Source organism: Leiobunum rupestre, chromosome 11, assembly GCF_980474605.1.
Source record: "Leiobunum rupestre chromosome 11, qqLeiRupe1.1.hap1, whole genome shotgun sequence".
NCBI lineage: Eukaryota > Metazoa > Arthropoda > Arachnida > Opiliones > Sclerosomatidae > Leiobunum > Leiobunum rupestre.
The window spans coordinates 18,452,709-18,524,797 of NC_143394.1; the positions used below are offsets into that span (position 1 = coordinate 18,452,709).

General features: G+C 39.9%; 5 protein-coding genes across 10 annotated transcripts in view; 2 read left to right on the forward strand and 3 right to left on the reverse strand.

Moving 5' to 3' along the window:
• Positions 1–15,150: 15,150 nt before the first annotated feature.
• LOC149921901 (uncharacterized) lies at positions 15,151–15,648 on the reverse strand. Its single transcript, XM_090162185.1, has one exon. It carries the CDS (start codon positions 15,646–15,648, stop codon positions 15,151–15,153), a length of 498 nt encoding a protein of 165 aa, XP_090018311.1.
• A 431-nt stretch (positions 15,649–16,079) lies between these two features.
• On the reverse strand, positions 16,080–17,333 carry LOC149921902 (uncharacterized). The gene has a single exon (XM_090162186.1). The coding sequence runs from the start codon at positions 17,331–17,333 to the stop codon at positions 16,080–16,082; it is 1,254 nt and encodes a 417-aa protein (XP_090018312.1).
• Positions 17,334–17,507: 174 nt separating this feature from the next.
• On the reverse strand, positions 17,508–19,861 carry LOC149921903 (uncharacterized). The gene is made up of 2 exons (XM_090162187.1): positions 17,867–19,861; positions 17,508–17,822 (listed from the first exon to the last, which is right to left on the reverse strand). Exons 1-2 carry the CDS (start codon positions 19,859–19,861, stop codon positions 17,508–17,510), a joined length of 2,310 nt encoding a protein of 769 aa, XP_090018313.1.
• Positions 19,862–43,179: 23,318 nt separating this feature from the next.
• LOC149921904 (uncharacterized) lies at positions 43,180–45,975 on the forward strand. Its single transcript, XM_090162188.1, has one exon. The coding sequence runs from the start codon at positions 43,180–43,182 to the stop codon at positions 45,973–45,975; it is 2,796 nt and encodes a 931-aa protein (XP_090018314.1).
• Positions 45,976–50,150: 4,175 nt separating this feature from the next.
• LOC149921905 (Na(+)/citrate cotransporter-like) overlaps positions 50,151–72,089 on the forward strand; it is a 25,367-nt gene continuing 3,428 nt past the window's right edge. For 3 of the 6 annotated variants that reach the window (XR_016477146.1, XM_090162503.1, XM_090162506.1), the window contains exons 1-10: positions 50,151–50,420; positions 50,486–50,635; positions 52,555–52,670; positions 55,660–55,829; positions 56,694–56,874; positions 57,165–57,284; positions 63,759–63,836; positions 64,274–64,381; positions 68,897–69,077; positions 71,324–71,485. Coding sequence is in view for 5 of the 6 variants with exons in the window: in XM_090162503.1 (XP_090018629.1) it covers positions 50,319–50,420; positions 50,486–50,635; positions 52,555–52,670; positions 55,660–55,829; positions 56,694–56,874; positions 57,165–57,284; positions 63,759–63,836; positions 64,274–64,381; positions 68,897–69,077; positions 71,324–71,485 (1,368 nt within the window). In the remaining variant the exon portion in view is untranslated. Of the gene's footprint in view, positions 50,421–50,485; positions 50,636–51,243; positions 51,321–52,554; positions 52,671–55,659; positions 55,830–56,693; positions 56,875–57,164; positions 57,285–63,758; positions 63,837–64,273; positions 64,382–68,896; positions 69,078–71,323; positions 71,486–72,089 lie in introns of those variants that run through there. The other 3 variants (XM_090162504.1, XM_090162505.1, XM_090162507.1) reach the window with 3 other exon arrangements.

The window sequence follows — 72,089 nt, forward strand, 5'->3', positions numbered from 1 at the left end:
CTACATTACCCCCTCTCGGAATAAATTGCAACTCTATTTGAAATCTTAATATAATTGACAATATCGATTAATAATAATTCCCATTGAACCGTATAGGAGTGAAAATCTCAATAACTGACCACAACACCTATAAGTTTAAAAAGATAACAAATCACCCTCTAAATAGCTCTGTATTTGACGTAACTTAGAATGTTATCGTTGAAACTATATCGTTTTAAATATTTCCCTTCAACCATTTCCATTACCTCTCGGGTAAAAACGGTGCTTTTTAAAAATTAAAACACCTGCCAGTAAATTATTCCATGAAGCATGACGTTATGAAATACCAACGACCATGTCATACATTTTATATTTAACTAAGTCAATCGTGTGACGATAAAATAATAATAGTATGCGTTAAAAGGGTGAATTATAATACTCTAATTATAACAAAGCGTAACTGTTAATGTTTTCAATAATAGTTATAGCTTTTTGACTCTTTGGTCCGAGTTTTATTCTTGAAGTGTATTATCTTTAAAATGGTTAGCATGTGGCCCCTTTTTATTATGACCGTTTCTACCTTTTCGGTCATTTCACTGTATTATAGTCCATAGGTGGTTTTTACTAACATTATACTAACAAATGTTAGGCTTAGCTTTTTATTTTGGCAAGTCATCGTGGCGCGTGTGGGTCATCATTATAGTATGTGGTTTTTATACTAAATATAGGGACATTTCGTTGGCTGAAAGGTCAAGTATTTAAACAATACTTACGTTATTCTCAATAATGCAGTCGTTACAATCAGGGTAGTGTGTGCTGCCACTAAGTTCTTAATTTACCCCTGGTGGTGAGAAATGGCAATACTATAATGCTCTTTAATAATAATCGAACAACGAACGTTTATAAGAGTTCAGTTTACCCCTAGTGGTGAAAAACGACAATGCCACTCTAAAAACTAAATAGGGTCTGTTAATATCACAATAAGCCCATGTCTGCTACGATAGAATTACCACTATTTGACCTTTACACTCATTTAATAAAATTATTAGTCATTTTAAAGGTTCACAAATTGAATGAGCGTTCTTTCACGTAGTGGCCCTTCCCATACTTTCGCTACCACTTACGAAAATTAACGGACCGTACATGTTATAGTCTATTAAATCGCTGCGGAAACATTCCTCGCGCCGCTTGGTTAACACGGAATAATAATATACGATAGATTAGAGGATTTTTTAACGTTTATTGTGAGTGCGAACCGACCTTGTTATGTAAATATTTCGTATAGTGGCCACGTATTCATAAGTTCTTAATACTATTATGTATTCAATACGCGAACTTATAAATGCATTATATTTAGAAGAATCGTTAATGTTTCATAAGTAACATATCCAGATAATAACACAAGTCTGGTACTTCATCCCGCGCCCTTAAAGTATTGGCTAATCCTAAGAGTAAATACTTTGTTTTTTTATATGATTAAAAACGATAGTTTCCTATCATTGTCCATTATCTTTCTTTCTCTACCCCGTTATGTACTATTAAGAAGTCTACAAAGACGTTGTTAATATACTTTTACAAGTAATTGATAATTATTAAGGACAAAACGCCGACGCCGCCACCCTCAGAAGTAATTAATTTTTCTACACTTAAAAAATATCTAACATGTCCCCAACACAACTGGACCCCTAGCGTCCCCAAGTGACAATATTAAAAATAATGTGTTTTTTTAATTTCCTATCATTCTCCCTAGACTAACAGTTTTAGGTATTAGGAACATGTACCCAAATCCATAGTTATCAACCTAGTGGCGAAAAATGGCAGCATTGCATGATTATAATAATTTAATTTATGGAAGACCCCTTTCAATAACCGTAAATCAGATGATCACATGACGCGGCTTTTTGATCGAACCATATAGGGAAAACTTGTTACACACGCCGACACGTCAGTTATTGAAATGTCTTTTGGCATTATGTAATTCACCCTTTTCAACACATGTTTACGTGAGATGACCCGAAAGACGCTTCCTAACGGATGACAGGATACACAATCTTTACTGTCATTAACGTATTGACTATGTTAAAAACTTGAAATATCCAAGATGATCACTAAACTCCCTAATTTCTTCACCTCAAAAAAAACCTTGAATACGCAGTTTACAATTCATAAATTTTAGGCTTATTATTTTCGATTGCTAGGCTTTACCCCGTAATGTACAATGTTTACCGCGCGTCCTCATTAACGGTAATATAAAATTAATACATGATGCATTGTCATAATATTTATCAGCTTACACCCAAGGCACTACCTTAGGCCTAGCGACTTTTTAGGTACGTGTTAATATAAAAATCCGTTAGCAACTACTTGTTTAAAACAAGCTTGATCTAAAGTAAATATGGCAAATTTCCTAAAAATAATAAAGATGACCACCCTTTTCAATACACCCTACAGAACCCGTTTAAATATGAATCATTAAAGATGGCGGCCAAAACACATGAATTTTCCAGCCAAAAATGACTAAGAGTTCTTATAACAACCGCTAAAAGAGAGACCACTCGAAACCAGCCTACAAACTTTACCCCGTTATGTGTTGTTAGCGTAAATATGAATCATTTTTACCGCGCTTCGGGGAGGCGCGTTTAAGAGTCTATACTTTTTATGTGCATAAAGACATTGTTAGATTAATAACCTAAAAAACCGTTAAAAAGGTGCCCGTATTAGGGGTGACTTATATTTGAAACTTCTACCCGAATCCAAAGATACTAGTCTAGTGGTGAAGCATTGACAAATGTTAAACTTTCACCAGCAATCTTTATGGAAGACCCATTTCAATTACCGTAAATAAGATGGTGCGTGTCACGTGACGCGGCTATAATCATTAACGAACCATATAGGGACAACTTGTTACCCAATGAGACACCCCTGGTGGGACACTATAAAGATGACCACGAATGACAGGTTATAACACGATACAAGCTTTATCCCGTTATGTTCAGTCATTAAAAGTGAATCATTTTTACCACGCTTCCTAACGGTTATTACAACACAGCTTATTATAGTGTAACCTTTTATTATACCTTTAACTCTCAATTTCTTCCTAAGAGTTCAACCAAGACACCACTTGTTAATTGGTCGATACATTTTCTCCCTAATCATTTCACATGTTAAAGAATTTTCAAGCCAAAAATGACTAACAACCGCTAAAAGAGAGACCACTCGAAGCCAGCCTACAAACTTTACCCCGTTCTGTTAAGTCTTTTTTACCGCGCTTCCTAATGTTAAAACACAGCTTATAAAACTCTTTAATATTTAGTACTTAAGACCACTTGTTGATTAACCCCCAAGACGTTACCTAACTGTTATAAACAAATATACTGATTTACCCGCCAAATGGCTAAGAGTTCAACCATATAACATCCACTAAAAGAGATCACTTGTTCAAGTCAAAGACGCTTCCTAACCGTTGTCAGGTAATTAAACCATGCACACTTTTATACTATTAAATAAAAACTTTACCCCCTCCACTTTTTCATTGATCCTTTTCGCGCTTACATCATCATAAACACATGTTAAATTCCCGCCAAAAATGATTTGTTAACCATATAGCAACCAGGTCAATTACCCCTAACGGTTAATTATAAAGGTACAAACATGTAATAGACCAATAGAGTACAAACTATACCCGTTTCCCCGCCAAAATCATGCCAAACATGCAATAGACCTATAGAGTTTAACCACTTGTTGATCGACGCTTACACTTTCCCGCCAAAAATTAATATTCAAACATATAATAAACAAGTGTAACTACTTGTTGATCCTTACCCTAAACACATGTTAAATTCCCAAAATACTATCCATATAACAGGTCAATGACCCATAACGGTAAACCACGCTCATTAATATTCACCCTTTTTAAAACACTTGCTTACCTACTCTAGTTGATTGACTGGTCGACTAATTAGGCTAATTAATTAACACCTGTGCTCGTTACGCACGAGTGCACGCGCGCGTGACACGTGCCCGAGGGGGGTCGGCAACGTGATTCCCCGATTCATTCCCCCCGTCACGCAGCTGTGGGCGCGGTAGCCACGCCCCCGCTTGGCTAAGAAGAGGGTGGTTAACTACTTAATTATCTACTCAATTTGCAGGTTATAGACTTAACCTTTCTTATAAACATTATAAATACTATAGGCCTAAAGGATTACAATTTACACAAGCCACAATTAACTCAAACCTTAAAATAATTTTGAAATTAGAGAAACAACAAATGAAATAAGGCAAGATCACTTTAATACCGTTTGGGTAGTCGTTACAAATAAAAATTAAATATTTGTATGAAAAATTTGGCGCATAGCCCTAACCGAATTGCTCACAGTGGTATTTGGTATTTGGATCTTGCTTATCGGTTGTATCAAAAGTAAATAGGGGGAGAAAGTCTATCACTGCCTTCAGATTTTACCTTCCACCATGCTTGACACCCTTTTTAAAGAGCTAGTGATCACGTGATATTTCTAACGAATAAGGATAGCACATTACGCGTGAAGTAGTACATTTGTGGTATTCCGGTCCGCGCTCAAGATGAAAATTTTGAATTTTATAACCAGGCAACCATGTCACCGCTTCGCGATTTCAAATAGTCTCTCCCTCAAATGCTGACCATTATTTCTTTCGATAACGGTTGATTTTAATTAATAATTACTATATCAATTGTAAAATAAACAAAAAAGCTCGTAGCTATAGCTAATATTTCAGTTAAACTTGCAAATTGTTAGGCCTTAACATCGTAGATATACCAATTAGTCCCGATCTCTGCTCTTAGATAGCGCCACGCTCTCCACGATTTAAGTTAGCGTTATTCTAGTTACGGTTTATTTCTTTTCAAAAGTTGGGTTATTACTTTTAAAATGTCGCATTTTAGTTTCTTTCATATATCTACTTTATTTAGGAACTAAATTAACCAAATTATCGAAAGCAAAAGTTTAATATTCACGTATTTTATAGATAACTATTTTTCATCGTGCCGGAGTACAACCGATACATTTAATTTTGCTTATACGTATTAGATCACGTGAATCTTTTTAAGAAACCCCGGATTTGGTTGAATGTTTTAAATAACCCAAATATACTTAAAAGTGACTAAAATTGTGTTTTAAATTTTAACTAAAAGTTGGGTCAAATATCTTGACCCAAAATTTTTACCCATTTTAAAATATCTAATCGACAAAACCCAAAGTTTAGTTATTTTTACTAATGATGGGTTAAATATATTTTAACTATATTTTTTTAACCCAACCATTTTAAGAGTGTACAATCGTAGCAACGCGCCAATGTGAAGAACGGTATTCACGAGAGAAAACGCCATGGGTTCTTACTCTACTTAGAAGTCACGGCAGATGGCCCCTGTTGTTGGAGTTGCTATAAAGAATTTCCCTTTCCCCCTTCGCCCTGGGTCCCGCGAAGTTTTCCCCGCTACCTGCGCTGATTAACCCTATATGTATAATTTGAAAGCCCTTATTTTAGGAGGTAACGTTTTGACTAATTTATAAAATGCCAATTTCACAAGATATGTTTTTTTAGTATATACTAACTTTTTGTTCTAAAGCCCCGTTCACACTACAAGTAAATGGGTTACTTAATTGTATACAATTAATTTAACGCAAGAACATTGTATTGTGTTTGTGTAACAGAAAAATTTAAACAATTGTGATTTTTTCTGATAACACTTTACCCTTTTTTTTTAGTACAATAAGATGAATGATGCATACGGTTAAGTGTCCAAATTACTTGTATAGTGTGAGCGCGGCTTAACGTACAAATAAGTGTTATTTCTATTTATTGTTGATAAAATGCGAATTTGCACACTCCATGTCAGGTTCGAATAAAGGGGGTCAAAAGGGGTAATTGTCGCCAAGCGCCATAAATCTAAAACGGGAGGGGGGGGGGATACTTTTAATTTTAAATAAAAATTCCGAAATTGAAAATGAAGGTATTTTAACCTCTTTTGAAGTGAGGTATTCTTGAACGCGATATATTTGTGGGCTGGCGGAGCTGTGGTTAGCACTTTCACCTCGCAGCAAGAGGAACCGGGTTCGTTCCCAACTTGTGGCACTGAGTGAAAACTCGGAACAACTCCTTCAGCGTTGAGTTTGCCAATTCTCTCCCCATTGGTTTAAGGGGTTTTCCCACGAGCTCTTCGGTTTCCCCTTCCGTAAAAACTTGTTGAGGTTAACGGTTATAGTGAGTGTAGGGAGCTGTTGGCTCACGTGGAATGAAGGGCTTGCCACCACCTTCCTACGCCTTGTAGCCCGGCCACCTTAATTAAAGACTTAAAAGTCGCTTGATGACTTAGGCCTAAGATGGTGCCTTGGGTATTAGCCTAGCTGATTATTATTGTTTTGGCCGTGAGAGGGCTGAGAAAGGAGCACGAAATGTTGTTACTTTTTATTAAGTCGCATCGTCGCCATTTGTGTCTTTTTTCGGGTTATAGTTTCCCAATGAGGTCATCACCCTCGGCAACATTCCCAGTAAACGACGTTGCAGTTACGTTGTCAAGCGTCTGGGAGGCAGAGTTTGTGAATGGCCGTGTGAGGACGACCACCAATCCCCCAACGGGTGGTCAGAATACTTCCGCCACGGGTGTCCCCACCCCTGTCCCCACGTATCCCCCCGTTGGCGTGGCCGTTACACATATGTCACCCTGATTAATCAGATGGACGAGAGGACTGAACGGTCCCACACGTTACAATCAATTAAAAAAAAAGTTACGTTGTCAGTGTAATTAATAATGAACCACCATGCCTCGAATAGGAGAGTTTTGTTAAAAGTCATTAATAATTTAGTTGATTATCGTTTGTCGTAATTTGTAAAAGTAAGTAAACTGTAAATTATAATTCACAAAGGTTTCATTTTACTGTTAGGATCGAATTTTTGATTGTAGTTATTGTTTTTTGGCTATTTGCTAAATTTGTGATGGTCATTGCGATGAGTAATAACATGAGTAACTATGGGAAAATATTTAAATACATCCTTACAGTGGCGGCCTAAGGGGGAGGCGGGGGGGGGCTGTCCGCCCCGGGTACCAGGGCAGCAGGGGGTGCCATCAGAGAAGCTCGAGAGGGGGGGGTGCAAATCAGAACGATTAAACTTGAAGAAGACGGACCCGTGAAAACTTCTGCACGGTCCTGGGGGGTGTCACAAAACACTGCCGCCGCCCCGGGGACCCAGCCTTCTTAAGCCGCCACTGCATCCTTGGAATAATAATCTCAAGCTACTTCCGGGAATTTGACGTTCAATTTTGAATAACGCTATTTTAAAGCATAATGCGTATTTAACCGCTTTAACTTCACAGATGAAATATTAACTTCAATTATTATTATTTTTTAAACTAATAGCTATTGTAATTAAAAGACAATTACTCTTAGTTACGAGGGGTAGGGGGAGTTCAAAAAGGGTATTTTTTGTGTTACGTAATTTGTGAACAGCCTCAAAGTGGGAAAAACAAAACCCAAGTATTTCAATTAGCTAGCATAAAACTGAGGTAATCCTGACCCTCTATGAATGCAAAAGGAAAAGCAAAATTTTACAATTAAATGTTACCATTAACTATTCTGATGCTTAATATTAAGACTGAGTTGCATAATTGTGCGTAATTTGTGCGTTTGATTGATTAGCATGTTAATGTGAAAAGTACAAAGTAGGGTGGCTAGGGTAAAGTTACCCCCTTTAAAGTTGTTAATTCCTTCCGAACCCCATGGGTGCATAATGGGGGTATTGGTGGTGCGAAATGTGTGTTAAACTTAAAAGTGAAAATCGTACAATCAATAGTTGAATTTAATGTAATACATTAGATTTTAACGTTTATCTCGTCGTCAACGTATTCACAGATAAGCCTTACTCTGTAACACCTTGAATCCGTAGCCGCTTAATTTTTTGACACTTCAATCCATTTAAGATCTGTGGAAAGATAAGTAAAATGCGAAACTCTCCAATTCATAGCCAATGTTCACGGATGGATTACATTTTTTAGAACCCAAATCCGTTCATTGACAGTCTCGGTTTCATTCAACCAAATCCAAACCGTAAAATTGTAATCCGTAACTGACCAATCCGTCCAATTATTCGGATATATTCAACCGTTATCTTACGGATTATATTTTTCACAGATTGGATTATTTTAAATTATGGATTGGACGGTTCGGATTGGATCCGAAGAGACCAAACCACGAACGGATTGGATCCGAAGTGAACGGACCACGGACGGATCGGAATTGAAGAACCTGTATCCGTTCAGTATCGGATTCATCCAATCCAAATCCAATCGGTACATTTTTAAGAGAGGAAAATCCGTAATCGACAACTCCGTCCAATTATTTTGAAACGTAATCCTACGGATTGGATTTTTTCACAAACTGTATTATTTTGTTTGTCGGATCGGACAGTTCGTATTAAATTACTTACGGATGCAACGTTTACGGATCGTATCCGACATAAACAGTTCACGGACGGATTGAATTCGAACCGAGTGATCATGGACGGATTGGACTTTTGAAAACAACGATCCGTTCAGGCTCTACATAGGGTTCCACTTCTAGGTGTCGTGGAAATCTGTCAAAGATCACTGTGCCGCATTGTTTTCTCAAATCCTTGCACTTGTTTTGGCTTACTTCAAAATAAGTGTTACGTTTACGGATTTTGCCTGTAATTTTTCAAGAACTTATAAAGTCCAATATTATTCGATTTTAAAGAAAACATTCTGAAGGAAAATTAAATATTTTAGTTTATTTACGTTTTATTATAACTTTATCATTGAAGTTTTTAAAAGTTAATTTAGGGTGTCATATTTTAAAAGTGTCCTAAAATATTGCTTAGTTAAACACCGATGATGAAATTTAGTTGTTTTACTAGTGATCATACATGACATTTGACAGAATAAAAAATATAAATATTTAACACATCCAATGTTTATTTTGAACCAATACATATTTTATATATTGGACGTTAATACGGTGTGGCGTCTCCCCTCCTTCTTACACATTCTAACAATCGTCGACGAAAGGAATTGGTTAGATTTCTTATGCAGTCTGCTGGAATCTGTTCGTAAGCACGGTGAATCATATTTGCCAAATCTTCTTGCGACAGCGGTATTCTTTTTTCGATGATTGTGGTCATGAAAGCCCAAAGGTTCTCCAAAGTGTGCCGACCAATCTAAAACATCTATGCCTTGCTCTTCCAGGAATTCTCCAACGACTCTGGCTTTGTGACTAGGGCAATTGTCATGCATGAAGGTCATTCTGAAAATTGTTAAAAGACTAGTGAAATTTAATGAAAATGTTTAACGGCCGCCATTCTGAACTCCATAAATTGTTGCTGCTGATGGTAGCATCGATTCCTCTAGGATTCGAATATAGTTTTGAGCGGTCAACCTTCCTTGGACGCGATGTAAAATTCCCGCTTGACCATCGCCAATGCATGCCCATACATTTACAGAAAATTGGCCACTAGTCTTGGTTCTGTGGAACATGTTCCCAGCGGTTCTATACCCACGCTTTCTTGTTACCCAAACCGTCGGGGATGATAAAGACTTTGGAAAGTCTAACATACAAAATAACATAAGTTGCAGAAAAATACAAATGTAAAAATTTCTTTTTCATCCGAAAATAAAATGAATCGTGCCAAATGCTCCCTGCGCCAGCGATGAAGGCCTCGGCATATTTCGAGACCTAATTTCCGTTGTTCTCTGGTAAGAACGGGTTTGCATAATGAACGGTATCTTCTTAATCCAGATATTTTCAACCTATTCCAAACACTACTTGTAGACAATCTTAATCCGTATTTAGTCAACCATCGTTGCTTAAGCGTCCTTAATGACTGATGTTTATTTGCCATTGCGTCTCTCGAAAGAAGACGATTTTCGCATGCGTTTGTAATGGAGGGTCGACCACTTCTTGGTAAATCCTAAAGAAAGATTTAGTTAAAAAATATATTTTTAAAATAGAGATATAATATCAATTATCACGTATTAAATGCTAAAACACACACACACACACACACACACACACACACACACACACACACACACACACACACACACACACACACACACGATTCATAAAATTGGCTCTTCTGGTAAAATCCGGTAGGGGATCCTCCCATGTGGTCCCCCTTTTCCCTTCCTGCCCCAAAATCGGTCCTACAGCTGGGAGCGGCGGCGGCGTGACCCTCTGTAATATTTCATTGAGGCAATGAAATAAAAAGACTCCGTTAAAAATTCGTAGTTTTTAGGTTAAATTAAATTTTAAAGAAACCAATTTAACACAGTTAAACTTGATATCATAGTTCGGGGGGGCTGGGCTATGGACTATTGCTATGGACGGAATGTCGTTAAGTGTTGTTTGTTTGCCGTAGAGGTCGGGGATGGTTAACTTTTATTCAATAGATAAAGCTATCAAAATTATTCGTAAAACCTTTTGATCAAGTAATTTATAATTCTGTATTATACGATTAATATTTTGATAAATTTGTAAAATTAATCGGAAAAACGACGTTTTTTTCGATAAAAAGCTCTAATTTGACGAATAATACATGTTTTTTAATCATTTTCCGAAATATTAACCGGTAAATTTCTTTGTTTACATTTTTCCCCCGAAAAAAATCAATTTAATCATGGATAATGATTAACCGTCACCGACCTCTAGTTTGGCGTGGAAAGCAACGACACGGTAGATGGAGCTGCGAAAAGTAATTTATTAATATAAATTCTATTACTGGCGCCACCGAGGTTTGAACCCAGGTAGCTACTAGCCGCGTAATCTCCAAATACCGCCGCCTTTACCAACCAAACAATTTTCGTTCCTCTTTCCGCGTTATTTTACGTATATTTACGGTGTTTAAGGTCAAGTGTACCTCAAACTTCGCCCCCCCCCCAACCCATTGGATTTACACGAAGGGTGACACGGGCGTGGCGGGAAGTTTGAATTACTGTGTGGGGCTACACAACTTTTACCGATGGCCAGTTTCATGTCTGTCAGGTAAACAGGGGGCACAATTTCGACCCCCCCTTTAATAACAATACGTTAAAGTCAACTCTTTAACTTAGGATGGTACTTTTTATATCAAACGATAGAACGCACTGTGCCGTTAATTTCCTCCCCCCTCCGACCAACCCCCTTAAAGGGAGAGTGATCGATAAAACAAGTTAATAAATTCATGGGTATTTTTTTATGAATTTGCGAATTTACATGACTTTTGGTGCCTGAACTACCCAAATGTTTGATATAAATTTCCTAAAATAAACCCATTTTAATCCCAGTTTAAGAATTTCTTTAAATCATATTTCCACTAATTTCAATAATTTAAAAGAATTATGTTCTTCGTATTTTGCTTACCTATTATGTTTAGGCTTAGTTTCTCTTTTCGATTTGATAGTCGCCAGCCAGATTTCCCGCACGGTACTGATGAGTTCCAAATAGAACGAAACCGGTCTACCGTTGGAATTTCTGGCTATTTTATTTATTTTTAATTTATTTTATTACTCGAAGATCTATTTGATCCGAGTTTCGCGTTGCTCGTAGACCTATCGGTACGAGTTATTAGTAAGTTTTTAAATTTCTTCAAATTTGTTTAGGATTTAGCTATATTATCCCTTTTAATTATGGACTTATCTACTTTTTCGCGTATTTTATCAATATAATATCATAACTTACACAATAACCATAAGTATGACACTGAAAGATGTCGGTTAATGATATTAATGATATTCTGTCGTGGGGTGATTGCGTAATCGGAGGATTCGAAACCGGAAATTCGTCTAAAGATTATCGGCTGTATATACGAGCCAAAGCACGTTTGGGTCTCAATTTCGAACAAAACTACTTTCAGAAACAAAATTAAAGTTTAAAATGTGTTCCGATTCAACTCGCGGAGAGTTGTCAGTCCTTAGGATGTAATGATTTATATGGTCATTGCCGAGACAGCCCCCTATTCCCAATCGCGCCCGGGGCGGCTTCCCCGGCCGCCCAGCCCTAGCTACAGCCCTGGAGACAGATTATCATTAAGAAATTTATAATTGGGAGAATAGGAAGTGTCATACTTATAATATTATGTTACTTATGGTATTACTCAGTATATTAATATTTAGCTTTTTATAATTTTCCAAAATGGCGAATTTTTTACTCTTCTTTAAAGGTGTGATGGAAGAGCGCTTCGTACTATTTAAACATCGCAATTTTACAAAATCTTTAATTGTAAAATGTGGAAACAATATCGATTTACCCGGTTTCAATGCATGTTTGACAGCTTCCGGTTTGCTGTATTACGCTAAAGACGCAAAGGGCCGGACTTAGAGTTCCTGGGCCCCTAGGCAGATAAGGGGTCTGGGCCCCTTTTAAGAAAATTTTAGTTAGTTTGGTAATTGTAAAACAAAATCTTCAACGCAGTTCAACCTAGCAATTTCTCGAATTTAAATTACGATTAAAACTATAGATTCATGCCTTCGTTTATTTACGGTCACTGGAAGGCCCCTTCCAAGGATGGGCCCCTAGGCCTAGGCCTAGGTGTGACTAGGCGGAAATACGGTCCAGAAGATGCGTAGAAAACAAACGTCAGGGATGTCCTAAGCTAAATTTTAAGCTAGAACACGAGCCAATCAGATAATTACATCCAGAAATTTGATTAGTTTCATCCATGGTTTCATTAAATTTGGCGTGCATTTTCCAACATGGCGGATTTTGCACACGGGGACGAGTTGAGGAGACTACGGTGCCGTGATTTCCACCAAGTTATTAACAACCAAAACGTATTTTAATGTTGACGCTAACAGAGGCACCCAGTGCCGGATTAAGAACTAGGCACCCTAGGCACGTGCCTATAGGGCCCCCGAGGGTTAGGGGGCCCCGAAAGATCCCACGTCAATACGCTAGTTCAAAAAAACAATTATTTGAAAAAAAAACATTAAGCTTAAGTAAATTTAATAACAGTTTTACGCCATGCTTTTTCAAAATGAAAACAATCAATAACTTTGAAACTATATTGATTCTATTTTTAATATTTATAGTATAAACGAGATATGAAATACTCTTTCGAAAAACACTAAAAAACGAATTCGAGTAAGTCGAAATAAGGTACCGCGTAGCCACTAATTCGTTTTACGGTGATCTATAGAGGTAAAACCGTAACTAGAGCTCGGCGTTTGGATAAGAAATAATCACTTTATTTATTTTTATCCACAAACGAAAATTATCCGAAAAAAACCCGATTATTTTACATGTTAAATTGCTATACAGGGTGTTTCAGAAGTCAGTGCAATAAATTTGAGGTGTTATAGAGGTTGAGTAAAGATGTTTGACTGTCTTTGTCGCGATCCTCTGCGACTAATAGGAAAAGCGCTAGAGAGCGTTAAAGTTTGGCCTAAAAACGCCTAAATGTAAGCTTTCTACGAACATAAGAACCCAGAGAGAAAACCGGTTTTAAAGGGGTAGTAGGGAATTTTACTACTACAAAAAACTCCATATTGTCGAGTGCAAAACATTTTTATTTTTTAAATGTTCAAATTGTCGTCCTCCAACTCCTAAACCAAGTCGGCAGCGACGAAGAAGCGATGTCCGTACGGACTGAAACACTCCCGCTGTGGTACGAATATTTTCCACCGCCACAGAAAGAAGTCAAGTGGGTTTAGATCCGGCGATTTTGCAGGCCAGTTGACCGGACCTCCTCTGCCAATCCATCTCTCTGGATATTGCAAGTCGAGGGACGCTCGAAAAGTGAGCCGGATCTAAACCCACTTGACTTTTTTCTGTGGGGGTGGATGAAGGAACTTGTCTACGAAACACCAGTGGAGACGGAAGTGGATTTGGTAGCACGAATTCACGCCGCTTCGGAAAAGATTCGTACCACAGCTGGAGTTTTTCAGTCCGTACGGACATCACTTCTTCGTCGCTGCCGACTTTGTTTAGGAGCTGGAATAGGGATAAAAGTTTCTCGTAATTGATGTAACACACATTTCAAGCAACTGAATCACTCTTCTTCGTCACTGCACTCCCCAGAAAAAACAACAGGGCAAGGCTCGATTCCGGGAAGGGGGTAAAGAAGTATGGCTAATGAAAGGGGGGGTGGAGGAATTTCCCCGTTTGCCAACCTCTGCGGACGCCCATGGAAAAAACCATTCCCCATTTTAAAAATGGTCATTGAGGCTATTTCCATGAGCGTATTTTAGGGCGACCTTTCTGTGTCGACGCACCTGCACGGTCATGGAAACGGGTTTGCGCGATAAAAGGGGCGATCTTATCGGTACGACAAAAATAGGTGGTCCGAGTCCCTAAGATCGCTCTTTTTTTTTCCATGGAAACGGTCATCGTGTCGTACCCCCTGCATTTTGGGTTTTTTCCTTTAACAAATTCTACTATTTCCTCACTGTTTGTTTAATTAATTTTAAGAAAGGTTAGAAGCTTAAACGGTAGTCATTTTCCTAATATTTTCGTAAACATATCAGTAGTAATTATGGCTAATAGTTTTACTAACGAAGAAGTTATAACAATAATTAACATAGTTAAGGAGTTAAATGTAATTGCGGCGCTAGACGGAAAACGCCAGAAGAATGCCGACATTTTTTAAAATGTCGTGATTGAGTTCGAAAAGTCCGGATTTAAAAATAAAACTTGGGAACAAATTCGCACGAAATGGAAAAAAACTAAAAATAGATTACTACGCTGAAAAAAAATAAAAACGTTTCCGGCTCATCTGGTAAAATTAAATTTAAGTTTTTCAATGAAATGGATGAGTTATTGGACACGAGGCCAATGGTAACTTTCAACGAAGACGGACTAGAAAGTAACGCCATTGTTTCAGAAGGTAACTATTAATTACTGTTGGTTTCCCAAAATGATGGCGTGATTTCAAGAACTTCGAAATGACGCGACTCTTGGTTCAAATTTAAAAAAAATTATTTTAACAATAGAATAAACTTGAATGATCGTTACATGGTTGACTGGTGATTGAATTAGATAGCTTAACCTTATATAGTACTATTAAAAATTGAATATTTTAATTAACATAAAAAACGACAGTTAAAAAATAATTTATCTTGACTCGTTGCGCTGCGATAAGATAGCGCCTCTTTTGTAAAAAGACGATACCTCGCTGTGCTGAACATTCCGGGCACCTTGGAAAGAAGACTTTTCAATCGTCCAATGGTAAGTGGCACAACTTAACTACAGGCCGCTTGAGCTCCTTGTCCGCTGTTTTGACGGTGGTGACTCGAACAAGGTTACCTTCTCCGATATGAACCTTGGTGATGCGGCCCATCTTCCATTTAGTTGGTGGCGTATTCTCGTCTTTTACCAAAACGAGGTCCCCGACCTGAAAGTTACGTCTCGGTGCAACCCATATGGGGCGTTGTTGTAGTCTGGACAGGTATTCTCCACTCCAACGTTTCCAGAAGTGTTGTAGCAGTTTTTGTCTTAGCTGCCAGCGTGTCAGGCGATGCTGCGGCTCATGCGTGAAGTCCGGTTCCGGTATAGCCGTGATCGGGCCTCCGATCAAGAAATGTCCTGGGGTGAGTGCCGCAAGGTCGTTGGGATCAGAGCTCATCGCTGTCAATGGGCGTGAGTTCAAGCATGCTTCCACCTGACACAGCAGCGTCTGAAACTCCTCGAAGTTGAGAGTGATGGATCCCATGACTCGCTTCAAATGGTGTTTTATAGATTTGACGCCGGCTTCCCATGTCCTCCAAAATGCGGTGCTCCCGGGGGGTTAAAATGCCATTGTATCCCTTCTTCCGCGGACCATTTTGATATCGTCGCAGCTGTGGACGTCGTCGCGAGGAATTTCGTGAATACCTTCAGTTCTCGATTGGCACCGACGAAGTTGGTACCGCAATCGCTATAAATATTGGCACTCTTACCTCGTCGGGCCATGAATCGTTTAAGCGCTGCCAAGAACGCCTCGGTCGTCATGTCGCTTACGACTTCGAGATGGAGCGCTCTGGTGGTAAAACATGCGAAAACAGCTACATATCCCTTGAAGGTGCGTTGACCTCGACCTTTCAAGACTCGCATCGTAAACGGCCCGGCGTAATCGACCCCGCAGTTTAGGAAGGCTCGCGCTCGTCAGATTCTTCTTTCTGGTAGCGCTCCCATCAATTGGTTTGCCATGGTAGCTTGCTGCCGAACGCATTTGACCCATCGTTTGACATGGTAGCGTATTGCATCCCGCAGGCCGACGATCCAGTAACGTCTTTGGAGGACAGTTGCCATTAGTTGGGGACCTTCATGCAGATGCTTGAGGTGTTCATGTCGGATTATCAGGTCGGTTAGCTGACTTCTCCGTGGCAACAAGGCTGGATGGATTTGATCGTGAGAGAGTGTGGAATGTTGGAGGTGACCGCCCACTCTAATGATGCCTTGTTGGTCTATGAACGGGTATAGAGACCGTAGCTTGGAGTTTGCCGGCAGGGTACTCTTCCGTCGTAGCGCATCGTACTCTTGCGGAAAAGCTTGCTGGTGGACGACGTTGATCCAATGGGACAATGCCTTGGTTCGTTCTTCAACGGTGAGAGGACCGCTGCTTCTGGTCTCCTTGCGTTCTTTAGCGATAATTGAGTTATGAATGAAACGTAGTGCATAAGCGGTGACATGGATCAGCATATGCAGCGTCGAGTATTTCAAAATGAGCGGGTCGGTCGTTTGAGCAGTCACTGCGGTCGTGGTCGTACGTTTCTCTTCTGGCCGACACGCCTCTGGTTCTGGCGGTAGTACAGGATTCGCTGGGGTGTCGTAGGTTTCGAGCCACTGCGGCCCTTGCCACCAAAGGCCATGGTTATGTAGTTCCTCGACCGTTACTCCTCTGGAAGCGCAATCGGCTGGATTGTTTTTCCCTGCGACGTGATGCCACTTGGCTGATGGTAAAGTGTTTTGGACTTCAGTCACCCTGTTCGCTATGAACGTCTTCCAGCACAAGGGTGATGACTTAATCCACGCCAGCACGATGGTAGAGTCCGACCAGCAATGGACCTCTTGATGCTTCTTCTTCAGGGACTCTTGAACGAGGTGGATGAGCCTCGCCAACAGCACGTTTCCGCAAAGCTCCAGCCTTGGTAGGGTCGTTGGACGCAACGGGGCGACTCTCATCTTGGCCACTATCAGCTGCACGTGTACCTCTCCTGAGGAGGACCTTGTCTTCAGGTACACCGCCTCCGCAAATGCTTTCTCAGAGGCATCACAGAAGCCGTGCAAGCTTAACTCTTGTGCGGAAGTTTGTCCAGTGTGTCGAGGTATGGAAATCTGCTCGATCTTTTGTAGGTTGCCTCGGAATGCTTGCCATCTGCTCCCGAGATGTCCTGGTACTTGCTGGTCCCAGTCCATTTTGAGTTGCCACAACTCCTGTAGAAATGTTTTCGCGACGACAGTGAGCGGCGCCAGTAGGCCCAGAGGATCGAAGATCCGAGCGGTATCCGATAGGATTGTTCGCTTCGTAATACGTTCTCGGCGCGTTCGAGACCCATTTCCTCAGTTCGAACCCAGCTCCCGCAGTCACCGTCAGTAATTCAGGCCGTTCTTGATTGACTCGACCCCAGTCATCAAGTCGTCCATGTAGAAATCCTTTGCTAAAACGGTAGCTGCTAATGGCGATCTTTGTTGTACGTCTTCTGCCAGCTGCTGTAGTACTTTGGTTGCCAAGTAAGGAGCGGCCGAAGTACCGTATGTGACTGTGAGGAGCCGGTACTCCGCTAACGGCTCCGAAGGTTCCTGTCTCCAAATTATACTTTGCCAGTGGCGTCTTCGGGGTGGATCAGGATCTGCCGGTACATCTTTGCGATGTCCGCCGTCATCACTATTGGACATTCGCGGAATCTGATTAATAGGTTGGTAAGATCATCTTGCAACTTCGGTCCGACCATGAGCACATCATTTAGGGATACTCCAGTAGACGTCTTTGCTGACGCATCAAAGACAACTCGCAGCTTAGTGGTAGAGCTGGATTCTTTGATGACGGCATGATGTGGCAGGTAGTACGACATCTTTGACTCTTGATCGTGTGGAATACGCTCCATGTGCCCCAGCTCGACGTACTCGGTCATGAATGTGCAGTACTGTTGTTTAAGCTCTGGATTCACCTGCATCCGTTTCTCCATGTACCGGAACCACCTAGTTGCTGCTTTCTTGGAGTCACCCAGTTGAGCGGGATCACACTTAAAGGGTAGCCGCACCATGAACCTTCCAGACTCTTGTCTTGCGCGCGTTTCTGCGAACACCTGCTCGCACTGACTCTCTTCTGCAGTCAGCGCTCTTCTGGGATTTAGTTCCTCCAACGCCCAAAACTTTGCTACTTGCTCGTCCAGTGTACAGACGTGGGCTTGAACTGCTTCAGGTGTTGCGCCAACGCAATCTGGTTCCAGCGGCCCTCCGATAGCCCAGCCAAAAATGGTTTTGAATGCAATTGGTGAATCCTTTTGAACACGGCGGTCCGCACTCTCGACCACGTTGAAGTAAACGTCAGCTCCAAGTAGGACGTCCACTGGGCTCAATATGTGAAATGCGGGGTCGGCTAGCTGAAGCCCTTTCATATGAGGCCACGGCTTTGCTTTGAATGAGTAGTTTGGTAGGTCGCCAGTGACTGCGCTGAGTATTAGAGCTTCTACAGACAAGATGGTGTCTTTACCGGCTCTGACTTCCAGCCGCACGCTGCCTCTTGTAGTTCCGATACCGGTGGCACCGATACCGCCGATGGTGACGCTATACCGTGTGCGCTTCAGCTGTAACTGACGGACGCCTCGCTCGGTAATGTAGGTGGATTGTGAGGCCGAATCCAGCAACGCCCGCAACGGCCGAAACTGGCCAGAGCTTTCTTTGACTTGGATGATTGCCGTTGGTAACAGTACTTGAGCGGTTCTGGTCAAACTACGATCCTCTCGGGCTACGTCCTTCATGATATTTACCTTAACCTCGGCGTCCTCCTTCGTTGGCTCTTGATTAGCTCGTTGCAGCAGCGTGTTGTGCTTGAAACCAGTGGCAGCCTGGGAAGCGTCCAAAGCCCTTGCGCGTTTCTCCAAAAACGTTGACAACTCGTTATACTGTGGAAGCGTGGTCCCCGATAGAGTCAACTCCCATTGGTGCCGTGATTCTGCATCCAACTTCTCCTTGACGATATGGAGCAGCACCGCGTCCCAATGCTGGACTGGAACTTGAAGAATCTTCAGAGATCGGGTACACTCCGATGTCGTATCGATCAGCTGACGGATGGCGAATGAAGATGCTTCTTTGATCACTGGTTGTCCGAAAAGCCGCTTGATATGGGCGATAATGATCTCTCTCGCGTTGTGGTATCTGGAACTGTGTATGTCCCAAGCTTCGCCGTAATTGCTATTCGTCAACTGCAAGGAATGGACGAGACGTCCCGCATCGCCATACGTGGCATTCTTGAGGTAATGGAGTTTCTGGGCTCCCGATAACGTTGCGTTATTGTGGACTGTGGCCAGAAACAGGTCGTGAAACGGTAGCCATTCAATCCGGTTGCCTCCAAACTTGGGTAGATCGATCGGCGGTAGACGGAGATCTGACGATGGAGACACGGCCAGCAGGATATTCGCTGCCGCTGCAGTGTTCTTACTTCGGGCCATCTGCAGCAGGACCTGCAGGTCCTCGATCCTTTTTACGAGACCGTCATACTCCGCCACTTGGGCTTCCAAATCCTCTGGCTTACATTTGACGTAAATGAGGTCCTGTACGGAGTCTAAGTCAACGGCTAGCTTCTTGACTTTCTCATCGTACAGAATTACCGCTGCATCTGCTAATGGAACCAGACTTGTGAGACCCGGTGCCTGAAGAGCCACTGTCTCGAGACTGGTGATCTGTGACTTGACGACCTTGCGCTTCGACAGTAGGGCATCCATGACTGGGATTGAATGCTAGGACGCAGTGGGCGTCTGTCCCTCCGATGTTCTTGATGTATCCCACGGAAAAAGAAGTTGGACTCGTCCGTTGAGGCGTAACTTCAACTGCTGCTAATATCCGGCTCGACGGACCAAACATTTAATCGGTGAAGATATTCTCGATTAATTCTATTTACGAAATTAATCCGCGAATTTCTAAGAATACGATCAGTGTCGTTATTGTGCTTACGCAAAACTAATAATAGCGAATTTATAAACAAATATCCCGCGTTATTGAAGGCCACTAAATCAAAATCTATTTTTACTTCTTATTTCCCCGTTAGCAAAAGAAAATACTTTAAAATGGTAGGAAAACTAACCCTAAAATGCAACTAAAAAGGGGGCTATCTACGTATCAGCAGGTGTTCGATTCGACAATGGAAACCGGCAACGTTATCACGTCGAGTAAATTCCAAATTTTTTCGGTGCGATGTGATATTTCGATGCGCTCATGGGGAAAGCCTCATTGTGTCAACTCTAGAAAAAGTTGGTTTTGTTAAAAATTACGCGTGCAAAAAAAAAACATATCTGGGCTCGTGCCGCCTAGAATTTTTTTTATTTCATCAATTAAGTGTTATATTCCGCCGATCTATCGGAAACCAGATATTTCGGCTTTGGCGGAAGTCTCGCGTGTTTTAGACACTAGGTGGATTGCGCAGTAGCTATGAAAATCAGTTCCGTTGTAAATCTCGTTAATGGTCAGAATTACTGTTATTATGTTACTTATGATATGGCCTATTGAATCTTTCCAATATTTCAGTTAATTTTAGTCAGTGGCGGCGCCAGGGGTAGGCTACGCAGGCTACAGCCTACTTTTATTTCGCTTGTAGGGGCCCCAAATCTAGATGAAGGGGCCCCGAACAGCCCCCTAAAATGATTTGCGGAACTAGAAATATCAAAATCTGAATTAAAAGCCTGCTGTTTTTAAGTTGCGAACACTGAACAGTGATTTCTAATATTTTTTCGAACGCAGCCTTGATTCGTTGTAGTTGCTAAACTAGCTACTTCAAAAAGTGTTGCATCGTTAGACAGATGATAAATTGCGCGGTTTTCCGACTCTCCGAGTCCCAATTTCCAAAATAAAGATAAAATAAAGCGTGGCAACTGGCAAGTGTTTTTGCAACAATTGTAAATGAAAATGGAGAATGCTGATGGAGGATGTTGCCCATATGTGCATTGTTATGCTCATAGAGATAGAAAAGAAATAGAGGGAAGATTACCGCGTTAAGGCACGCCTGTTTTTGACCGGGAAAATTCATCTCCCCCCCCCCAACGCATGTATGAAAGCGCAGATGGGCAGAATTTGCAACGCCGCCACTGATTTTAGTCCTTTTTTCATCATTTACTGGAAATCAACACGCTTTCTCCTATTCACTTCCGCTAGACCGCTATAGAGAGCTTTACAACGAAAACAAACTTCACCATTGAGTTGAGAAGATTAATTAGCATTTTCGTACCCAAAAAAACTACTATTCGAAGTTATGGGAATTCAAAGTTATGGGAATTCGAAGTTATGTAAATTGGATCAGGATCTCTACTTATTCATTCCAAGGGTACGTTCAGTAACAGTCAACGGAAAAAAACCCGATGGATTTGATATTTTCCACCGATGAGCTTTTTCGTCATAATGACGTCGTAAGTTGCTGAACGCTTTTATTCAGTCATCGGTGTTTTTTAAAATGGCATTGCTTTTATAGTAGTTTTACGTCAGTAATGACGTCAGTCATCGGAAAAACCGACTCTTCCAGCCGAGGACTTCGGTGAGTAACCGATGACTATCGTGACGTCAAAACCGGAAACGTAAAAAGCGTACAGTAGGAAACCGATGTCACCGATTACTACTATGGCTCGCGTTTTTAAAACAAGATTAAAACAACTAATCTTTAAGACGATTTAATAGTAAGCATGAACTGCAGTCCTCTGGACGTTTTACCATTGTTGTACTACAGTATTGTCCAAACACTTTTCTCTAGTATTTCGTATATCCTGGTATAGTCCAAAAATACCAAGGTAATGTTATATCCGTTAAAACCAATGAGGTAGAATAAATAGGGAGCCGAATCCGCCTTCCAGGCAGTAGCGGCGCTAAGGGTGGGCTGAAGTGGGCTTTAGCCCCCCTGCATTTCTGAGAGGGGCCACATATTTATATTAAAAGGGCCACATATTTATATTTAAGAGGCCACACATTTGAAATTTCTTTATGTTTTTATTGCCAAGTAAAGTTTTTCGGGGGGAAAAATCTTTAAAAATCAATTCGTTTACTCAAAAAGATAGTAGACCATAAACAGATAGATTCGGGAGGCGAAGGGAGCGGAAATGGAGAGAAAGTTTTATGAACAATTGAAAGAAAAGAAAGGGGCTTGAGGGAATTTCGGGAAATACCCCAGCGGGCATGCACGTCAGTGCTCGGAATCCGACGCTCGGATACAAGCTCAGAAGGGGGTCCAGTAAACGCGACGCTAGCCACAACAATAAAACGACCTTGCTCTTCTCGCTTCCTGGAAAATTCTGCGGTTTTTCGATTTCACCACTTTTGCGAAATATGGTCAATACCAGGCTCGACCGCTAAGCTGCTTTTTTTTTAAAACATTTCTTTCCATTTCGTCTTGAGCTCCAGAACGAGTCAGGTCTATTTTGAAAGTCTTCCTCGAATTTTAAGTCTTTAGTCTTCCTGTTCTATTATTTTGGCAAGAGCGGACTTCTACCTCCTCGAGGTTTAAAGAAGCCCTAATGCGCTTGTTTAAAATATAAACACATAGCTAAATGACTAGTTGATAGTTTGATTTTATTTCAAATTATTTCAACAGCCTTTTAAAGGCTAACTAACTATTAATAGTTAATTTTTCCAAAAAGCATTTTTCAGGGCTAGCTAACTATTTGTAGATATATATTTTCCAAACCGCCTTTGTCAAGGCAAATTACTATTATTAGTTATTTTTCAAATATTTTAGAAACTTAGTCTTATTATTTACTAAGATAAATATTCCTCGAGAATTAGAAGGATTTTAGAGATACATTTTAGATAATTATATCCGGTAAATTTAACTATTTAAGTATTGACAAATGAAAAAAAATTGTAGAAATGAGTGGGAGAAAATTTCCGTCCGGAAGCCAAAGTCGCAAAAAGCGAAAAGCCAGTCAAGAATTTTTAAATTCTCAAAAAGGGGCTCTAAATAAGTACTTCAAAACATCAATTCCAGTCTTAGAACAAACTCAATTAAATGCAATTGCGAACAAACTTGACTTACCAACCACTACTGAATCTTTAAAAAATCAACTTTCCCACAACGAAAACAAATCGCTAGAATCCGAACCAAAACAAAATAGTACTGACAATAAAATAAGCTTATTGAAGGACGCTTTAGGGGTTCATGTTGAAAGTAATCTTTCAACTAATAAATCGAACGATGTTATAAATAAACATTCTATGTTGCAAACGAGTCAAAATGTTTTCGATAAAGTTGTAGAAGGCATTGAGTAATCAGTTATTGATAATATCTTAATAGGAGCTCCTAGTGAAAGTGAATCAAACAATTCAAATGACATTGCACTTTCATTTGTCGCTTCCAGGAATTCCCGAGAACTCCATGAGAATAGCAGTATCGTGCACAATTTAACTCCTGCTCTATCTGATTTAAATGCAACTCAAATTATTCCTGACATTAGTATCGACATGGATTCTCCACTCGCTCAACCAAGGCTCTTATCATTTCCCCAAACGATTATTAGGGGTCAAAAACGAAGTTTCAATAGTATTTATTATGTAAAATATCCCTTTTTGGAATATTCTGTAGAAAATGACATGGTATACTGTTTTTGCTGCCGTCATTTTCCAAGCAGTGGTAAAAAAACATATTTCACAACTGGTTTTAAAAATTGGAAAAATATGAATGAGAAATTTCACGAACATTTAACATCCGAGAAATCGACCCACAATTAGCGGAAACGAAGTACATACATTTTTTACAGTCTAAGAAACGAGGAGCTATAACTTCACAGATAAATAAGCAACACCGTTTAGATACTATTCGAAACAGAAAAGTTTTATCCGCCCATGTGCAAATTGTTTTAACATGCGCTCAACAGGATATCGCGTTAAGAGGGCATCGAGAGAACGACGATCAGCAAAATCGTGGAAATTTCATTGAAATCCTAGAATTGTTAAAGCGCATTTCACCTGACTTAAAGAAAAAAGTAGATAGCATGCCCAATGTAGCAAAATATACCCACGGATCAATACAAAACGAGCTTATTAACACTAGTGGTGCACTTGTTCAAAGAATGATTATTCAGGATATTAATGATTCGGGTGGTTTTTACGCAATAATTGCTGACGAAACTAGGGACAAAGGCGGTGTAGAACAACTAAGTGTTTGTGTTCGATTTACCACCACTAGTGGAGAGGTTCTTGAAAGGTTTTTGTCTTTTGTTGATTTACATAAATTTGACGCTGAATCTTTATCTTCCGCGATTATTAATATTCTTTTATCAAATGGGTTAAAAATATCAAACTGTGTAGCGCAAACATATGACGGAGCGAGTGTAATGAGTGGAAGTAAGTCGGAAGTGAACATTAGGATTAAGGATGCTGTGGGTGGGAAGTGTCCATATGTGCACTGTTACGCCCATCGCCTAAATTTAGTTTTGGTGGATACCTGTAAGAATGTACCAATAATTCGTGAAACACTTGGTTTGTTACAGGCAATTTATACATTTCAAAGTAATTCGTTACTTCGAAGTGAGTATTTTCAAGAGGCCCAAAAAGAGCTTGAATACGATGTAATATTAAAATTACCCCAGAGTTGTGACACTAGATGGTCCAGTAAAAAAAATGTATACATTTTTTTAGAACTAGATATAATGCTGTAGTTTTAGCTTTAGAAAACTTAATTGAAAGTGGCAAATCTGAGGAAGCAGCCGAATGTAGAGGGTACCATTCCCAGCTTCAAAATTTCAGCATTTTATTAATGGTCGTAGCATTAGATGAGATTTTAGGCGTAACAAATGTGTTGTCTGAATATTTGCAAAATCCAAAAGTAGTTATAACTCAAGCCGTAGCAATTTGCGGTGCCACAATAAAAAAGTTAGAAACAGACCGAAATTCTGAAAGATTCGATCAAATTTGGGATGTTGCGAAACAATTAGCTCTCTCAGCCTCAATTCCAGTACCAGAAAAGAATAGTTCCGTCAAAGTACCCATGAAAAGAAAAATTATTCAAAACAAAAGGTTAAAAGGTACCATAATAACGGGTACTATAGGAAGTCGGGAAACGGAGTTCAAAACTATTGGCGACCAACTTAAATTACTTATTTTGAAATTTTAGATAGATTCGTATTAGAAATGAAAAAAAGATTGTTAGAAAATTGTTCTATTTATGAAGAACTTTGCGCATCAGACCCAAATTCGAGCGAGTTTTTGAACGTTGAAAAAATTACTGCGTTTTGTCAAAACTACAAAAGATTTAATTTTGAAATGGAGTCTCTGAAAAATCAGGTCAACGTTGCTAAAATATTATTTAGTACCAAAAGCGGTGAAAACATAAACACAGAAAGTTTGCAAACGCAGCTTGAAACCAATGAATATCTTAAACCTCAAAATTTGCAAAATGTTTCCGATTGCTATAAATATTTATTGACATACGAGCAGGCATTCCCAGATCTCGTAAAATATTTCCAAATTGTATTATGCATACCTGTTGCTAATACTATTTCAGAGCGTAGTTTTAGTACACTTAATAGACTCGAATCATTTTTAAGAACAACAATGTCTGAAAATCGCTTAACAAATTTAGCCTTGCTCTCTATAAATAGAGATTTATCTAATAGGTTAAGAGACAATCCTTTGTTGGTTGTTGACGAGTTTAGTAAAAAAAAGAGAAGAGTGCAATTTATACTTTGAGTTAAATTTTAAAATTTTAAAATATGTAGAAGCCATAAGAGACATATTGGAGGGCAAGCCACAGCTGCCACCAAATTATAAGGGGTAACTAAAATGGTAAGGGTATGGAGATACCGAGGGGTCCGTCACTTCGAGGAATCGTGTACGAGATTCCGAATCAAGGAATCTGGAATCAAGATTCTTGATTCTGCTAAGATTCTTGATTCTAGCCAGATTCCGTGATTCCGCCATGATTACTTAAAGGGATCCCTCACTCACAACAGGGGAAGGCATAGGGGTCACCAAAAAAACTAGTTTTGAAGCACACTGGAAGTCTGGATTTTATGTTACCCCTATGCCTCCCCCTGTTGTGAGTGATGGATCCCTTTAATATTCCGTGATTTCACTCTTGATTCTTTGATTCTTATTTGATTCCGTGATTCTTGTTCGGTTACACACTTGTACAAGGTTCCTTGACTCATCTATTCGCAACCAAAACCAATCTAGCTGTTCGGATATTATAGAAAAGGTGGTGTGACTAGGCAAATTAAATCGAAGGTGGTCAGTTGAGGGTCAGTGGCTCACTGGACCACTAAATAAAAGGGTCCCACTGGTGTTTGAAAATTACAGCCTTAAAATCGAGTAGCAGGTGACTTTTCATTCCCTACGTCATAATTTCGCACGGGAAATTGTACGGATACCTATTATGGATCAGCTCAGGTATTTCAGGGCACGGGGTCGAAGGCTAAGTCGATGGTCACTGCCACTCACTATTTCACTTTAAAAAGTTCCTTATTTTCCACCCTGTAAAGGGGCTCACTTTATTTTCCGTCTGCATGAGATTCAAACCTCGCCTTCAAAGTTCCAAATTCGAGCCAACCAAATTGTAATCAATTGTAATACGCCCGAAAATACGATTCAACTATAGCCAGGGGCGTTGTAGGGTGTTTTAGACGGCGCTTGAGCCACCTGAAAAAAATCTGAAGCGGCACCTAAAATTTCCGAAAAGCGCCTCCAAAAATTCAGAATTTTTCCAATTCACTTGGCGAAAAGTTTCTTCAAACTTAAAAATGGGCATAAAAATTTCATTTTTCCTAGTCGGCTTCAATGTTTCGACTTTACAAACCTTTTTATCACTCAATGGGATGTCCCTTACCAGTCCTTATGGCTTAAGCGCCACCAGTTTTGAAATCCTGGTGACGCCACTGACTATAGCCACGTTCGTCTAAAAAGGTTTCGAAGCTCTTCAAACCATAAGTGTGAACCTAGTTAAATCAGAGATAATTTATAAAATAACATTCTAAATTATCTTTGGTGAAATCGCTTAAAACTGTTTCAAATCACTAAAAAACCGTTTTCGGGCCTTAAAGCAAGTGTCGGCTTGACGTCAAGTAGCTCTGTTTTAAACAGATGTCGCTATCGTTGACAGCTAAACAAGATAGTTAAATTACATTTTGACCCAAAAGGCGATAATTATAGGTACACCTCGCGTTGATTGGATCGTTTGTAAATTGGTGAATAATATAAATTACAGCAAACAATATTTTTACATGGGATATATAATAATAATAATAATAATAATAATAATCAGCTAGGCTAATACCCAAGGCACCACCTTAGGCCTAAGTCATCAAGCGACTTTTGAAGCCATTAATTCAGGTGGCCGGGTTACAATGCTTAGGAGGGTGGTGGCAAGCCCTGCATGCCACGAGATCGAGCCAACAGCTCCCTACACTAACTATTACCGTTAAATATAATACTCAACAACGGCTCTCTGACGACATTATCATTGGGGGGGTGGAAGAATAACGTGTAAAAGGTTGGTGTATATGGCTGGACGCCTTCACACCATGCACACAGGAGAGGGACTCATTCACTACAATACCATCAAGTAATACAAAACGCTCAAACAAACGTCCGAAAAGAGTTATAGTCAAGCTTGAATGGTTTTACGTAAAATGTCACAGGTGGCCGCACCGACGTCGGAGAATTCAGCGTGTACCTGCACTGAGGACATCTACTAGATTGGCCGGCAGAGCCCTAGACGTAAGTGTCCGAAGAAGAAAAGCCAGAGCCGTCCGTCGCGATGGGCATGCGAATAAGCCGTGGGAAGCGTCATCCACTGCGGCTCCACTCCGAGTCCGTGGAACTTAGAATAAAGCGATGGAGAACCACCCTAGTGGGAAGTCTGCCACAGCCGAGTAGCGTGTCATCCCGCTTCGTGTAAATTATCCGAATAATGGCTTGAGAGCCAGGAAAAGGCTTCACGTGCAGAAGACGCCACTGTGTCCTAGTTACTGACCACTCTTGAGTCGATGTCGATGAAATTGCCCTGCGGCAGGCTCCCTTTTCCTCCGCGAGGAGGAAGTCCACCTTTGGTGGGCGTAGAAGCTTAGTAACTCCCTCCAGACGGTCCGCCATTTCATTGCCCGGAACTCCAACATGAGCCGGACACCACAGGAGAGGTATTGGCCACTGGTATCCATCACAAAGGTCGTGAATGGTGGTGACCACTGGGTCCGTAGAACGAGAGTGAAGCTGCGTCAGAGTGCTTTTTGAATCCGAGCAAATAACCAAAGGTCCTTGGAAGTTGACCGACGCGTAAGACAAAGCCATTTGAATAGCGAGGAGTTCGATCCTATTTATGGGAGGACCAGAATCCACAAGACGCGTCGCGCCGACATTGATAGCCGGGATCGCGAAAGCCGCCCGCGCCGCACCCGCCACACCCGCCACACCAGAGCCCTCAGCCAACGAGCCATTGGTAAAGATGACTGTAGCGTTCTTTCCGTGAGGTTCTAGAGCCGCGAGGAAAAGTTGTCCTCCTTAGCGGTAGTGAGCCAAGTCGAGAGAATCGTCGCGGCGGGCGGTTGCCAGGAAGGCGAATCCTTGAAAGACAAATGGCGAGCCAGCTCAGGTTGTGGGCCTGTGCCAAACGCCAAGCCCTGAGGAGGAATAGTAAACGTCCCAATGGGAAGCGATGTTCCAAAGTCTCGAGAAGAGACAATCCTTCCCTCAAAAAGGAGGTGTAGTAAGAAGGAGTGTCCGCCGCGGCGCACGGAGCGAGGTTGAGGAGGTCCAACAAATCGCGTCTGAAGCACAATGGAGGAAGCGCTGCTTCCGCCTTTATGAGACTAATGGCCAAGAATGACTCTGAGAGCTGCATTTTGAACCTTGTCGAGCTTAGCAAGAGCAGTGGAGGTGGCCGACGCATAGAGAGAGCTGGAATAATCCATCCTGGAGCGAATGAGATGGGTGTAAGGCAGTCTAAGGACTGCTCTGTCACCCCCCCAGTCAGTCGCTGAAACCGCCCTCAAAAGATTGAGACGCTCCAGAAAAGTCGAGATCAGCCCGTCGATGTGGGCCACCCATGAGAGATTGTCGTCTATAGTAACCCCTACATATCTGTATGACGTTACCCTCGACAGGATATTGTGTCGTAGCGTAAGTTGAAGAGCGTCCGAAATCTGTTTTACCTTGTATAGAACCATGTATTTGCATTTCAGCGACTGGAAGTTTAGACCCGATCTTACGCCATTTTTGATAGGAATCGTACCCAGGGCAATCTGGCGGAGAAGATTTTCCGCAGAGTATACCGATAACGGAGCGTCCCCGAGTGTGTCATCCTAAAGTATTCTGAAACGTTTCCTGTCCGCCGCTAGATAGTGCCAATCCATACCCCTTACTGTAGAACGTGTAGTGCGTACTGGGCATACGAGGGCAAACCTCCGGAGGGAACTTCGGAGGGTTGGAGGGCTGGAGGGCTTAACGTCAATTTCAATGAGGCCCTCAAAGCCCTCCGGATGCTGGGTCACCTATAAAAATAGGGAGATGATCATTTGATCCTCGGTTTAAGACTGTCCAGGGGAGGGAGATAGCCAATTTTTGGAGCTTACGAAAGTCAGATCTAGGACAGCCTCAGGGCCCCGAGTTGGGCGGCGGGTGACGTCTCCAGTGTTGAAGAGGACCAGACGGTCCTGGGGGCTATTCTGTAAACATTCGAACGGGAATTCGATTTCGATACCCTATACCATGTCGAGATCGACTTCGACAAATTTACATTGATTTACGCTTATTCGAAATCTTTACCGAATACCATTCGTCGATATCTCGAAGTTCGAAATCTAGTTTTCGATCAAAAATTGGATTTAGAATATTTACAGAATAGGCCCCCGGTGCTTCTAGCCAACTCTGGATGAAGCGGCCTTTCTGATCCGTATGACTACTACCCCAGAGTGTGTTGTGGGCGTTGAAATTGCCTAGGATAATGGCTGGTGTGTCAACTCCTAGGAGAAGATCGTCGAAAAATTGTCTGGAGGCTACACCACCTGGGTCATAGATGTTAAAAAGTGTAATTCAGCCAGTGGTAAAGCGGATCTTAAGAGCCAGCACTTCCATCCCGACACATCCTGGGGAAGGAAGCTATACCGTCGGAAGAGAACTAGCAACCAGAATCGCAACGCCACCCCTGGAGCCTTTCGCCGAGGGTGGGAGAGAAACGCGGTCCGCGCGGAACACGTCATTAAATCCAAAGTGGACATTAAAATTTAACTTCATTTTTCATTAATAGATGGTACCTTGGTCTTCACTCAAGTCGCTTTTTTTCGAAGAATCGGATAGATTCATGGCCATCTCTAATAACAGGGGCCTTTTCATAATACAGGTGACAATGATAGAGCCGACAGTCTGTTGCTTCACGGCCAACTTTGATGTCTCGAGCATCTCTCGCGCTACAGCGGCCATCTCATTCGTTGACGTTTCTGTGTTAACCTATGAGCAAAAGATGTGTATGACGTCAGCGCCCCTAGCGGATTATTATTTTTAGTATAGTTTTTACATTGAAGACAATATAACAAACGAGCGTGGCGCTGAACTCCTACACGTTATAGTACAGATTATAGGGGGAAAATCCTTGCTCGCGGAATTTCGACGAATGTGTTGGCCGCTGCAGCGCGAACAGCGCGTGATCAAAGTTGGCCGTGGTTGCTGTAAGTGTGACCGAGGATTATGACTGTGATTCCTTAAATCAATATTAGATTCCGTGATTAATCTTTGATTCCGTGATTCGTATGTGATTCATCGATTCGAGTAGGATTCCAAGATTCCGAAGATTCGAATATTCCCAAGATTCCTGATTAGATTCTTGAGATTCGGAATCACGGAATCAAGGTCCGTACGAGATTCCTCGAAGTGTTGGACCCCTCGGGAGATACAGGCCGGAAGGGAGGCAAGGTTGCCAGATTTCGATAGACTGAAAACGGCCAACTCTCTCAAATGTTTTCGTTTTCAAAACGAAAATTTTGCGGCGTAGGCTCTCACCAGCGTCAATCTGCCAGAACGAAAATTCTGAAAAGTACATTTTTGGATAACGTTGGGAACGCGAAGCAGAAAAGGAAGTTTGGTCCAAGCTACAGAACAAGTCGGCCCAGGCCGTAATATTAGTTCTACATCAGTGTATTCGAGTGGGCAAAGTTTTCCGTATTTTTCCGAAAAAAATAAAAAAAAGTTTTCATTCCATGATTAGTCTAATATATTGTTTGCAAATGGAAATAAAGCGGTATTTTCGCCTCATTTTTTCGAATCTGAAAGTAAAACTAAACCTCTAGACCAGCGGTTCCCAATTTTTTTTTACTATGGAACCCTAAACTATCCACCTAATTCTAACGGAACCCCAACTCATTTTGTTTACTTATCTTAAAAGACTCTTGACACATACAAAGATGGCCGCGCTGTGAATATTCGGAACCCCCGTGACCCTTCCGCGGAACCCTGGGGTTCCGCGGAAGGGTCACTCTAGACTAGTTTAAACTGATTAACAATGTAACGCTATTAATGTTTTGTAGTATGTTTACTGATATTAGACATTTTATATCGATAAAAAGTTAAAAACATTAAAAACCCTTAAAAGGTAATTTATGTTTCCAATTTTTATTTTTCCGATTTGCGGAAAATTTTCCGCAATTCTGAAAATTTTCCGGATTTTATTTTTCCGGAAAATTAACATCCCTAGGGCAAACCCATACACACTTAGTAGACACAGGTAGGCAAACTAATACAAAAGCTGTTGAGGCTACGTGATTTCTTATCGTTTGATATATAAATTTCCATCCTAAGTTAAAGAGTAGATGCCGCCCACCATCAGGAGACCCGGGTGGGAAAACTGATATAAAAGCTGTTGAGCCCATGTGATTTCCCATTGTTTGGTATATAATTTACCATCATATGTTAAAGAGTGGGCACCACCCACCCTCATGATACCCGGGTGGGCAAACCAAATTAACCAATACAAAAGCTGTTGAGGCCATGTGATTTCCTATCGTATCAAAGGTGAAATAGGTAAGCAAAACACGACGAACATAATTCTTTTAAATTATTGAAATTAGTGGATATGTGATATAAAGAAATTCTTAAACTGGGATTAAAATGGGTTTATTTTAGGAAATTTATGTCAAACATTTGGGTAGTTGAAGCACCAAAAGTCATGTTAATTCGCAAATTCATAAACAAAATACCCATGAATTTATTAACTTGTTGTTTTCGATCACTCTCCCTTTAAGGGGGTTGGTCGTAGGGGGCGGAAATTAACGGCACTGCCTGCGCGTCAAAGAGTTCTATCGAATGAGACCAACTTGTTTTTTCGGTCACTCTCCCTTTAAGGGGGTTGGTCGGAGGAGGCGGAAATTAACGGCACAGCCTGCGCGTCAAAAAGTTCTATCGAATGAGACCAACTTGTTTTTTTTAGTCACACTCCCTTTAAGGGGGTTGGTCGAAGGGGGCGGAAATTAACGGCACTACGCGTTCTATCGTTTGATATGACTAGAAATGTGATCAAGACTAAAAGTTCCAAACTTCCCACCAAACTAACCGCCAAACTAATCCTATTACATTTTAACTATTTTTCTAACTAATTGCTCGATGAAATATTCAAACAAAGAAACGCGCCGAATCTTTCGGGCAAGAGCGACATACTATACCAACTATAAAAGTGTTCAAGACTAAAAGTTCCAAACTTCCCACCAAACTAATCCTGTTACATTTTTCCTATTACATTTTAATTCTTTTTCAAACTAATTGCTCGATGAAAAACAAATTAACGGCACTGCGCGTTCTATCGTTTGATATAAAAAGTACCATCCTAAGTTAAAGAGTTGACTTTAACGTATTGTTATTAAAGGGGGGTCGTAATTGTGCCCCCTGTTTACCTGACAGACCTGAAACTGGCCATCGGAAAAAGTTGTGTAGCCCCACACTGAAATTCAAACTTCCCGCCACACCCGTGTCTAGAAGTCGGCGGACCAAATACATTAACCGCAAAAATTTCAATTAATCATTAAAATTATTATTATTTGTTTTATACGAATAAATTATACGATTAAACAACGATTTAACATGCAAAATTAAAAAAAAAATTCGAATATTTATAATTATAAACAATCGTATAATTTCTTATTCAAACGCCGACCTCTACCCGTGTCACCCTTCGTGGGGGGGGGGCGAAGTTTGAAGTTAACTTGACCCTAAAACGCCGTAAATATAGGTAAAATAACGCGGAAAAACGAACAAGAATTGCGACAACTTAACTAGCCAAATCCCCCCGCGTTGCTAAATGCGACTAGAAGTTCCGAGTGAAAATTGAACAGAGCAGCGTGGCTCGGTTGGTAAATTCGTCGGTATTGGATATTATGCAGCCAGCGGCTATCTGGGTTCGAGTCCCGGCGCCCCCAATAAAATAACTTATATATTTTATTTTTCGCAGCTCCATCTACCGTGTCGTTGCTTTTCCACGACAAACAAACAACACACAACACTTAACGACATTCCGTCTATAGCAATAGTCCCACTTCGATATATATATATCTCGATGTGGAACTAAAAACGAACGAAGGAGATACTGCTAGGGTTATTATTTCTCAAAAATTGAAGAGGGAAAGATGAATGAAATTAACGATATTTCTATACCTTTAATGCTTTATCGTTTAAAATTAATTTTATTCTGGGAGCTCCATAATTGAGCGAAATATCAATGACGTTAGCTTAAGCATACAAAAATACTTTTAAGGTTGAAGTACTTAAATACTTTTTAGAATGTGGAAATAAAATAGAATTGGGCTTAGTAAATCTAGTGGAACTTATTTTTTATTTGAAACAGAAATTCATTGTAAAGGTTTGTTGTTTATTTTTCTAAATGTCATGTTTAGCCTTCCACCTTGGGCGTTCTATCTTGGCAGGGAATGATACCAATAATCGTTGGTAGGGTAGTGCATTAAGAGCAATGATCCGTGCTCCAGATCTACTGCTTTCGTCGGAATTTTGTTTAATTTCCCAAACCTGACGTCACCATGACGCAATTTAAATAATCTTTTTTGGCCTAGGGAAATCGAGGCTATTGGGGCCTTGGGTCTAGATCCACCTCGTTATCTCTGTGCTCAGCTATAGAATCTTTTCCGTTTCTATATTTGTTAATTAACACGAAGTTAAATTCGCATTTAGCTATTTCTGAAACCATTTTGCTCAGTTTTATTTAACAGAGGGGCCATGGTTTCGCGGGCAAGGTAGTGTTTGAAAAGGAATACGTGATACCACTGTCTCCATAGGCAAGGCCGGATTAAGACTTTATGGGGCCCTAGGCCCAAGTTAATTTTGGTGCCCCCTTTCAATAGCGAGCGAAGCGAGCTAGGCGCTTCCTCAATTTATAATTGAGAAATGGAAGATTTAGTACGTCGTCAGGGGCTAGAAAAATATTTTGTGAAAAGCAAATGATTAAAGTGTTGTACTTTTATTTTTTTTTTTGAACCCTCTTGGTGCCCCTTGTAGGCTTGGTGCCCTAGGCCCAGGCCTATTCGGCCTATTGGTTAATCCGGCCCTGTCCATAGGCCACTTGTTGCCTGGGTATATTAACTCTTTCCCCGTGTATTTTAATTTGCACTTATGGCCCAGAGAAATATTCTTAAGTTTCTTCCAAGTAATTAAAAAATTTATAGCCTAATTAGTTTTTTAGCAGAATGTACAAGCTAAGTTGTAAATCTTGTTTTTTTATTATTAAGGGTGCGGAAATTTCATTATCTTGTAATTGTGAAATTATTGTGTCTTCTGTAGTGTGGACCATGTCTAACCTATAAAATAAAATATAAAATATTTTAATGGACATTAATATACGTTATAGCCAGGAGTATAAATAATTTTTGCAGGTCTTTTATCCGAAGACAAAATGTTTTTTTTTTAAATGGCGGGAATACTTCCTACACGAAGCGGGATCTAAAAACTTGACTTCTGGCGTGACATAGAGCTAGTTGATGCTTACCATAATTTTGGTGGTTCCGGCCTATTTCCTTCTTGCGCTGAAAGCACACAAAATGTGCTAGACGACGTTGGTTTTTCTCTGAACGTTGGCGCTGTTAGAAGGCCAACTCTTGTCGTTGGCGTGGGGTTACGCGTAGACGCGCTTGTTTCAAAATTAAACGAATTTAACCATAATTTATATTTAGAATATCTTAAACTCTCTATGAAAGTAATTCCAAATCAAAACAGAAAGAGACCATTCGAACAATTAGAGGAAAAATTAAAGCATACGCCGCAACACGAAAGGGGGAATCGGACATCGTCGGGAAGAATTTAAGGGGATATCAAAGTGAGCCGGGAAAACCATTGGGCGAAATTTTAGAAAGGGGTGCGAGAAAGGGTTTTAAAAGGGTAAATGATAATAGTTTAACAACTCCTTCAAAAAAATTGGCTAAAACAATTCTAAAGAAAACTTTGTTTACGGTGGAGGAAATTTCGGAATCAGAGAAAATTTTTGAATCCGGAAAGGAATTACCCGAACGGATAGATGACTTTCCTGATTCAGAAATAACTGAAAAGAAAATTTGCGAATCCGGATGTAATTCGTCTACGCTGGTGGTGGTTGACAACGCGGAACATATGTATATAGATTCTGACTCTGAGGACACCGACGACGAAACTAGTGGGAAAGTAGAAGGAAAGTGAGGTCGACACATCGATCCCGGGGTCGGGGTCAGGTTCGGGATCGGGGTCCGGGATTTAAGGGGTGAAATGAGGGTAAAATCGTCGAAAAGTCAATGTATTTATGATATTTCTCGCGACGATTTGTTTTCTCATATCAACATATTGTGTTCAGGCCAACTTGTTCATTTATCTCCGCTTATCTTGAAAGACACTTGAACGTATATCTTATCGCGTTTTATCGTACGGAATAAGTTGAAATGATGTAAAAACTGATAACCTAGGCGGTGCGCGCGCGGATTACCCGGGGGACGCGGTTAATTTGAATTTAAGAGTGTTTTGACGTCATGGAATATTCGTTGTTAAAGTAGAATGTAAAAATTTTTTTACTTCATTTTAATATCATTGTAGTACGCTTGGCACTTGAACCTATCTCACGAGTATTTCACTGGGTGAGAGATAACGTGCGCGTGCGTGGATTACCCGGGAGGCGCGGAGCACGCGTGCGCGGTTAATTTGAATTTAAAACACGGATTTGAGTGTTTTGACGTCATGGAATATTCGTTGTTAAAATGACGTAGAATGGAAATATTTTTAAACTTAATTTTAATATTATTAGCACGTAAGTTTTAAATTTGATTATCATATTTTTATACCTATATTGAAGAAAATATTAATTTAGTTTGTAAACGAAATCCAAAATAAATTAATGTACTAAGTTACGTTTAAAAGAACCTTTTGTAACAATTCCAATATGTAAATATAGGTAAAAGGATTGAAAAAATACTTAATTATCCACTCTAAAATCCATTTTTCAGGTATTAGTAAGTATTTCATACAAACTAACTTCTAAGTTTGAAAAAAAAATGGATTATATAGTGAATAAAAAATCCTTTTAAAGTACTATGAAGGACTCTTTATACGTTTTGAACGTTTTGAACTTCTAAAATAAATTAATGTACTAAGTTACGTTTAAAAGAACCTTTTGTAACAATTCCAATATATATATATATATATATATATATATATATATATATATATATATATATATATATATATATATATATATATATATATATATATATATATATATATATATATATATATATATATATATATATAAAAATAACCGTGATAAATAGTAAAACCCACTTATTTTTCAATAAATACATTTCAGATACACAAATTAATTAAATAAAAGTATTTAAATAAGAATTGTTTCACTAAATTATGCATTTGTACTTTAAATAATACCTGAATTTGAAATTATATTAGAATAATTATATTGTTAAACTTCTTTCATTTTTAAAAATGTAGTAGAAAATGAAAGATATTTTAATTAAAACATTTCTTAATTTCTTTACTACCTAAAAATATTTACAATATTTACAAATTTTTATATTGTTTAACTTCTTTCATTTTTAAAATGTAATTGCTTGACTTAAATAAAGCGTGAAAATTATTAGTTTCAAATGATATTTACAAATCTTATCAACTCTAAAGTCCATTTTTCAGGTATTAGTAAGTATTTCATACAAACTAACTTCTAAAATATGGATTTAGTTCGTAAATAAAATCCTTTTAAAGTACTTTGAAGGACTCTTTATACGTTTTGAACTTGAATAAAATTAAAAACAATAATCTAAGATACCCTTTAAAGTTAAATTCCTTTAGAGTTTATCAGTAAAACCACTTTCTTTAAGTATTTTTTAATCCGTTCGGTCTAATAGTAAATTACGCACCTATAATCCATGATATCAACTTATTCCGTACGATAAAACGCGATAAGATATACGTTCAAGTGTCTTTCAAGATAAGCGGAGATAAATGAACAAGTTGGCCTGAACATAATATGTTGATATGAGAAAACAAATCGTCGCGAAAAATATCATAAATACATTGACTTTTCGACGATTTTACCCTCATTTCACCCCTTAAATCCCGGACCCCGATCCCGAACCTGACCCCGACCCCGGGATCGATGTGTCGACCCCACTTTCCTTCTACTTGGGAAAAAACAATTCCGCTTAGGCAAACAACAATTAGAAAAGATAGCATCTCAGAAATGCTTTACCGTATTTATGGTAAACGGTTATTTTCAAACTCTTAGAGCGCGATTTTCAAAGAATCAATATTTAAAAACAAATTTTTACACTATTATTGCAAAATTTATAGACGATTTAAACCGACTTTCAGAATATCAGTTAAACTTTTATTTGAAGTATTTTTTAAAGAAAATTAACAGATTTAAGACCAGAGAAGTCACCTTTATTCCTATTATGGTTAAAAAAAATCATTTATTTCTGGCCATAGTGAAATTTATCGAAAAAGATGTATACAAAATTACAGTTTACGACCTTTATTGCGAATACGACTACTTAATCGACGAAGAAAGAGCTCCTTATAAAGGAAAACATCGAAATGAGGTAGATCAACTGGTTCGTTATTTCACTCGCGTTCAAAAACATTTCAAACTCACGCCAGCCACGTGGATAACGGCGTCGAACATTAACCTATCCAGTCAATCTTTTTTATACAACTGCGGACCAGCTATTTGCCTATACGCTAGATGCTTATCTGAGAATTTATCAGGCCAAATTAACAAAACTAGTAATGATATTTCGAAATTTCGTGCAAACTTTCAATCAGAATTTCAGAAATAGAAAATATACAAATGAAATAATTTTGGTCAATGTCACTGGTTTCAGTTTTTAGTTCCACATCGAGATATATATATATCGAAGTGGGACTATTGCTAATGATGGATTGTCGTTAAGTGTTGTAGTTTGTTGTGGAAAAGCGACGGCACGGTAGATGGAGCTGCGAAAAATAAATTTAATAAATTATTTCATTGGCGGTGCCGGGACTCGAACCCAGATAGCCGTCAAGTTAACCTCAAACTTCCGCCCCAATTTCGACCCCCCTTATCGAAACCGTGTATGGTCAGAAGTAATAAGTAAGTGTGGCACTTTCTTATCGAAATCGTGTATGGTCAGAAGTAATAAATAAGTGTGGCACTTTCCTATCGAAATCGTGTATGGTCAGAAGTAATAAATAAGTGTGGCACTTTCTTATCGAAACCGTGTATGGTCAGAAGTAATAAGTAAGTGTGGCACTTTCTTATCGAAACCGTGTATGGTCAGAAGTAATAAATAAGTGTGGCACTTTCTTATCGAAACCGTGTATGGTCAGAAGTAATAAATAAGTGTGGCACTTTCTTATCGAACCCGTGTATGGTCAGAAGTAATAAATAAGTGTGGCACTTTCTTATCGAAACCGTGTATGGTTAGAAGTAATAAATAAGGGTGGCACTTTCTTATCGAAACCGTGTATGGTCAGAAGTAATAAATAAGTGTGGCACTTCCTTATCGAAACCGTGTATGGTCAGAAGTAATACATAAGTGTGGCACTTTCTTATCGAAACCGTTTATGGTCAGAAGTAATAAGTAAGTGTGGCACTTTCTTATCGAAACCGTGTATGGTCAGAAGTAATAAATAAGTGTGGCACTTCCTTATCGAAACCGTGTATGGTCAGAAGTAATACATAAGTGTGGCACTTTCTTAACGAAACCGTGTATGGTCAGAAGTAATAAATAAGTGTGGCACTTTCTTATTAAAGGGAGAGTGACTGAAAAAAACAGTTGGTCTCATTCGATAGAACTCTTTGATACGCACGCAGTGCCGTTAATTTACGCGCCCTCTGACCAGCCCCCGTAAAGGGAGAGTTACCGGAAAAAAAGTTGATTTCATGAGGGTGGGCGGTGGCCACTCTTTAACATAGGATGGTGAATTTTATATCAAACAATAGGAAATCACATGGGCTCAACAGCTTTTTTATTAGTTTGCCCACCCGAGTCAGCTGATGGTGGGCGGCATCCACTCTTTAACTTAGGGTGGCAATTTATTTATCAAACGATAATAAATCACGTAGCCTCATTAGCTTTTGTATTAGTTTGCCTACCTGTGTCTACTAAGGGTGTATAGGTTTGTCCACTCTAATACACTGATGTGGAACTAATATTACGGCCTGGGCCGACTTGTTCTCGGTGCTTTCGCGTGGAAACAGTCACCTTCGCGTGAAAGTTTGACAACGATCTCTCGTTGAGTCGTTTCCGCTTTACGACCCCCGAAAACGACCTTCACCTCGAGCAGCCGAGATCAAGGTCATTTTCGGGTGGTCGGAAAACGGAAACGAGTTCTTTGTCAAACGGTCACGAGAAAATGACGGTTTCTTCGCGAAAGCACCGATAAATCACTAGTTTTCGACGATTGTAGACCATTGGACCGAAATCCAATCGACCGAAAACCGCGTTTTGCGCGGTTTTCATTCAATATAACGTTAGTGATACATTTTTATATATCGTAGGGTACGTGACGATAGTATATCTAATTTGGACTAAACTATGTCTTAAATATTTATTATTTCGTACCGATGTGTATTTTTAGACCTTTTTCCCTGAAATTCGATATTTCCGGGTTTAATTTTTGAAAATAACCTTGATAAGACCCGACGTGTAATAGTTGCCTACCATATCTAATCTAACTTAACCTAACCCAACCCAACCCAACCTGAACTAACCTAATCCAACCTAACCCAGCCTGAACTAACCTACCCGAAGTGAAAACGAACCAGATTTAAATTCCTCATTCAACCGAATCCCGCCATGTTGGGCTATAAACGAAAATACTTTTCGGTTCAATGGGATTCGGTCCAATAGTATACAACCGTTTTCGACTATAACGACAGAACCTTTTAAATATATGGGTAGTAGTTAAAATCGTGAATGTTATTAGAACGGGATATATCTTTCTTGGCTAAAAGACCGATATGCTTCTCCTACACCATCCACAGAGGCGATATGCTTCTTTGGAAACATCTTACAATATCGTGGGTCGGGAGGGGATATGTTTTATTTTGTTCCAAAAAGCAAAACATAACATATCTGTAGAAATATTGATTAACGTTCAATAGCAAATATTTGTTTTCCATTTTATTTTACTCAGAATTTCTACAGGCCACAATAAACCAAGCCTTTACGTGGCGTGTGCCATAAGTAACTTTTATAATAAAATAAATTATAATAATACCGTAACTATCTATATAATTCAAATTTATATAAAAGTGAAACTAATTGGTTTAAAATGATCAAAACCAGTTCCGTTAAACTATTTTAAACATTATTTTTTTCAAATAGTAAGTCTTCACTAACAGATAAAGGAGTTCGAGATAACAATCCAGTCAAATTCTAAAACTACGCGGGATATTGATAAACATAATCGAGGTAACATACCGTAACTTATGTAAAAATTTAATTTTATAAATAAAAAGTATGTTTTAGATACAAATATAAGAAAATAGAAGATAAAGGAGGCATAATGCTTTCTATTTAATAAGTTTAAATGGCGTTAATTTCATTAACCTCTCCCGCGTCGATTTTTATAAAATTCCAATAGAATACTACCCTATGCCGGTCATGATTCCGAAAACGGCGCGTTTTAGGGTAAGTTAACGTCATTGATATTTCGCTCAATTATGGAGCTCCCAGAATAAAATTAATTTTAAACGATAAAACATTTAAAGGTATAGAAATGACGTTAATTTCATTCATATCTCCCGCGTCAATTTTTATAAAATTCAAATAGAATACTACCCTATGCCGGTCATGATTCCGAAAACGGCGCGTTTTAGGGTAAGTTTACGTCATTGATATTTCGCTCAATTATGGAGCTCCCAGAATAAAATTAATTATAAACGATAAAGCATTTAAAGTTGTAGAAATATCGTTAATTTCATTCATCTCTCCCGCGTCAATTTTTATAAAATTCAAATAGAATACTACCCTATGCCGGTCATGATTCCGAAAACAGAGCGTTTTAGGGTAAGCTAACGTCATTGATATTTCGCTCAATTATGGAGCTCCCAGAATAAAATTAATTTTAAACGATAAAGTATTTAAAGGTGTACAAATAACGTTAATTTCATTCATCTCTCTCTCGTCAATTTTTGAGAAATAATAACCCTAGCAGTATCTCCTTAGTTCGTTTTTAGTTCCACATCGAGATATATATATATCGAAGTGGGACTATTCTGTAGCTTAGACCAAACTTCCTTTTCTGCGTCGCGTTCCCAACGTTATCCAAAAATGTACTTTTCAGAATTTTCGTTCTGGCAGAATGATTGACTCTGGTGTAGCTATCGACTAAGACTGATTATTGAATCATGGATTAAACCATTGAATTGGGAATAATACTGCTAGAATTACAATTACGATTTCGGTTGCCATGGTTACGTGGGACCTGTTCAGATAAGACTGTACGAAATGCATCTTTATAATTAGGCGGTAGTGCCATCTATATTTTGTAAAGTTACATGGCTAAAAATAAATAATTATTAGATAACTCACCGTAACTTGAGTTACAAAAGATCGTGTTGACAGAATAAAATTATTTTTAAACAACTTCAAAGGTTTGTTTGTTACGAGAAATCATACATTTCAATTTCGCATCAGATTTGCGAAAAAATTCAATTGCAATATAGCTTCCACCATTAGAGACAGATGCCGCCACGGTAGAACGATAAAGTTGAAAAAGTCTCCTTTTTGAACGAAATTGGTCCCGCGCCAGTCAGATTTAGTTGTACCTCTATTTATTCCCAACTCAATGGATTAAACACTATCCATGATTCAATAATCAATATACTAAATAGTCTGAAATTCAGAATGATGAATCAGAAAAAGCAACGATCTCTGGGCTCGCGGTCTTCTCAGACCCAACCAGCCCTTATTTATTTTCTTTGAATTAAAAAAAAACAACGATCTCTAGTCAATGGACGCTTCAATAAAAGATACTCGGTTTCTACTCCCCTCTCCAAATTCATCTGGGAAGGAACTATTTCCGGTCGGTCGGTTAAGCGGTTAGAATGGCTAGCCAAAAAGTCATATTTAAGCCGATTGGAGACGCGTTTTTGTCTTCACGATAATTTTGCGTCAGATAAGAAACGCGTCGGCTCACGTGTATAAGGAACATACTAATGTTAATTTTCGATAATATATTTTAAGGTAAAATATATAATGTTACTAAAACTAAGTATAAGAAGATAATATTCTTATTCTTATCATCCTCTTATGGTATAAATAATTAAAATTATATGTAATATTTTTATAATACCGGGCAATTTTAAAGCTTCTCATGGAGGCAGAGTTAATTTATTTCGTATAAAATTATCTTTTGGAAAAAGATTAAAACTCATTCCTTTAGAACTAAACGTATTACTTTTGCAGTACGGCAACAAGTGTTTCCTTTTAACCCGGTAACTTTTTTGGAATGTTAAGGCCATTGAGTTGGGAATAATATTATCTAGAGCCCCAGTTCAAATTTTCCCCATAGGCTTTAACACAGCATTAGTGAAGATAGGAACGAAAATCATGGGAGGGTTATCAACATGGTTCTTTATAAGCGGGAAAGGGCGATCTTCAAGAAACTGGTCAGGGAGACGAAGAAGACCAGCTGGCGGGCATTCTGCGATCGGCTCCATGCTCATACGCCACTGCCGCAAATCTGGTCCCAGGTCAGATGGTTCAAGACTGGCGTACTCGCACCGAAGCTTCTCACGCTGCAGAAGGGGGCGGTTCTTTTCACAGACCAAAGGGAAGTTGCAGAGTGCCTAGCGTCCAAAGCTGCGGAGAATATTCACCCTCCCCCAGAACTCTCGCCGGCTCAAGCGTACGTCCCAGAGACTTCTCTTGCACGTCCACCGGCCAGGTACAACGCGCCCTTCTCGGCGCCGGAACTCAACGGCGTCATCTCCGGCCTTCACAACACGGCCCCTGGCGCCGATAACATCTCGAACCTAATCATTAAAAACACCACCCCAGCGTTTCGCGCAGCTCTTCTCAGGCTCTACAACCATCTCTGGGCCGATGGCATCATGCCCTCGCGGTGGAAACATGCGATTCTTCATCCCATACTCAAGCCGGGCAAACCATGCAGAGACCCTACTTCCTACAGGGACATCTCCCTCCTTCCGAACCTTGGAAAAATTTACGAGCGGCTTGTTCTTGGCCGTCTTACTTGGTTTCTGCAGGTGAATTGCGTGCTTCCGCCGGAGCAATCCGGCTTCCGCAAAGGGCGCCGGGCAACCGATAACGCCCTCCGGCTTGTTACCGCTGCTCAAGGGGCCCTGGCGACTAATCAACACTGTTTGGCAGTTTTCCTCGACTTAAAAGACGCCTTTGGAAGTGTCCACCATCCGGCGCTACTCTATAAGCTACAACGCCGGGGCCTTGAGGGAAACCTCCTCCGCTGGGTGGAGAGCTTTTTGGACGGCCGTACCTTCCGAGTCCGAGTTAATGGCAAACTCTCAAAGCCGTACTCAGTTACCCGCGGCGTGCCGCAGGGCAGTGCAATCAGCCCAATCTTATTCTGCGTCATGCTCGACGACATTCCCGAGCTGTGTCCGAGGCCGGTTGACCAAGGGGTACATGCGGATGACATCAGCACGTGGATTTGCGGTCCAAACCTCAGCCGCCTCTTCCCTGCGATGCAGCTTGCTCTCGATAATATCTCGAGCTATGGAATCACCTGGGGTCTAAATTTCCAACCGCTGAAATGCCAATTCATGATCATCACCAAATCAAAGCAGATCCAGGCCGGCCTTCACCTCACGCTCGGGCGCACTGCCCTTTCTCGGGTCTCGTCCTATCGGTATCTCGGAGCCCTGATTGACGACAAGCTGTCGTGGTCCCCACACATCGAGGTCCTCGTCGCTTCTTCGCTGAAGCGGCTTAACCTTCTGAGAGCCGTCTCCGCGACTCGTTGGGGGGCGGGAAGGAAGGTCCTTCGCCTTCTCTACACGCATCTCCTTCGCTCTCGGCTGGACTACACTAGTTCTCTCTACGCCTCGGCCACAGCTACCACGCTCGGCAAACTCGACAAGGTCCAAAATGCCGCTCTCAGAGTCATCCTAGGAGTTCCACAGTCCACTCCCATCCGGCTCATGGAATCCGAAGCAGCCATTCCTCCTTTTCGTTTTCGGAGAGACTTTCTGGATCTCTTTAACATCGCTCCATGCGGAGCGTCTGACACACCCGATTTCTATCCTTCCCTATTGCGATCTACCCTACCTTCTCTGGAACTCATCGAGGACCGTTTCCCACCGGGCCGACTTCCTTTCCCTCTTCGAGCGTGGCGCCTTGCACAGGAGTACAATCTCACTTGGCTTTTCAACTACTCCAGGGCCCATCTCCCTCGTCTGCGAACACCGGAGTGGGAACCACCAGCGGCCACGATCATTCCTCGCTGGCTCTCTTCTACCAAGGGAGACCTGCCATCTGACGCGCTTCGGCAGCTCTTTTTCGCGACCCTCGAACCTTACGCCAGAGATGCTACGGTCATCTATACGGACGGCTCGCTCTCCTCGGACTCGGGTGTTGCTGGTGCGGCTTTCGCGATTCCGGCCCTCGGCGTCGGCGCGAGGTCCTTCGTGGACTCCGGGCATCCTATCAACCGGGTTGAGCTCCTCGCTATCCAGATGGCTCTTTCATACGTGGTGACAAATGTGCCTGGTGAGCTGGTTATTTGCTCCGACTCTCAGAGTGCCCTCACCCAACTGCTGACACGCTCTTCTGATCCGGTTGTTTCAATAATCCATGATCTATGTGACAATTATCCCCGCTCCGTCACTTTCCTTTGGTGCCCAGCTCACGTGGGAGTGCCAGGGAACGAAACGGCGGACAAACTGGCCGGGGTCATCCAGCTTGAACGCCCTCAGGGGGTACACCTCTTCCTTCCCTCGACACTCTCGGAGCTAAAGAGTGTCTGTGGGAAAGCGATCAAATCTTCGTGGACTCGCACCTGGCGGTCTCTCGCAGCCCAGTGGCCTCTCCTGGCTGCGAAGCCTAACCCTGACTCTCGAGCCGTTCTGGCCGTTCAACTTCCTAGACTGGAGGACACTCTTCTCGCGCGGCTTGGTTGTGGCAGACTTCCCACAAAGGCGGTTCTTCATCGTTTCGGGCTTCGGAACTCGGACTCTTGCCCTCGGTGTGCGGTACGAGAGGACGCTGAACACGTCCTGTTCGCGTGTGCCTCCTTCGCGACCCCTCGGCGGAATCTCTACCTTTTGCTCCAGGCGCGGGGTCTCCCGGACTCCGTGGTGGGTGTTCTCACCGCCGTTCACGCGAGTTGGCAAGATGTGATTTTGGACACTTGTAAACTTCTTCGTAAAGCTTTTCCGCGATGATTATGATTATTGTTCTTTTTTTATTTATTTTTCTGATGTGTATAACTTTCAGCGCGTTTGTTCTTTCTAAATAACGTTTGTTCGCGGACTTTTCTCCCTGTGCGCCTGGTGTGAAGGCCTCGTTGCTATATACACCAATCCCCGCTACTATTGTTATTCTGCCCCCCCCCCCCTGGCCCCTGCCGCCACCTATTAGCGACTTTGTGAACTATTATAATTTTAACTTTTGAATTGAAGAGGGAAAGCGACGCGTTTTTAAGAAAAATTTTGAAAACGCGTTTTTTTAAATTAAAGTCATGTATATCTGAAAACTCTTTATTCACACAATAAAGGTTTCTTTTGCGAGTTATTTACTATTTTGTAATAGATTTTGAGTTAAATTTTAAGCATAATGGGTAGGAAATGCGCAGTTTCGTCTTGCGAAAATAATGGAAGAAACAAAAAAGTTTCTTGGCATAAGTAGGAGCAGCACTAATATTCCAAATAAATAGAATACATTTTTATTCTAAATTATTGAAAATTACAATAAGGTTTCCAGGTAAAGTGAATCCTTTGTTGCAAAAATGGCTCAAAGCCATTGGAAGATCAGACTGAGTTCCAAACGCAACAGATGCAGTTTGCGGTGATCATTTTATAGAGGAAGACTTCAGGAAAAACACCACTTTTAAAATGCTTACAAACACCGCAACACCTTCACTTTTCTTAAATACCAATTTTAGAGCTGGCATGGTACTATTTAAGAAGAAAATAAATTATTAGACCATTACTTAGATAACTTTTTACAGAAAACGAACAGTAGAAAGTGGGGTGGCGGAGTGGTTAGCACTTTCGCCTCGCAGCGAGAGGAATCGGGTTCGATCCCAGCTAGTAGCACTGGGTAAAAATCCGTAACAACTCTTTCTGCGTAACGTTTGTAAGTTCTCTCCCCACTGGTTAAAGGGGTTTTCCCCCGAGATCTTCGGTTTCCCAATCCCATATAAACTTGCTGAGTTTAACGGTAATAGTTAGTGTATATTATTTATATTCATTATTATTTATTTGTATTCATTTTTTACATACTTTATTTTGTTTTAGTGCAATTTAATCTTTTAAAATACTATAATTATTTCAAAATGAAATATGATTTACCAAGAAACTTCGTTGTTTTGTTTTAGCTTTAAATTATAATAGTTCAAAAAGTCGCTCATAGGTGGCTTTTGTCGTAGTTGATAACCTTCCTATGATTTTTGTTCCTATCTTCACTAATGCTGTGTTAAAGCCTATGGGGAAAATTTGAACTGGGGCTCTGCTCTAGATAGTATTATTCCCAACTCAATGGTTAAGGCTTACCAAAAAACCGATGTTACGTTCGAGAAAGTTTCCAGCTTTCTAATATTTCAACAAGCACTATATAAATAATAACTTATGAGTCCTGGCTGTCGGAAATATTATTTCTTGGCAATTTCTGGGAAGATGTTTTATTTAAGCGCCTATTAGTTTTAATTGAACAAGAAATTCAAATACAAGAAGGAATCGACCTTTACATAGATGTTCTTAAGGAATACAACAACAAAGATTCTGTCAGAATACCTGAAATTTTAATTATTAATGATGACGAAAAACAAATAGTGGAAGCTAAACCAGTTTTGGCAAAACCATTGAAGATCAGTGTGAAATTAAAAGGTCAATACTTTTAATTAACCTATTATTAAACAACCAATTATTAAAATAGTTTATTTACAGAAATCTGTGGCGTAACATTTCCAACTGCCATAAACTATGGACTGAAAGCGTTCAAGAAGCTAGCAGAGTATGTACCTGAATTTTGGCTATTCTTTATGAAGAATTAGGTAAAATTGGGGAATTATGTGAGATCCCAATATGGGAGGATGGCTTACATAATATGAAAGCACTTGAAAATGTTAAGATGAAAAATTGCAGAATGATGATGATTTGATAGAATCTGCTATAAACTACCTCACTGGATTAGCTCCACCTGTAAGTCATTTAGTGCAGAGAGAGAAAGAGATGAATATCACTAATTATTATAATTTTTTGTTATTCAGATCTATTTGTCTTTTAATTTTTAAAAAAAAGATCTGTTGCAGCTGAATTATTACGAGGAATTTTAAATTTCTTGTGGAAAGGTATAGAGCTAACTGTGATAAGTAGCGAGAAAAAACCGACCCTTCCAACTACTTCAAATGTACCTGATGAAAAAACTGATGCAATATTCTATTATGTGGTCAATTGAACTATAAATGCTGTTTGTGGCAAGAAAAAAAAAGGACAACAGGACTTCTTGAATGCATTATGTTAACTGGCAAAAGTTCAAGCGACTTAAATCCGTACATAGGGACTATCATTCAACCTTTTGTAAGTTGGATATTAAAGCAAAACCGTGGACGCCTAAAACCTTCCAGTTATTTAAATTAATTGACAACAGAAAAGATAAGGCTTTTAAAAGGCAGAGTGAAAATTATCAGCGCAAAACTCTAGTCTTAGAAAACATTGATAAAAATATAGAAATTATCAACTTATGGAATGAAATTTTAAATGAGAATAAGGACATTTGTAATGAAGTTAAGATTAGCAAAAATGTTTTTAAGAAATTGTTCGACAGTTTCCTCAGGTTAAGAGGGAAGGGATTGAAACTGTTTCTGGTAGGAAAGCATTTTGGTGATAGAATCCTTGTTTAAAGCCAGCTGGCCTTCTATGTGAGGAAGCGAGCAGATCTAAGTTGGCCATGGTATAAGTCACTAGATGGCGGGCGTCAAATGTTTTATTTATTATACGCGCTGTCTCGTGCGCACGAGTGGCATATAAAACTAAAGGCTGATTTTAGTCCCCTAATGTTTTATCTATAAACCTTTCAAGAACTTCATTTTTCTACTTGTCATATGTCGTGCTATTATGTTACTTATGGGGAAACGCTTTGAAAAACCGCTCAAAATTCCTCGCACTTTTAGAATTTTTACTATCTATGGCTAATATCGTGCCTAGCGATCCAGTGATTTTGTTTCCGTGGTAATCTTTTCAATAGAACTAAGATCGGACTTGAAAATATCGGAAATAATACATAATAATTCATTCATAGAGGGTTCAGGGGTCACCAGGACCATCAATTTAAATGAAAAACGTTTAAAGAAAGTTTCCAAATATATTTGAAAATATTTGGTCTTTCCGACTGGCTACCATTAGTGATCCATAAACTAGTCTATTACATATTATATCAAAGATAATCTAGACTACGTACCGATTATTTAGAGACATACTTATGAGTAATTATGTTACATATGAATTTAGTAAAAGAAATCCCCAAAAAGGCGTAGGGAAATAGTTTAAGTAACAGAAAAATAATTAATTGAAAAGGAAAGAGAAAGTATGTCAAATTGACAAATTAACAACAAGTCTCGTTGAGTATTCAATAAGAAAAGGTTTTTTGGGGTCTATGGCTAAGATTTGCAAATTCACTGAGTGACTTCCCCCCCCCCGGTTGCTACAACTTCCTTTACTGCTTTCGACCGTCATTATATCTCTAGGTTACGTAGTTTTTATACTCTTTGATCGAATGAAGCATACTTATAAATGCCCCCTGGGCCCCTACAGACATCAATAATGACAGGTAGGACACCCGTATGAAACTAAATTAGTATTCTATTGGAAGCACAGATGGCGCCATATTGCACTTCCCCAGACGTTAAAAAGGGAAAACGTTTTCTTCATTTTGCTTAGTGACCGAAACTGTCGGATGACGTAATTTTCACGTGCAAAAATTGTATAATCACTGGTTTGTCCTCGAATTAAGCACTAAACAGTCTACAATCTTCGTGTTCGTTCAAATCTACGACCCCCCCCCCCCCCCGTTGAATATGCCAATAAAGATTTCTGTTAGCGTAGGCGGATTTTTGGGCGGGAAAACCGATGTTTAAACAGACAATCGCTTTTTTTTCACAGAAACATCTCTCGCTAGCTACAATAGTTATTTTTATAAAGTAGCTTGGCGTTCTTGTTTAAATGTTTCTCTTACGTCACAGTCTTACTTTTAAAAAGCCTACGACCACGCGTTACACTCGCTAGAGGAATATAGCTTTTTCTAGCGCGTGTGCAAATCGCTCTTGCGAAAAATGTATTAATACAGCTGTGTCTTGTGACGTAAGAGCAACATTTTAATAAGTTGGGCCAGACCACTTTATTTTATAAAATCAACTATTGTTTTGCTTTTGTTGTCGCTGTTGGAAGGCCACGATAACGAGCCAACCCATTATTCAAGTTCCCGCCGACGATTCGAGTAGAGTTAAAGTGTTTTCAAACTGTGAATAGCACGGTCGAGGTCAAAGTGGTTTTCAGTTTCGAAAGTGAAAATGGTTACGTGTTTTAAAATCTCAAAACCGGCGTTCAAAAGAATTTCTACGCTGGCGATTCCTCTGCTGTGTCTTTCAGTTTTCGTATTCGGAGATAGTAAAGTACGTATTTTATTTCGCGTTTTTAAACGGTATAAAAGTTTTAAAAAATCCCGTCTCTTACGAAGGAATCAAGATGCGCCTACGCCATGGCCATTGTCGTTTTTTTCTGGGTTAATGAAACCATTCCTTTGGCAGCTACGGCGCTACTGCCAGTTATATTATTTCCCTTACTCGACGTGATGGGCACAGCATCGGTTTGTAAATCTTATATGAAGGTAGGTTTTTCCCGTCGACATTCTGTCATTTAAACATAGAAAAAACGTGTTTGGAAACCAGTTCGCATATTTTTTCATACCTTTTAGGCCTACGGAGTTTTTCATTATCAAACGTTTGTGATACGGGCTTATTTGATTGATTCAAGAGGAGGAGGTAACTGTTAGAGCGTGAGGGGGATTCGCAGCAACGCTAAAAATGGTCACAACATAATCATTCTCCCGAAGTAGAAACATTCTTGGCTATATCAAGAACGAATCGTGTTGCCTCGATTAAATAAATTGCAAGATTCGCAACGTCTACACGCGAGATAAAACAAATGGTCATTGGGTTCTTGGAATGTTTTTTTTTCTTTAAACAATATCAAATCAGCCATGCCGAACGTAGAAATACAAGATATGGCGCGTGGTAATGGCATTTCAAATTCCGTCAAACGACTCGGTGATTGAAATTTCATCCATAGCGGGAGTTCATCAGGATATAAATATTCAACTTTGAACGGCGTCTATCGGATCCGCTTATGATTACCATTGACGATATCGATAAAAATGCAAAATATGTTAAAGGGGGGCGGACAAAACCGCCAAATTTTTTTTTAATGCTCAAACGCAGATAGTGACTAAAATTCAGTATTCACTCATAATGGCTAGGTTAAGCCACTCCTCGAAGTCGTGAATGGGGGAACTGGTAAGCAAAAGAAGTTTCCCTTTCTAGCACTTGTTTTACCCGTGTAATCTCCAAAATTGTCGAACCACAAATAATGTAAATCCTGAACAACTCCCAAACTGGAACCTAGTCATAGCGTATTCAGAACAGCCCTCCCCCCTCCCCCTCTAAAATCTCATTTGTTTAAAATATGTCTTTGAAATCCATTCAATTTAGAATTCAATTATATTTTAAAAATAAATTTTATTATGTTCAAGATATCAAACGATATTTCTCAAGCCACTTTAGGCCTATTAACTTTCTCGGGAATTCATGAGCGCCTATTCTTAACACGCGAGAGACCACGAGCGGTGTGCCAGATGAGCGATTCGCTAACAGAAGTGCCCATCACTGCAAACCCCTCCCTTAAGTTCCTAGAGCTACATTATATTGTTAAAAGATATTCGCTACTCCTGTTCTATATTTTTATGCCTATGTAGGTTTTTACTATAAGTAACATAAGAAAAATAATTATGACACCTTCTATTATTTTAATGTTAGCTTTCTTACATTAAGAACATTTTTCTTGGTCTTATTTTCCCCTAGCTCGAAAGGGAGCATCGTGGTCTTGTTTTCCCCTAGCTCGAAAGGGGAGGAACCTCAAAGTTTTCATGGAAAATAAAAACCGAATAGCTCTAGGGAAAACCCCTCTAACCAGAGGGAAGATAACATACAAATTCAACGCGGAAGTAGTGGTTCCGAGTTTTCACCGATTTCCAAAAGCTGGGATCGAACCCGGCTCCTCTAAGTCCTCTTGCTGCGATACGAGACTCGAGAGTGTTAACCACTTCGCCACCCCACATTCTTGGCCATACTTATTATTATTATCTTATTTATGATAACTCTTAAGCTTAGTTTTACATAAGTGCGCGAACTGTAATTTTAGGGCGAGTCAAAATGTGAATTGCTGCAGGGCTCCACCCAAATAGGGATTATAGGGGCACTGAAGTTATCTTCTTATATCCATATCAAATCCCGAAATCTCCGGATGTTACTTTTGTTCCCCTCCCCCTTGTCTTCTGAGCTCATTTGGGGGCGAACTCTGCTCAACACGGCCCTGGAAGACACTTGCCGTAACACGCTTTATTGGAAAACAAGCCTTAACTTTCGCATTGCGTTATTATTAAGCGGTATTCTAGGAAGACAGTTCTATTCTATTAACGCGTAATTGCGTAATATTCGTAAAAACCATTTGGATTGTATCCATATCCTTTAGACGACTACGATGATCGCCTTGGGAGGTTTACTAATGGCCGTTGCCATCGAAAACACCAACATCCACAAGCGACTGGCTCTTAAAATTCTGATTTCCATTGGAATAAACAATAAAAGGTTAGTTTTCCTTGTTTAAATCATTACCGAATATATAGCTTTCGGGAAAGGTATCATTAATTTATTCCAAGAACTCGAACTTTTGGGCTCGCCTTAAAGGGCGAAGACGTTGTTGCCATCTATAGCACTAATTTCAAAACCGATAATAGAATCAGCTGTTCTTTTTTATTTCTTATTCGCCGTGGTTAAGGCAAAGATTTTTATATTGAATTTTAACTGTTAGCTTTTGAATTTTTGGTGTTTATCACAATTCTTGCTGCATAATATAAGCTTTTGATTAAAAAAAAATTGTCGGTCGTTATGCGCATATTATAATTTTCTTGTCAATGTGCCATAGGATATTGGTTGATTATTAATTTTGACAAAATTAATAACATTTTATGGTTTTATGGTTTTTTTTTCCCCTATTGTAAACTCCGGGCATAAGTAGTAAGCTAGACATGCCAGGTTCTTTAATACCATGTTTAAAATGTTCTAAACCTTTCATCGGCCAACCAAAAATAACTCCATTGTAACTCTTGTTCGAAAAAAATACATCTAACTTGCACGCAATTTAACCAAACAGAATACATCACTGTTCAAAGCCTTTACTTGCATTGCTTGTAAGCGTTCAAACAATTTACATCGCCATAACGGTAAGACGCCGCTGCAGGGGCGGTGTAAGGGGGGGGGCGAGGGGGGCGGTGCCAGGGTAGGTAGGGGTGCCATTTTCCTGTCAAACAGTTCGGTAGGGTGGTGGGCCATATCTAGGCAGGGGTGGGCAAGGAGGCCGCCCCGCCGACAAAAACATCGATTTCAGATATTCCATCAACATCTAAAATGAACGAACCATTAACCCCACTTCTCTTATGAAGTTTTTTAATTAATTCAACAAGGCCGATAGCCTAACGAGGGACAAAGACTCATTACAAGATAATTTGATTATGGCTGTCTCTGAGATTTTATTGAAATTTGAAAATATGCAATTGGACATCAATATTCTCAAAAACGCAAACTTTAAACAAATGATCAGCGAAAAACGATCGTTAAAAAGGAAGTAAAGCCAACTGAGCAACCTCGTTCAAAATCTATAGCATGCTATATAAAATCACTTCAAAACGAACAAAAACGTAATAACGCAGTTCAGTATACAGCAAAAGAGTCCAAATCATTTCCAACGACGAACGTCAAAGTGGTCAAAGTAAGACCCAGGGTCAAACTAAACAATTAAATGTGTATCGACAAGACGCTTGAAAAGGGACTACGGTCCGAAAGCTTGTGTTGTTTTAAATATTTTAATAAAAATAGTACCATGAAGTATCCGTCGTTGTGAAAAATTTTATTACTTTTAAAGCTAAATGGTTCTAATTCCAAAACATCACTAAAGACTGTCCCAAAAACCAAGTGACCTCGTCGAAAGGCAGTTTTTGTCACCAGTGTTCATCGTACACTTACGTCTCTAGAACTTAAAGAATGCTTGGAACAGGATAATAACGGTAGAATGCTTCGATTTATGAAATGCGACCAGAAACGATGTCTACTCTCATGGCCATTGGAAGAAAACAAGTGCTTCGTTCCCTTGGATAATATTTTGTGTATTCTGCCGGAGCCTAATAAAGAAACGAATGAAAAATTTCGTTCAAAACTGAAAATGAACTAAATATGCTTAGATAGCGTTTCCGTCAATAGTTTGTCTGTTTGTCACTGTTTTCAGAAAACAATGAACGGTTGAGGCTCCATGATCCATTTCGTCACTAACAACGCAATAACTGAAAGAATGGGTAACTTCTCCAATTTCGTAGTAAATTATAAACGGGTGTAGGGTACTTTGGTAATTTTCCCAATGAAATTCCTCCACAAGAAACAAAAAATTATTACTAACTTTTGACCTAAAATTTCGCCTATTAGAAATAGTTTAGACAAATGGTATATTGGTATTAAACATCAAATTAAAGCTTATTTCAAGCGCATGTTTATGAATGTCTAAAATCTAAAATCGAAGTTTGCCCTCATAGCGAAATTGGCCGTCGAAAATGACCCCCCGTTGATAAAAAAATCCCGAAGTTTTAACTTAATTATATAAAACGGTAAGATTTAGAAAAAAAACATCAATGTTTTCGAAATCAGCACTATGTGTTACCCTAAAATCGAGAGTTTCATAGTAATCATCGAAATATTCGTAAATTTATTATACAAAATGTTTTGAGGGTGCGAAAATGAACGTTTCAAGAGTTTGAAAAAGTGACTTATTTTCGAAGGGCTCTAGTTACTCAACCGCTTCATCGATTTCGCCAAAAATTTAAATTACCCCATGATTTTGTTCCTAGTTAAGGTGGTTTATATTTCCTTTGAATCGGCCCACCCATGGTTGCATGAGTTGTCGATTTGACGTGGAATGAATTAAATTTGAAAATGTATTACACATTTAAAGCTGATAAGAAAACACGTAAAATAAATTGTATTCATAAATGAATGACCCTTAACGGTTCAAAAGTACCGGTAGACAAAAAACTAACTAAGTCGACCACCCACGGGTCCTACCCTTTAACCCCCTTATCTCTGCTGACTACGCTAAAACAAGATTTGACCTTTATAATTTCATACGTAAAAAATGTAAGACTTTAAAAACTATTAATATACTCTTCCGCTTAATCTGAGTTTCTAATTTTCACACAACACGACGACATACGAGCAAACACACGACACAATATACGCGAATGGCTATCGTACGCAATGAAAAAAGCGCTTCTGTATTTACAAAACCACGTAACCGTGTAACTATGTACACAAACCGAAAAAAAAACAGCTACGTTGTTTTGGAAATAAAGGGGTTTTAGAAAACTTTTACCCCCTATTTACTTTTGGTTTTACCAAATCTCAATAACTGCGAAGGCGGTGATTGCCGCCCAGACAGACCCACAGACGGACAGACACGGTGATTATAATACTCCTCAAATGATCACAAAGTTTTTAGTTGCTTAGTTTTTGCGAACACTTTTTATTGACACAGGTTGATGCCAAGTTTTCTGGTGACATCCGCTTTTCTATCAATGTGGATCAGTAACACCACCACGGCTTTGATTTTAGTGCCGATTCTCGAAGCAGTTACCTCGGAAATAGTCGAAGAGCCTCCCATTCAATCTGAATCCGCTCACGTTCTGATTAAACAGGGAAATTCAGGTATTTCTAGACATCAAGAAACGATTTATTTATACCAAGAATCTGCCGGTGAACGGAGAATATGTGGGCAGCACCCTGCCCGCCTCCTGATTCCCGGAAGAAAAACCACACTCAGGGGCGTATTTAGACTTTGGGCGCCCTTTTTATAACAATAACAATTAAATCACAAAAATTTAGTAGTATTAGGCATTGGTTAGATATGTACCTTTTCTGTCACCAATAAATTTTAGGTCATTAACCTAACCGGAAATAGCGCTTTTTTGGTCTACTATTTTGTGACCTCCTCACTTTCACCGGCCTCTAGCTCTGGCACTCTATCACTCAGGCGACAAATTGCAATTCAAAGCTATTCCTAAAATGTGACCGCGCGCCTACTTCGCCTAAATACGCCCCTGGCCACACCCTCCGCATTCCAGCGTTGAAACCTTTCCCTCTTTCTCTGCTGCTACGATCTATCAGCCTGTAGGCGCAATCATGAAAACAGAGGCTACCGCAGAATTTGAGTGAAATGAGTCATAGAGTTGCTCTTCTGGTCGTACTCCGAAATCCCAGGACAAGCGAAACCTATGAACCAAGAGTTACATCAGGGGAGCTTTGAACTCAAATATCTTTAGTCTCACATCGAATTTAAAGTACGCGCAACCTGGTATTTAGCTAGTTCTACCATAAGTCCATAATTGAGCTCAATCAGTTATTATTCGAAACTCCGACTGAAAGCAACAGTGGCAATCCAGCAATAAATTGGGGGGGCGATTAAGGCTGAAAATTTTGTTCCGTCAAAGCTACGCACACGGAATCCCTCCCCTTGGAAAGCCATTATATTCTAATGACACGAATTGCTTTTAACTTTTCATAAAATTGAAGTTCCTTCAAATTCCAATGAAGATACGATCATTTCAACAGAACCACAATCTGAACAGAAAACTCACAGCGCCCCTTTAAAAAAAGCTCTGCTGTTGGCTGTAGCCTATGGCGCCAATGTCGGTGGTATCGGAACACTAACTGGTACGGGACCTAATCTAGTGCTCAAAGGAGTCATGGAAGAGTTCAGTAATTGACAGTTTCAGCAACTCACGAAAATGAATAAACGCGAACGCCTATTCTAAATTTATCTGAAGTTGGGAACGTCTGGAACTCGGGACACATATGGTGCCGTATTTCACCTCGCCAGACGTTAAAAATATGAAACATTTTTGCTTAACAGAATTTGCAAGCAAACGTTCGTTTAGAAACGTTGACTCACTTTTACGCATTTTCATGAGTTGCTGAAACTATCTAAAATCTTTGTTTTCGTTTGAAGTTCTCACATTAAATATTATGACATTATCATTTTAGTTTATACGAAGAGTCGGAGGATATTAGCTACGCATCGTGGATGGTTTTTGGAGCTCCCTGCTCTTTGATTTGTACCATTTTAGCATGGCTCGTACTGCATTTTCACTACGTTAGAAAATGGTAGATCTACAATTTTCTATTTATTCGATAATTCTAATCGATTCTTAAGGACTAAAAACTTCGACTTCACTTTTTGAATTGTCTACTAGATAGTATACTTCCCACAAACGAACTTGGCGCTGTGTGTAGCTGCCAAGACACGCTCGAAACTCATGCAATCTCCTACCCCACTTTTTACATTTCAAAAAAGGAAGGAACTCTTTTATTTCTACTTAGGAAGAATGACTATGCCGACACCATTCGCGGGCACCATAAACCAGTTTTCCCCAATCATATGTTTCAGAAAACGTCAGTTTTTGGGGGAAGCTAAATATCATAACTACACGGTTCTCGATAATATAGGTGGCCCAATTTGCTCTGACCAGGAATTTTTCTCAACAACCATTTGAGATATAATCTTGAAACTTTCAGGATATGAGAATTGCGTTGGGAACGTTTCAAATAACTTTTCCCTTTTTTTCAAAATTTATTTTTTGACCGATCGGTGGTAGGAAAAACGTTTCAATGAGAAAGTTGATGAGCCTACCTGAAACCTACAAATAGCGTTGGTTTGATCGAAATCGACCTATTTTATTCCTAGATAATGAGGTCAGAAAAAACAGGCTGACCATAGCAGGCCAAAGGGTTGTTTAACAAATGAGAGAACGATAAACTGGCCTAATTAGACTTAGTAAATCAACAAAACAAATTTATTTAGTATTTAAACCAAAATAGCCTGCAATAACGATCAGTCTGAGTGTTGCATGTTTGCAATGCCTGTGTATTCTGCTGAACAGCGCGCTTTCATGGTCGAATTATTTTATGGTGAAGCCCATCAAACGCTCGTAGGGTATGTCAACTTTTCAGAATGCGGTTTCCAGACAGATTTCAAAGTCACAACACTGTTCTCGGCGCTGTTTGAGATTTCCGGAACCATGGTGATGTCATTCCAAGATACCGAGGAGCTGGTCGGCAAAACATCGACGACGAAGAGCTCGTTTTAGCGTTCTTCTCGGCATATCCTCATGCAAGCATTCGAGGTGCAAACGTAAAGTTGGGTGTGCCCAGAGCCCGCATTTGGAGAATCCTTCAGGAATAAAATTTCCATCCTCATCGGGCAACACTTCATCAAGCTCTTCATGACGAGGATATGCTTCGTAGGTTTGAATTTTGTAACTGGTTGTGCAATATGGAGCGCGAATCTCCGGAATTTTTAAACTTACTTTTGGTGGAGTGATATGAATCGACGATGGGGACTTCCTCACCACCACCAACAACAATTTCGGTTAAACGTGTGGGCGGGTCTGGTCGGAGATCGAGTCATCGGTCCTTTTTTTGCCACACCGTTTAAATGGGCAGAGCTACTTAGCTTTGTTACAGAATGACGTCACGAGCGCATTAGAAGACATTCCTTTAGCCAACTACAGACGACTCTGGTTCCAGCATGACGGTGCGCCTCCACATCAACCTAGAGCAGTGGTAGACTACCTTTCCGCTGAACTCAAACATCGATGGATAGGCCGCAACGGACCCGTCCAATGGCCTCCTAGGTCACCTGACCTCACACCGATGGACTTCTTCCTGTGAGGTTTCATTAAAACTCATGTCTATGCGACGCCTGTTACGAGCGTTGTCGAATTACGTCAGCGTATCATCGATGCTTTTCAGTTGATCACTCCCGACATGATCCATCGTGCATTCCGAAGTATGCTTCATCGCGCTGGAACATGTATCGGGGCAGACGCAGAAATTATTGAACCATTCTTGTAATGTCCCAACCTGTTATTCGTTAGTGATTAAATTGCTTTTGTTTGATTGGATAGAACTTGTTTATCGTTCTCTCATTTGTTAAACAACCCTTTGACCTGCTATGGCCAACCTGTTTTTTTCTGACCTCAATATCTAGTGATAAAATAGGTCGATTTCGATCAAACCAACGTTATTTGTAGGTTTTCAGGTAGGCTCTTCAACTTTCGCATTAAAACGTTTTTCCTTCCACCTATTGGTAAAAAAATAAATTTGGAAAAAAAGGGAAAAGTTATTCGATTGTCTTCAAATTTACAATTTTAAACGTTCTCAACGCAATTCTCATACCCTGAAAGTTTCAAGATTATATCTCAAATATTTGTTGAGAAAAAGGCGTTTTCATAGCAAATTGGGCCACCCTGTATAAATAAATACGTTCTACGGTGAAAGTGGACTAGTCTTCATCTTTCTAGCTTCAGCCATGAACTGAGTCGGATTTATAGTGGGGAACTCGTTTCCATTACTGGTTTAGCGTTGTAATCAAACCTCGTAAAAGAAGAATAAACCTTTTTATACCACGAAAGAAAGATAAAGAAGGTCAACTCCTTCTAAATTTTAATTCTTAGTAAGGTTTTTGGACAGCGTATAAGTACCCCCATCAACTTCCAACATTGGCAATACATGTACGTGTGGTTATAGAGACTTTACGCGAATATCTCTCTGGCATTTTCCAAGGCCGTTCTTATATGACCCAAAGTAACAAATAAGTGTGACACTTATATTTCCTCCTGAAAGTCGGCATAACGTTCCTTAATTTAAGTCCGATTTTCATGAAAGTTATATTTTTGAATAGCTGTGGTTTACATATAACCAAGAGTTGAAAATACGTTCCTTAATTTTAATTCTAAGTAAAGTTTTTTGGGCAGCGTATACGGAGCCCCGCAATTTCCAACATTGTAAATCCGCGTGTTTATAGAGGTCTACGCGCCCGTTTCCCTCTTGCGTTTTTCAAGGCCGTTCAGAGTGCGCCGAGCTTTCAAGTAACAATTAAGTATGACACTGATCAACCTAGTCTTCGGCGTATGACCAGAAGTAATAAGGGTGATCAGAAGTAACAAATAAGTATGAAACTGATCGAACTAGTCTTTGCCTAAGGTGGTGCCTTGGGTATTAGCCTAGCTAATTATTATTATTATTATTATTAACCAGAAGAAATAAGTGTGACACTCAACGGCTGACTAGTAGTAACAAATAGGTGTGATCAGAAGTTAAAAATAAGAGTGACACTGATCGAAGGAACCTTCGATGCTTTCAAAGTATGACTAGAAGTAACAAATAAGTGTAAATATGTATATATGGGTGACCGTGGATATATTTTGGTTGTGATACCGGCGTCACTGCTATGTTGGTCCTCTACTTGAATATGGTAGTTCGTTGTGGAATCAGCTAATCTCAATTGGCGTTCTTTTGACAGTCGACAATCTTAGTCAATTTGTATAAAATCCTGAACACGCGTGACCAGCCCCTTTTTCAGTTTAAAGAGATAGTGTCAGCTTGGACTAATTTCGTATTTTGTGATTTATGGTACATTATAAGATATATTTTAGAATTCTGGACATAAAAATCTATCTTATGGCACTTAAAAAAAATATTTAGTTATGAAAATTAACTTTATAATATTTATACGTCAATCACTTCGTCGAAATTTTACCCATTGTTGACGCCATAAATTGTTGTGGATCGAAAGAAATTTAGAAGATTTCCTACCGTTCCAGTTATTTGTTAGGATTAAATACGTGTATAAAATTATGTGTTGATTCTTTGGGCACGCGCTGTTAATATTTTCGAGGAGTGTGACGCGCGCTTAATAACTTTAATAGTGCATCGGAAAACAGCGAAAATCACCAATATTTTTCGAAAGATTATTACATTAACGTTTGTTTTAGAAATAAGGTGTTGATTTTTGTTTATTGATAATTAATTTCCTTATACGTAAAATAATTATATGATTTTATTAAAGGTAGAATTTCTATTCCGATGTCGTATTAGTCTTCACCATAAGAGTTAAAATGATTTTGGAAAATCGCGAAGTTAGGCTTGAGAAATTTTTCTCTTACTATTTTCTCTCTGGTTTCTCTCTAAACATTCTCTCTCGGCTCACTCACGGCCAACTTAGATCCACTGCTACTCGGACTAGTGCGAGTAGCAGTGGATCTTAGTTGGCCGGGGCTCACTCTAGTAGCAACCAATATAAAAATCTGCCCGAAAATGACGTCAATAATAGGCTCCCAAGAAATGCAGTGAAGCCTACCCTTCCATTTAAAAACTTCAATTTGCTAGTGAAGTAAATCATCATTACCATTATTATTATCATTATATATTTATATACTTCATACAAAAATCTAATACAGCAAAAATATTCTGACACTATCTCTTTAATAACGCGACTGATAGGGCTACCCACGCCAGTTCCAAGAAGATAGCTCATTTCCTCGTCACTGTCTTACCTTGGAGGATAGTTCCTCCAAGGTAAGACAGAGTTCTCTTTCTTTTTCCGTAGCGCAGTCTCTCGAACTCGATCACGTAAGCCTCTAATGTCGCCCAGTTTGCGTGCCTTTTGAGACAACATCTATCAATATGAACGTAGTTTTTTAATGGATGGAAGCGATTCGCTGATTTCTATTTGTTTTTCGGAATCGGCGATTCATTTTCACAGTTTATGTCTCTATTTTTTTCTGAATAACACATTTGGAGATGAAAGGTCATGGACAAAGCACCGCTGAAAAAATTGTAAATTGGAAAGTGTTGCTACGTCGTTTAGTCGTTTCTAAAAATGGGTATTTTTTATTTCTTCAAAATACAGAACTTTAGTAGTGGTGCATATAACAAACGAGGCTTTCACACCATATACTCCATGTTACAATGATAATCGTTAAAATTTAAAAAAAAACAAAGCGAGGGAAAGGGACCATTTGCATAATTAAAAAGAAATATATATAAGAACCTGTAACAGCAACGAACATTCGCGTCAATTTTTAACCTTCACACCAATTACTGCAATAATTTAGTTACAAATGAGCACTTCTATGTTACGAATACATGGCATATATCACTAGAATAACACAAAATACCTCTAAAACAAGCAAGAAATTTTCGACACTAAAATAATACAATATCAATTCGAAAATCACCCGAAGCAAATCACGTACATCGGTGATTATCGCTATGTCGGAACTCTCAATAGCTTACTTTAAACCGTGGACATCCACCATGAAAGAACCACTAACCAGGCCATTCTGAATGTGAAGACGATGAACCCGTGTACCCACACATGATAATTCAGTAAATGTTCAACCATTTGAACCCCTTCATTACAACTCGAGCAAGTGTCCGACTGGCGTAAGTGAGCAGTACGTAATCTAGCAATGTAAACGCGCTATGAGCGAATCCTTTCATCGCAGAAGCCTCATCTTGGAACAAAAAAATCACGTGCAGGATCCAGTTTATAATACTGTATCTGATTTCTGTCTCTCACGAAACTACACCTATTTCGTCTCCAAATGTCTGTTAGGAACACATTGACTAGGGGAGGTCTCAAAAGGTCACTAACCACACGTGTCTGCAAATTCATGACCCTGAGTCCCTACATATGGGATGGCCACAGCAACAATGAGACACTAGCTTGGTCATATTTAGAGCTGATTTAGAATCCTATTTGACTGTTCAAAAATAATAATCAATTGATTTATCGCGTATAACTCGACAGTGATTATTGGGTGGCCTAGTTAAGAAAACTATTGTAGTTGATCCAGCTGGGTTAACTACAATAGTTTTCTTAACACCTTGAAGAGGAATTCAAAACCCGCCTGAAAGTTAAACACCTATAGAGTCATAGGCAATAGCCGTGAGATCCAGATACACGTACCCAGACTCGGGAATCCATAATAGCACTCGGAATGATCACAGTGGCGTAACTAGGACTTGAGGGGCAGTCTCTGTGTTTTCGGTTTTTTGCTTTACCCTCTCAATACAGTTCTTTGATTAAAATCTCCTCAATAAAGTGCCACCATGAGCGCCTCTTTCGCCCTTTTTTCATTATTGTGTAAAGTAGTGCATTGCCTAAAATGGCTAAATTCGCTACCAGTGGAAGCATCAGTGGCGTAGACAAGGGGGGGGGGCTTCCGGGTCCAGATCCCCCTGGGGCCTACCTTTAACTGTACTAAATTTCCACCCCTTCTCGACCCGCCTCTCACCATTCACATACTTCGACGAATTTCTGTCAACGCATGGGTGACACCCGCGGCGGATATCATGGTGGGCTACTTACTAGCCTCTAGTTTGTGTTAGTTTTTATTTTTTTCACGGTCGGGTGTCACCCCCAAATCCCGCCCAAACGGTGGCCCGCCCCGCCCCATAGCTTCGCCACTGGGAAGCATAAGACTAAGTTTTTATTGAGCATAAAGGTGCGTGTATTCAGCACTAGACTGAGAAAAAAATAGAATTTACGCTACCTGGTGGAGGAAAAAGAGCAAATCTCCCAACCCCCCTCACCCTTACCACTTTGTGCATAAGTTAAAAAATTTAACCACCAGATGGATTCATGTAGCCAGTTTGGCCAGTCATGAGCCTAACGTTAAAATCCCATTCGTTTCAAACTTAGGGAGGCCTTGATAGTCTTATGCTATGATGCTCTTATAATAATTCCAATATATTTACCAATTTTAATAAACAGACTTTATTTATTTCTAGCCCTGACGTCGTTACTGTAAATGGACAGTCCATAGGGGAAATTGTCTTAGCGAAATACAAAGCTTTGGGACCCATGAGGTGCGTAAAATATTCTATTTTCATCATTTCTCACTTAAAAACTTATACTTAGATACTTGGGTATCTAAGAATATGGGTCACTGGTACCACCCTCGCGTACTTTGTTCGTCTATTTTTGAATAACGAAACCGAGGGGCTAACCACTGTCAGATGGCCTGTACACCGATTACGCGTACTCAACACTATTAAAGGTACAGACTCTAAGATTACGTGTAATCTCATTAGAAACAGTGAAATGTACGGGCTTGACGGCTTGTACACCGATTACGCGGAGTGGCTAGCCCGTCGAACGAAAGGTAAGCATAGTTAGCGATCGTCCGTGTACGTGAAAGAGCGTTACGAAAAACCGTATGCATACGAACTTTCGCTACAAAGTATGCAGTCGTTCCAAACTTTGAGTACCTGAATTAATTCTTGATGAAACGGTTCTTGCACAGTTTTCCAGAAGCTTCTGTATTAGGAGTTTTCATACTATTAAAAATACTGTGGTTCTTTGAGCATCCGCGTTTCATGACGGGATGGGGCGATCTTCTAGTAAAAGATGTGTACGTTAAACTTTCATAAATTATAATTTTAGTCATACCAGAAGCTTCACAAGGAAGTAATTTAATCCCTAGTCTGCATGTTAAAGGCGTGAAACCTAGGAGGATGGAAATACTGGAGGGGAAATATGGGATTCATAGGCCTGGCAATGTGGGGAATTCGGACATAAGGTACTAGAGACACCTAGCGGACACCGTAGTCAAAATTTCGTCCGCGTGTTCGTTGGGACTTGGTTAGAAATGCTTGCCGGTTTTAAAATCGTGTTAAAGATTTATTTATTTTGTCTTCAAATTAAATAAACATCTGTGAAATTAGTTTCGTAGAATCCAGGTAGAATATTCATGTTTCAACTTGTACAAAAAATCCTTGTGAATAGAATGAAAAGTAGGCAAAATTTATAAAGACAAAACATTCCGCCTATTTATACGATGGCGCTACGCTCGTATGTCCGAAATTGTATAGCTCTCGCGTTGCCGAAGCTAAAACAGCGAGTCCGTGATGGGGGAATACAAATTTCTGTTCGAGGTATGCAGTATTATATTCCTAGGTGAAACATCATTTTACGGCTATGACTAAAGAAATCCCTTCACCAGAACAAACTTCCCCTTTGAAAAAGTAGATCCTCCCGTCGTCTGATTGGTTTATGCCCATTTGCGCAGTTCCCATTTGCGCGGTTCCCATTTGCGCGGTTCCCGCTAGCGCCGTGTCCCAAAAGCGCAGTTCCCGAAAGCGCGGTTTCCCGAAGGCGTGGTTTCCCGAATTTAATATGATACAAAACTTCAAAACCTCTATACAAATATGATTTTTTGTAAACCCTATCTCAACAACTGGGTTGAAAGCACCTCACGTCACCTCACCTCACTCCAACCTAACCCAACCTAACTTAACCTAACCCAACCCAACCCAACCAAACCTTACCTAACCTAACCTAAGGAAAAGGGGTGAAATTTGTGTTAGGCACTAAAATTAAATAGCACTATTTAACAAGTTGGCAAGCCAAAATATACCTCTCCTCGGAAGAATTGTCCCTAGTGGTATTAATTTTTCGAGACGACCCTCAAAGATATCACCGGAATTCAGAGTTATTTACGAAAAACGTATTCTCGGTTCAATCCCTGCCCGGTATAAAATTTTAATTTTAATTTAAATAATTGAGACGAAACAACCGAGTTTAATTTATTCAGAATATTATAAATTAAGTAGTTACAACAGCGAGTTTGATTCACTAAAACAATGCACAATTGAATTTAACCCTTTTTACAGTACATGTTTATCAGTTGAATATAATACGAAGCAAATTTTAATGAAAGAAATATCTACAGATGGTATTTGTATTTTTCTCGCTTACGAAATACTTGCCGCATCTTTAACGCTCATTTTATTTCAACACTCGTAGACTTCCAATTGACGTTGTGACACATACCGCATGAAAAAGACCAATACCATCAAATTTCCAATATCATATAATGACTCGCGCACCCAGGAAATCATTGACTGCGTTAGAAATCGTAAATATCCAAATATCCACACCAAATATGATTACAAGAAGCAAAAACCTTACCATCAACAAAGCACAGAGAGCCACTTGACTAACCGACAGGTCTTAAAGCAATAAACGTTAAATTATCGGCTTTGCATTAACACAACTATATATTAGTCGATAAGAAAACCCGTAAATAAATACCAAAAAAAATAACAAAGTGGACCACCCACAGGGTCTACCATTTAACCCTCTTATCTCGGCTGACTGCGCTAAAACAAGATTTGAATTTTAAAATTGCATACATAAAAAATTTAGACTTTAAAAACTATTAATATACTCTTCCGCTTATAATTTTCAAAGAAGCGGAACATCTATCGGTAGTTCTGTGGTAGAACATTCGCCTATCATGCAGAAGGACTCGGGTTCGAAACCTGGGCGGCGCTTTCGTTTTAAATCAACAGAGAATACGCTACATTAGAATTACTTCGATGCAATAATTTAAATGGAACACGAAATTTCATTCTATTTAATAACAAGATTAAATCCACATAATTTCATTCGCAAAAAAACCAGATTATGCCTTCATAAATTCATTCATAAAAAAATTCAAGACTTTATTACCTATTATGCTTACGATGAGTGTCTTAATTTCAGTGGTTCTGTGGTAGAGCGCTTGACTGCCCAGCCGAATGGTCTGGGTTTGAACCCTGGGTGGCACATTTGTTTTTAATCAATAGAGAAATCACTAAATTAGAATTTCTTCGATGCAATAATTTAAATCTTACACGAAATCTTGTTCTATATCAATTAAACCAAAATTTCATACTCTACTAAATACGCTTCCGATAAAGCTGAAGGTCTAGTGTGTCGGTGGTTCTGTGGTACAACGTCCGCCTGTCAAGCAGGCGGTCTCGGGTTCGAAACCCGCCCGATGCGATCGCAAATTGATTCTAAGTCGAATACCGTGAACAATTGGTGGAAACCCTGCCATTGGACGTTGAGAGGTTGCCATAGCACTCGGTCCGTCCGAAAAGTCAATAAGAAGGAGTTGGAATAAACACAGCCATGACAACCAGCGTTAACGAAAAAAAAAACCAACCAGACTCAACGCAGTCGCAAATTTATCCGTTAACGCTTACCGTCACACCGTGGTTTTGCCAACCTTTAAACTGCTAAAACGGTTATTCGACTGCGTACGCAGTGATTACCCTTTGCCCCGAAAATGCGAACGCGTTCGCAGGCCTGACAGACAGACCCACAGACAGACACGGTGGTTGTATAACCCCTCCTGGGGTACAAAGTCCCCTCGGAGAGGTAAAAATTGAAATAAATACAAAATGTCAGAAAATATTCATTACTATTTTACTGTCTTCGACTTTTCCATTTCCGAACGTAAAATGACCCCTGAAGTTCATATATATGTGCCGGAATTTATTCAATGTTATAGCATTCTCCATCGTCAATTCATTTTCCAAGCGAAATTAAACACTGAAATTTAGATAACTGTAATTAATGAAACATTAATATTTGAACATACATTCCCAACGGAGATTCGAACTCGATTTTCCTGAACAGCAGTCAGACGCTCTATCTCGAGACCACGGATGGCTGGAATCCGTTCTTAATTTCCTTTAGTTTATTTTCATTCATTTTTTGTACAGATATACATATACGTATATTTTTAATTGTGTCGGTCGAATGGGAATTCGTACCAACAGGAAACTAAAGATGAGTCGGGCCGGCTATTTCTAAAACCCGACCCGACCCGACCCGGCCCGGCAAAATTCATTAAAACTAAAACCCGACCCGACCCGACCCGCCAAAATTATTTATTTCGAAAACCCGACCCGACCCGACCCGCCAAAATTCTTTAAAACTGAAACCCGACCCGACCCGGCCCGATAAAATTTGTAAAATTTTAAACCCGACCCGCCAAGGCCCGATAAAATTGAAACCCGACCCGATAAACTTGCACTTTTTATTGTTATAGTATAAGCTTGTACTAAATGCTAGAGCGAGCTCCCGAATTCAAAATTTCAATTGCTATGACTAAACCAAAACTAAAACTTGAAGTCAGAAATTTGATACCGCATGAACTGTGAACCTCTCAGTTTCCCACAACAACGCTTGTCACGAAGTGAAAAGATAGAGTCACGTGGGAGACTCGGGAGAGGGGGGAATCATAGGTAAACCAAATTAAAATTTTGGTCCACTTTAGCGCCGCCAAGTGAGGCGTTTTAGAACGTATGTCTCTCTACAGAGTACGGGCGAGTTAGTATGCTATGTAGTCTGTACTCTGTTGTGAAACTAGCTCTCAGTAAAAAAAATGTGATGGCAAAGCTAGCGTTTAAACGTTTTTGAGTCTTATCATGTGTATTTCCGCCTGCTGTCGGGATGTTTGCGATCCCTTCAGCGCTTCTAACGTTTGCACCGCTATACTATACATGTCTGTGACGTTTACTTGTTGTGTTGGTCGGGTCGGGTCGGGTCGGGTAAGCCCGCCTTTAGCGGGCCCAAGACTCATCTCTACAGGAAACCCCACGCGAATGTGAACTGCGCTATTGGGAAACCGCACTTTCGGGAAAGCGCGATTTTGGGAACTGCACTAACGGGAACTGCGCTAATAGGCATATACCGTCTGATCGTCGGTAGTTAATAATCCATACGTATGACATTCGTTGCGCTGTCTGTTCATTTTTTTCGATTACCATCTTTGTTCGCCATTCCTAAGTTAGAAGAAGGATTAGCAAGTACATAATTCAGGACACTTTAATTAATAAAAGTGCTATGATACTTACGGTATTATCGGAACTAAAGATTTTGAAAAGCTTAATTGTTGAGTAAATGAAAATGCCTATTTCAGACTTATGAAAAGCGCACATGCACGAGCCACGAGGTTGCAATGAAATCGTGTAGTTAGATACTTGCCCACTAAGGGGTCAATTATGAACTTCTGGTACTTCTGGTAGTACTAAGAATTTGCATACGTAACTGAGAACATACCTTATACATATATGTCCGTGTTTATACCCAGAAAGCTAACCGGTGCCACTGTAGTCATCGCTATGACGTCACTACTATTTATAATCCCTTCCAATCCTAAACAATTCTGGATAAGTCCAGCGATTCTGGACTGGAAATCATCTCAAAAAAGAATGCAATGGTCCATCGTTATCATACTTGGTGGAGGCTTTGCCCTAGCGGACGCTTTCAAAGTAATCCTTTAAAACCTTTTTATTTATCATTGAACCTCCTAGTTATCAAGTTGAGAAGCTCACATACAGCGTTTTCCATTCGACTGCCTGAGATTCTCTCTAATGTCTCCGGCTTGCTGATCTCATCCCGAGAAAGAAATGGAACATGTTTCGAAGCTGAAAAGGAACACGCCAAATAAAATTGTTGCTAGAGCGACCTGCGCCGATCTGATATGGGTCAGCGGCGGCGTTTGACCCAAAATATACCGGCGGCGGCGGAATACGCCGGCGTTTAGGCCTACGGCGGCGGCGTCTTCGGCGTGGCCAAAATGACCGGCGGCGGCGGCGTACGCCGGCGTTTGTACAAATCTTAGAGCTATTTCTTGTAGCGACAGTTTAAAAAACACGCGACCAGAAGGGCAAGGGCAAATACCAACTCGTACTAGTCCTTCCATGGACTAATTAATGTACTTCGCACAGGGACGCCCCGTTCCTGAATATTTGCTTCGGGCGATTGTTAAATGTGCGCTCTGGCGGCGGAGTTAGGAACTAACTAACTATTGATAACCGGGGAAGAAGGAAAAGGGGTGAGGGGAGGGAAAATACAAATATAGCTCAGCAGCTGGAAAACACGTGGGACTGGCTCAATTTGTAAAACGTTTGTTTTAATGTTTTAATGTGCGAAGTACATTAATTAGTCCATGGTCCTTCCGAGGTAGGCCACTGGCCTGACGTCAAACGACAACCAAAATTATTCGCAGTTATGCCGGATCGAAATTCGTTTTAAGGCTCGATATTGGCCTTTAATTTTTTTGGTCGTGCTCCACGATAACGCTCTGCAGTGGCGTAGACAAGGAGGGTTCAATGTCAACCCCCTGGGCCTACCTTGACTTTACTAATTTGACACCCCCTTGTCGACACCCCTCTTAAAATTATCATTCTTGGACCCCCTTTGACGAAATTCTGGCTACGCCACTGACGCTCTGAGCCTTCCAATCAGAAATATATCCGAGTAACGAATAATATCATTTTTGGTTATCATCGCACGGTGAACATACATATTGCTATTTTGATATGTTATGTTCCATTTAAAAATAATTTAAGGTATTATGATGTGATTTTATAAACGTATTGGACGTCTAAAATGCGGTATATCAAATGCTTCATTTATTAAATTTAAATTGAAAAATTATTATCAGTCTCGGATTGGCCATAGAGGTAACCTGCCCGATGGCGTGGATCCCATGGACCGTTCATGAAGTGGGTCTCCGTAAACATGGTAGCGTTATAGTTGTTAAAAACGGGACCCTAAGTCTCCTAGCAACCTAAAAATATTAGACCCAGTCCGCCACTGATTATTATAATGCAATTTTAGAAAACATATCGATAAGCCAAGCAACATTTAAATTTAAAGATAATTAAAATGTGGATAAGCCTTGGTTATATTAGTGACTCTCTCTATAGCCAAGATAACAATGCTGGAATCTATTGACGCTAAGTGAAAATGCTACTACTCTGCGTCGACCGAAATCCGAAAACCAAAATTTGACGTTCGCCGTCGTGTTCAAATGTAGTTATTTTCGCGTAAATGAAAACCAAGCTTAATATACCAAAAAAAAAAGTGTATAAAGAAGAAAAGAAACGGCGGCGCGCCGTTCTTTGTATCGTCGGCGGCGGCGGCGGCTTGCGCCGATTTTCGAACAATCGGCGGCGGCGCGATCGGCGCGTTCAAAATTATCGGCGGCGGCGGCGTTTAGCGGCGGCGCAAGCCTCTACCTGTGTCCCTCGATTTCTCGAAATCGGCAGATCGGTTTTAAGCGATCTCGGAGCGGTGGAGAGCAGTAAATAGAATACGAGAAAGTTGATCGGCGGGGCTACCAAATAAACTCAGAGTTATTCAACTTTAGGAGGTTCGCCCGTAAGTTAGATTTGCTTTTCCAAATTCTTGTTTTATATCGTTATTGCACGGTAGCACCATCTTGCTAAACTATTTATCAACTTTGTTAAATACATTAAGTAAAGATTGACATAATTTTAAATAAATATTTACAGAAATTGTTAATTTATTATTTTATAACAATTATAAAAATAAACATTATTTTGAATCCACCATTGGTTTCTATTTTTCCGCTTTTGACCAATCAATATAAAACCTCCTAATAGTTGTATAACCCTAATAAAATGTTAATCGGGGTTAAGATGAGCGCTCAAATGGAAAATGCTATTCTATCGCTACGGTAATTACTGAACAGTCTTTTTTTTTGTAGAAATCGGGTCTCTCACGAGCCGCCAGTGAAGCTCTCTCCATAACTTCAGCATTGCCTGGGCCTGCCATAATCTTAATCATGTGCCTCCTAACTGCCATTACAACGGAATTCACGAGTAATGTTGTGACTGCTTCGGTCTTTTTGCCAGTTATGACCGAACTGGTAAGTTTTACCTTTTTAGGTTAATAAATTAAATGTTGAAATGCATGACTTAAATTAAACACTTTAATGGCCCATCTCGAAATTTTCCTTCTCTGTCCTTTTATTTTGGCGATCATAGAAGCACTCCTAATAGGTGTTTCTATAAAATAAAACAATAAAAATTAGGAGTATAAAATGTTCTTATCTGCGTCACGAGCGCCAGTTATTTAAGTGCTTTACTTGCACGCGGGTTTCAGATTCCGCAGGGTCTCGCGACTGCAGCGCGTGCACCTTCAAGAGCTGCAGCAGTGCTCAGCTAAGCGACGTAGACAAAACATTGTCACATGACCTCCCGTATTTTATAGAAACACCTATTTGGGTATTTGTAAAATTCCAAATACTTCGGATTTTGAAAACTAACAGTTATATCGAATTTTTGAACTCTCCAAATAATTCGACCAAATATCGCGGGGTTTGAAATTTGGACCATATAGAAATTTTTATCAAATTATTCTACTAAATATAAAATTTTTGAGTGAGGAGATTCTATCAACTAAGAAAATGTGTTTTCAACTTAATATATAGGTGTAAACATCAGTAAATTTATCAGATAAAGGAAAAAAAT

What these genes read in the sequence shown, in the direction of transcription:
- LOC149921901 (XM_090162185.1), bottom strand. Translation starts at nt 15,648, where the DNA reads ATGGGATCCATCACTCTCAACTTCGAGGAGTTTCAGACGCTGCTGTGT.
- LOC149921902 (XM_090162186.1), bottom strand. Translation starts at nt 17,333, where the DNA reads ATGGACTGGGACCAGCAAGTACCAGGACATCTCGGGAGCAGATGGCAA.
- LOC149921903 (XM_090162187.1), bottom strand. Translation starts at nt 19,861, where the DNA reads ATGGATGCCCTACTGTCGAAGCGCAAGGTCGTCAAGTCACAGATCACC. An exon ending in CCCTAAATGATGTGCTCATG is followed by an intron (nt 17,823 to 17,866) that starts GTCGGACCGAAG and finishes CCTATTAATCAG; the next exon opens with ATTCCGCGAATGTCCAATAG.
- LOC149921904 (XM_090162188.1), top strand. Translation starts at nt 43,180, where the DNA reads ATGGTTCTTTATAAGCGGGAAAGGGCGATCTTCAAGAAACTGGTCAGG.